Source organism: Oryza glaberrima, chromosome 1 (assembly GCF_000147395.1).
Source record: "Oryza glaberrima chromosome 1, OglaRS2, whole genome shotgun sequence".
NCBI classification, from domain to species: Eukaryota; Viridiplantae; Streptophyta; class Magnoliopsida; order Poales; family Poaceae; genus Oryza; species Oryza glaberrima.
Window position 1 is genome coordinate 7,389,036 of NC_068326.1, and position 71,443 is coordinate 7,460,478.

General features: G+C 42.7%; 5 protein-coding genes across 6 annotated transcripts; 2 read left to right on the forward strand and 3 right to left on the reverse strand.

The window, feature by feature from the left end:
* Positions 1–5,892: 5,892 nt before the first annotated feature.
* LOC127778443 (probable histone acetyltransferase HAC-like 3) lies at positions 5,893–14,154 on the reverse strand. 2 transcript variants are annotated; one of them, XM_052305049.1, is made up of 17 exons: positions 13,965–14,154; positions 13,110–13,289; positions 12,693–12,801; positions 12,206–12,425; positions 11,939–12,121; positions 10,851–11,851; positions 10,310–10,585; positions 9,950–10,225; positions 9,105–9,233; positions 8,787–8,987; positions 8,542–8,684; positions 8,177–8,462; positions 7,934–8,073; positions 7,578–7,656; positions 7,149–7,493; positions 6,474–6,691; positions 5,893–6,355 (listed from the first exon to the last, which is right to left on the reverse strand). In XM_052305049.1, the coding sequence occupies exons 2-17, from the start codon at positions 13,274–13,276 to the stop codon at positions 6,298–6,300; spliced, it is 3,831 nt and encodes a 1,276-aa protein (XP_052161009.1). In that variant the 5' UTR covers positions 13,277–13,289; positions 13,965–14,154; the 3' UTR covers positions 5,893–6,297. The 2 variants fall into 2 exon arrangements, with proteins under 2 accessions (XP_052161009.1, XP_052161016.1); XM_052305056.1 differs by lacking the exon at positions 13,965–14,154 and having other exon boundaries at positions 6,474–6,694; positions 12,693–12,796; positions 13,110–13,236.
* A 6,162-nt stretch (positions 14,155–20,316) lies between these two features.
* LOC127765973 (low molecular mass early light-inducible protein HV60, chloroplastic-like) lies at positions 20,317–21,366 on the forward strand. The gene is made up of 2 exons (XM_052290962.1): positions 20,317–20,625; positions 20,719–21,366. The coding sequence occupies exons 1-2, from the start codon at positions 20,482–20,484 to the stop codon at positions 21,181–21,183; spliced, it is 609 nt and encodes a 202-aa protein (XP_052146922.1). The 5' UTR covers positions 20,317–20,481; the 3' UTR covers positions 21,184–21,366.
* Positions 21,367–23,321: 1,955 nt separating this feature from the next.
* Positions 23,322–27,584, reverse strand: LOC127760472 (uncharacterized). Its single transcript, XM_052284741.1, has 4 exons — positions 27,138–27,584; positions 26,939–27,006; positions 25,397–25,518; positions 23,322–24,048 (listed from the first exon to the last, which is right to left on the reverse strand). The coding sequence occupies exons 1-4, from the start codon at positions 27,346–27,348 to the stop codon at positions 23,502–23,504; spliced, it is 948 nt and encodes a 315-aa protein (XP_052140701.1). The 5' UTR covers positions 27,349–27,584; the 3' UTR covers positions 23,322–23,501.
* Positions 27,585–29,298: 1,714 nt separating this feature from the next.
* LOC127760425 (AT-hook motif nuclear-localized protein 21-like) lies at positions 29,299–30,328 on the reverse strand. Its single transcript, XM_052284678.1, has one exon. The coding sequence runs from the start codon at positions 30,326–30,328 to the stop codon at positions 29,642–29,644; it is 687 nt and encodes a 228-aa protein (XP_052140638.1). The 3' UTR covers positions 29,299–29,641.
* Positions 30,329–42,562: 12,234 nt separating this feature from the next.
* On the forward strand, positions 42,563–45,422 carry LOC127761377 (probable WRKY transcription factor 31). Its single transcript, XM_052285663.1, has 6 exons — positions 42,563–42,992; positions 43,086–43,190; positions 43,402–43,581; positions 43,693–44,022; positions 44,111–44,224; positions 44,374–45,422. Exons 1-6 carry the CDS (start codon positions 42,681–42,683, stop codon positions 45,124–45,126), a joined length of 1,794 nt encoding a protein of 597 aa, XP_052141623.1. The 5' UTR covers positions 42,563–42,680; the 3' UTR covers positions 45,127–45,422.
* The last annotated feature ends 26,021 nt before the right edge of the window (positions 45,423–71,443 follow it).

Here is a 71,443-nt window from a genome sequence, read left to right on the forward strand (position 1 = left end):
CTCCTCCTCAAGCTCTCCATGTAAAAGTGCTGTCTTCACATCTAACTGCTCAAGCTCAAGATCATGCATAGCAACAATACTGAAGAATGTGCGAATTGAACTATGCTTTACAACCGGAGAGAACACATCATTATAATCAACACCAGCAATTTGACTGAAACCTTTTGCTACTAACCTTGCCTTAAACCTCGGAGGCTCGCTAGGAGATAAACCCTCCTTTCTCTTGAAGATCCATTTACAACGAACAGGCTTCTTCTGTTTTGGCAAGTGCACAAGCTCCCATGTGCCATTCTTCTCAAGAGACTGCATCTCCTCCTGCATAGCTGAGATCCACTTCTCACGGTCTCCAGAAACAACAGCTTCAGTGTATGTGGCTGGCTCAAAAGTATTCTCCACCTGTTCAACACAACTAAAAGCATAATAAACCATATCACATTCCTCAATAAGACGGACTGGAGCTCCACAACTCCTCTTTGTTCTGCGATGGGCAATAGGTTCATCTTGAGGCTGTAAAACAGGAGGTGAGTGCTGAACAGTATCATTAACATCATTACCAACAATTTCAGTTTCCTGATCATCCACGTGCTCCACCTGCACGCTAACATATTGCTGCTCCTCATCTGAACCACCTGGTATGACATCTGTGGGCAAGCTGTCATTAAACATAACAGATTCATTGAAAACAACACTCCTGCTCATGAAGGTCTTGTTAGTTTCAGGATTCCATAACTTATATCCTTTTACTCCTGAACCATAACCTAGAAATAGACACTTAATAGCTCTAGGCTCTAATTTTCCATTATCAACATGAGCATAAGCAGTGCATCCAAAAACTCTCAACTGTGAATAATCAGCAGGCATACCAGACCATACCTCAATGGGAGTTTTCTTATTAAGTGGGATAGAAGGCGACCTGTTGATCAAGTAGCAGGCGGTGTTAGCAGCCTCTGCCCAAAAACGCTTGTTCATGCGAGCGTTGGACAGCATGCAACGAGCCTTGGAGATGATGGTTCGGTTCATGCGCTCAGCTACACCATTCTGCTGTGGAGTGTACGGGATGGTGTGATGCCTAACGATGCCTTCCTTCCTGCAGTAATCATCAAAAGCATCTGAACAAAATTCACCACCATTGTCAGTGCGAAGTACTTTTACCTCCTTTTCAGTTTGCCTTTCTATCATAACTTTCCACTCCTTAAAAGCAGCAAATGTATCATCTTTATGTTTCAGGAAATAGGGCCACACTTTTCTAGAGTAATCATCAATAATGGTAAGCATATAACGAGCACCACCAAGAGAGGGCTTACGAGAAGGCCCCCACAAATCAGCATGTACATAATCAAGTATACCTTTGGTGCGATGAACTGAGGTATTGAATTTTACCCTCTTGTGCTTACCAAAAACACAGTGCTCACAGAACTTCATGTTACCCTGAGTGCAGCCATCCAGCAGGTTCCTCTTCATCAATTCTGCCATACCAAGTTCACTCATATGTCCAAGACGCATGTGCCACAGGTTAGTCTTACTAGGTTCATCTTTAGTAACAGCAGCAGCGGTAACAGAACCATGTAATGTACTTCCTCTAAGGACATATAAGTTTGCAGAATTCATATCACCAATCATGTAAACAAGAGAACCTTTCGATACCTTTATAACTCCACCTGAACCGGAGTATTTGTATCCTTCTGCATCAAGTGTGCTGAGAGAGATGAGATTTCTCGCCATCCCTGGTATGTGTCTCACATCTTTCAGCGTGCGTGTCATGCCATCATGAGTCTTGATCTGAACGGAGCCAATGCCCACGATCTCACGTGGGTTATCATCTCCCATGCGCACAACATCTCCATTCTGCACAGACTTGTAAGAACTAAACCAATCTCTGTTAATGCAGATATGAAACGAACATGCAGTATCAAGTATCCATTCATCATGACTAGCAACACAACCAGCAAAAACAACAAGACAATCTCCTGAATCAGAGTTTTCAGCACTGGTAACAACAGAGGCCTTACCATCAGATTTCCTTATCTCCTTATTCTGCAGCTTCCAACATTCTTCAATGAAGTGATTTTTCTTTTTGCAATACTTACAGAACTTTTTACCTCTGGATTTAGAACGGCCTCTACTCTGACTCTTGTCACGATCATTGCTGTCGTTGTAGGTTCTCTGCTCAGATCTACCTCTGACCTGCAATGCTTCGCCCTTAGAGGACGACGCATCAGACTGAACCATACCTTTCATCTTCTCCCTATTTTGGAGCGCCTCATAAACTTCCGCTAGGGTTAGTTCATCACGGCTTAAAAGTATGGTGTCACGAAAATTTGCATATGAACTAGGCAGTGAGCATAACAGTAAAAGACCTAAATCTTCATCATCAAACTGTACCTCCATCGACACTAGGTCGGCAACGATCTCCTTGAAGACCGATATGTGGTTCAACACAGAACCACTCTCCTGCAACTTGTGCGAGAACAACTTCATCTTGATATGCATCTTACTGGTTAGATCTTTAGACATGCAGATCGATTCCAGTTTGAGCCAAAGTTCTGCGGCAGTCTTTTCCTGCAACACTTCTTGCAAAATATCATTAGATAGATGAAGTTGGATTAGCGACAGAGCCTTACGATCTTTCCGCTTCTCCTCAGCGGTCCACTCAGTCGTTTTCTTCTTCCCGAAGCTTTCCAGCGCCTCATCAAGATCCGAAGTTTGCGCCAGAACAGCCCGCATCTTGACTTGCCACAGCGAGAATCTCGTCTTGTAGTCTAGCAGCGGTAGATCATACTTCATCGACGCCATCGCGAAACCCTAATCTGGGAACCAGCTCTAATACCACTTGTTAGGAAACGATAGACGAACAAACGATAAAGAACAATAGATCAATTACAAAAGACACGAGATTTAACGTGGAAAACCCTCCCAAAATAGGAGAGAAAAAACCACGGGCGCCAGCCAGCAAAATATCTTCACTATATCTGAGGTGAGGTTACATCGCCGCACGGCGGCTTACAAGAGGTATATATATAGTGGAACCCTAAAAAAGGGATGATGATCCGTTATTAGCAGAAGCTGGCCTTTATTAAGTGCAAATGAATTTGGATCACAACTCAACATTGCGGAGTGGGAGGAGGATGAGAGACGGCGGCGGCATGGCTTGGGAAGGAGCCGGAGTGTAGGGTGGGAGCTTAGGGAAGGATTTGCACGTGACTAGGGAGAGAGAAAGCGGATGCACGTGCGGCCGAGGGAGATTCGCGCGCAACTGGAGAGAGAGGAAGCGGATGCGCTCAACCTGATAGGTTCGATGGTAGTGGTGGATAATTTGCATAAAATTTTTAAGGGTAGTGGGTCTTTAGCCGGACAATAATATAAAAAAAAACGTTTAGATGAGACTACCAGATTATACTAATCTGGTTTATAAATTATAATAATCTATCATAATAATCCACTTGTTTGCTTCATATTATTACTAATAATCCAAATCCTATCTTACTATATAGTTGATGTCCACTAACTACTAAAGCTTAACATGTAACTATTCCACATCATCATCCACTAGCAATTATTATCTAGAGTATTTTAAATCACATGCAAGTGTACCATATCATCACCCATTAGCAATTATTATTTAGAGTATTTTAAATATCATACAAACATGACATATCAATTATAATTTTGTTGTATTTTTAGAACTCAATATGCAAGCAATATTAAATCGTTATATATCTCTACATCATTTTTACATTATTGAAACATATACATCTACCATTTCACTCCATAAATCATGGGATTAGCTAAAAAACTGTCGAGTGTTTTTTAGGAAAAACTTTCGAATCTAACTACATTATATAATTTCATTAGAACTATCCTATAATAATAATAACTTGTATATATGTATTAAAACAATATATGCAACTTTATATCTTATATAGAGATAACAATTTAGTTATAGTGTAGTTACACTATACTTACAATATAAGTATATAACGATAGTATAACTACAATGTAGTTAGCATGTAACTAGAATGTAACTTAGATGTAACTTGAACAAATCTGCCATAAACATGTGATGATGAGACTAGCTTGTGAAAAAGAGGGTTTAGATCTGATAGCAAAATATCTCAGCACAAATCTTAGCGCGGAATCAACGGCCAAAAAATTGACAGTTTTCAGGATTGAAAACTATCGACAGTTAGCTAGCAAAACCGTAAATCATATATACATGCATTAATCCACATATCCCGCAACAAAACGCGGGGTATCAACTAATAATTATAATAACTCTAAGCTGAAACAAATAGAGCATCAATCTTTGTCAACTATTGTTTCGGTGATCCTAAAACAAAAGTTGTATGTGTTCCTTAAACGACGGTGTTCAGGGTTTTTTTTCGCTTGATGCGACCTATCATGGCACAAATTAAAATATGAGGTGGTTTATTTTATATCGGAAGATCAGAAAATGTTTGTCACGCTAGGTCATTTAAAGGGTGTTTGGGAGAGAGGGGCTAAATTTGAGATCAGGGACTTTTGGTTTTGAGAGAGGGGCTAAAGTTCTCTCCCAAACACCACCTTAGAGCAAGTTTAATAGTATAGCCAACTACTAGCTCTAATTCATTTATAGTCAATCTAATAGCTTTTTTTTTTCGGGGAATCTAATAGCTTATTCATACAATAGTTACATACTACACTATTAATACCTGGCCCCACCTGTCATACACACTGTGTCTTGGAGTCCGTGCTATAGCTGGCTATAAATCTGTAGCCCGCTGCTCTTCTCTCTCCTCATTTATCTGCTTAAAATATATTTGCAGCTGGCTTATAGCATGCTATTGTACCTGCTCTTACGGTCGCTTGGCTGGCATGTTTTGAGGGGGAAAACCGTTACGAGGTTGGGCCGCGCGCGGCCGGCGTACCGGCGTCTGGAAGCCGCTGTGTGCTTTTACCGTACAACAATCGCCGCGCAGCCACACAAGCACGCTTTTTAGCTAGTACACCGGCCCGTGCGAACGAATCGCTCTGTAAACTCGCATACACGAAAACATGGACACATTTTCCAGGTGCAGACAAGTTAGGCTGAGCCTTTTGGGCTAGAAAAAAAAAAAAAGGACATCCCGGCACAAACCGTGCCTTCTCAGCCGCTCACGACGCGGCCACGCCCAAGCGTTTTCACCCGAGCCGGACCAACCTGGCTCTGGCTGGTATAATACGCGGTTTCAGATCCTGATGAGGCAGCGACGACGGCGACGCAGGAGGTGCACACAGGCTCCTCGACTCCTCGTGTGGCGAACTCTCCCTCGGCATCGCTACGTGAAGGTAATTAACACGCGCGCTGGGGCTCCCTCCCACGCGCGTCGCCCTCACCGTGCGCGCCGATGAGCTATGGCTACCGCGACGTACGTCCCGTCCTCGTGGACAAAGGCCGGGATCGAGATGTGGGAGTACACACCGAGCGGGGCAGGGGAGGAGGTGCAGCATCGTACGTGGAGATCATCGTCTGTGGTCCGACTCGGAGATCGTCCATGGCCAAGCCACCGCCGGACGCCGTCGTTCGCGAACGTACGTCGTCGACGTGAGCAGCGTCGGGTTGCCGACGTTCGAGGGAGCTCCTCCGTGTGGTCTCGCGTGTTTGGGGGGGAGGGGGGGGGGGGGCTCTTAATTCGACTTCAATATAATCGTAGACGGTGGTGTTGCGAGTGAAATTCGAATTTAAGGATTGCACATTTGCACCCTTCGATTAGCTTGCCTCCATTTTTAGAGGACGGAGAGGAGCTTCTCCTATTTACAGGGTCATTTTTATCAGGAAAATATCCGGTTCTATAAAGGTCAGTGTATAGATACAGTCAGAGATTGGTCTCATAAACTAAGACATGTCGATCGACAAGGGAGTAAATATACACATCATTGAATTTGGACTTTTGCCACGGCACAGAAACACTGAACAAAATGTGCCTTTGTTCAATACAATCAAGAAAAGGAATAATAAAAAGGAATGAAAATCCTCTATCCTATTAATCTAGCTATAATAAGGAACTATACAGGTATTTACGGGAACATGTCAGATTGCCTACGTAAGGTTTTTGCTATGCCTCCATCGAAAGTCGAAATAGGCGATTCAAGCAAATACGAGGATAAAGTTGATCCCCAAACCACCACCATCTGCATGCCTTCATGCAAATACTGGGGAAACCAGCGAAACTATGCTGCTATTGCCACTACTGTGCCACTTACTATGGTCAACACCAGCTTATTGCATCTCTAGCAACAAATTGTATTGTCTAACAAAACTTCTACAAGTTCACATGAAGCTCATCCAGATATACTAAGGTCTGTCATGCTTCTGTCAGCAATATATGCCTTTATATCCCTGAAAAGATTTAAAAGGGAACAAGATAATTAACAAGCCAATTGGAAAAAATAAAATTGTGAAAAATATTTCACAACTCCGGAAGGCAGATCAATATTGCGGGTGATGCACACTTTACCTGCATCTGGGAGCTGAACAGTCTGCATTGTCACAAAGCAGTGAGTGCGTGAACAGCAGTTTCCACATGAATACACACATATGGCAACCTCCTCCACCACGGGCACGGGTATGACATCGTACACCATGGAAGAACAGTTTCTTTAACGTCAAACAAAGTTTGGAAGTGCAACTTCGATCAAAACATCTTGATGCATGCACCAAGCCTTCAAGGTAGTCCTGCTTTGAAAGCATCCAATTCATTAGCAAGAGGCACCGTAAATATCACTAGCAGAAAATAATATTTGGGATGAAACCACATAATTACCACATGAGAATCTAAAAGCTTATTGAATATTTTTCATCCTGATTGAAAATTTGGATATGCAGTCACAAAATACTGGGACAAAACATAACATGAAGTAACACATAAGAATAGTGAAGCATACACTTCACACATATGCTCAAGATTAAACCAAAAGGATAAAATTATGGAACAAATAATAATAGTGCAACTCACTTATATTCTACAGTTTATGCCAAATATAATCATGCGAAGAGCAAACAACCAAAAAAAAATCAGATCCCCAGAGTTGTTCCCGAAAAATCAGAAGATGTTAATTTCGAGTGCATAATAAACATTCATGAAAAACACAAATAGGAGATGAAAAAGATTCAGCTACCAATTTAAGGATACCTGTAGAGTGTACTTCTGCAATACGTGATGGTCTTTTTTCTGCCTCAACTTATGAATATGCAAACTTTCACCGTCTTGTTTATAGCATGAATCACAAAAGTTGCAGCCTAGGCAAACCAAGCACCGCCATGCCAAGCATTGATCCATGGCACGGTGACAAGAAGAACAAGTTGAATCATGTAGATGATAAAGAATCATCATTGTGGAATGTTTTGCCCTCCGGAGAGTATCAAACTGGTATTGATTGTCTTGACAATGCTTCAGGAAATCTATTCTGCTGTCAAAGTACTTGCTTTCCATTGTTGGATCTACATCATCCGTTTCTGGAAGAGGTTCTTCCTCTATCTGTCAGAGGAGATTAGTAATCTGGTTAGTATTTCCATGCAGGCAGATTGTAGCTACCTTAAATAGATGAATTCATATACTTACTCTTTCAAATGCATGCTTTTGTTTTGTTGTAGCTGGGTGCCTGTCCTTCAGAGGGGTATTCAGCTCCTCAGCATAACAACTACGAGGACAAATAAGAATGGCATCATAAATAATGGGTGCCTTAACGACAAAGAGTAATTGAATAACAACAAAAAAGTAGGAATGTAGATTCATTTTGCAATTTGACAGGCAAACGGTCACTGTATAAGCTAGAATGGTTGAACTATGCAAGTGCCATGTGCAATTATATATTTTTACCAACAGCAGACATTTCCCCTAGTGCTGTTCCAGAAAGTTCTTCAGTATGGGAAATGCATTCTATATGGTCACAAAAGTTTACATGACTGAATGCTTACCGTTCACAAAGAAAGAAGTTTTTGCAGCTGGTGCAAACCCAACTACTACCAGATACAATAGGATGGTGGCAATGCTTGCAAAATTGCTGCAGACAAAGCATTAAAAAATCTTCTTTCATGGTTCGCAACCTTTCTCCAAGCTGCCAACAATGAAAATTAAGGGGTCAAGTGCCTAAAATACTGAAGAAGGCCCGGCGAAAAAAAATTCTGAAGAAAGGGAGCACCATGATTTAAACAACCAACCTTATGCACAAGTAAAATATCCTCGAGGTTTCCTTTCCGGTCATCACGTTTGGCAACCCGTAGAAGCCTTCCTAGTTGAGTTTCTTTCTTCTGTGAGGTGTCATCATCTTTCTTTTCAAGGAGCCTCTCTGCTTCCCCAGGCCAGAAATCATTATCACAGTATGGCAACCATGCAGCTGAGATATTGGTCTTGCATTCATTGGTGGGCTGAAGGAAGAAGTCATAGAGTGTATTCCGTTCCACAACTACCCCCTCCTTAACAGCCTTCTTTACCAAATTCTGGTACCTAAATATATTGAAAAGATTATCAAATGAAGGCCCATAAATAATTTTAGGATTGACTGTAAAAGATGATGAAGACCAACCAGCTCCGAAGCTTGTCAGACTTTGGCATCTTCTGTATTGTAGGATGACAATATAAAACATAATCGTCACGCTTTGTAGATGGGCAAGTCCATATGGAACAGCTTACAAACCCTCGTTTCTTGCAGAAATCCAAGTAGCCAATCTGGGGGAAAACAGATTGGAAGATAATCAGACCAACATGAGATCCATAAACTGAAATCAAGATCAAGAACACTAAGTGTTTAATGATTATGCATTCTCATACCAAAATTTCATGATACACAAAGGTACGGAGAGCTTCTCCACTGGCCGACTTGATTTCCGGTCTGAAGTACTTGACAGAATCGATATATGCAAGATAAACGTGCCTTTGATTTGGTGATGGGCAGGCTGAACCATACTCTTGCACATACATGGCGAACAGGCATACATCTACACCTTCATTCTTTTGAAACAAGAGAATGGCCTGCACAAGCACAAAACACGGAAATGGTAACCCACATTATCCACTAAATAATTAAAGCATAATTTAAATGGATGTTATAATAATAGCATTAGTAAAGTATAAGTATCACATAATCACCTTTGATTTGTACGGAAATTCCCCAGGATATTGTTCTTTTTTAAAAAAATCCTTGAAACGTGGTTGGACTTGCAGTGTTCTATCAGCTGAAGATACCACTCTAACAGTAAGACCTTCAACTCCTGGTACCTAATAATTGGACCATAAAAGTTCGCCCAATAAGTTTCTCCAGTATATTACAGTGTAATAAAAATCCTAGAGGCAGAAAAATAACATTAAGATCAGCATAGATGATCAGATAAGACTAAGCAAAGCATCCACAAGTTTATGTTCCAAGTTTGACCATGAATTGTAATATGACATCTTGGTCAGCTAAATCAGATGAATATGCAGAACCAACTTTTATCGGAATCCAATAAAATGCAAGGAAAAAGAAGAAAAAAGTAGTTTCACTAAAAAGGATACTGAAACGCAACAAATATATGGTCATCAACATGTGTTCCAAAGATGAATTCATCAATGTAATCAGCTGGAATCCTGAAGCCATAAATACACATTGCTAGATGCACCAAGAGAAGTATTAAGAACATGATTAAGTGAAATGCCATCAGTACATTGTAAAAAATAAAAAGAAACGCATGACAGTAAAGATGCATTCATGTAATGAATTATCTAAGTCAACTTAGAAGACTATAATATAAGGACTAACATGTTACTTGAAACCTTCAATCAACAACCAGCACATAGAGCAAGAAGCACAAAAATGCAATTGGAAAGACGTATGTAACTTTTGGCTGTGGTTCAATAGGTTAACAGTGAGGTAGCCTGTTCAACGGTAGCAGAATGCAACACCAGCATATTCTGTACACGGGACAAGGTATAAAAGAAAAGCATAACACAACTACCTCATCAACACTTTTTCCAGAAGCAATTGCCCTCTGTTGCCGCTCCTGCACAAGCCGCTCAGAAAGCCTTTGCTCAATATGATCACTTAGTCTAGTTCTTGGTAACTCGCGTGCTCCCAGAATAGTAGATGGCTCAAGTGAATCAACATCTTCATTATCCTTTTCCTTCAAGAAACATTTTGCACAAGTATATTCAGCCTCTGGATCCACGATTTTGGGGTTAAAAAGTGCGCAGATTTGATGCTGCCAAGCTTTGCACTTATCGCACTGGACCCACTGAAAAGGCATAATTAAACAAAAAATGAGTAATTCGTATATGATTCCAAATGACTAGAGAGAAATAAGAGAAGCATATGTTACCCATTCTGCCTCAGCATCTGTCTCTGCATAGCTGAATCTCTTCTGATATTTGGCTTTGGCACTACTAAGATGGTGGCATCTGCCACATATTGAAGATTTGTCATTTCCATTTTCCACTTCAACATAATAGGATCCTGTAGAATTTATTATTTTAAAACAGAGCGCGCAAAATCGTGGAGGGGGCTCAAAGAGGAGTCTTTCCATCCCACATAAATTGCATGTGTTCTGATCAGGCAAGCCTTCAACTGATAGCAGCTCTTCAGTCGGCACTTTGCTCTACAAAAAATAAGTTAATCATGTTAAGAGATATAAACTTTGCTTAAAACAAGCACACACTCTGTACAATATAATCAAGAAAGCTTGAGTGACAACAAAACCCAAAATCTTAGTACCAAATGAAAATCAATTGAAAGTACATAATATTTAGTTAATTTTGCAGCTGCTCAGTTTGAAAATTTCTCTAGACTACATCAACCAATAATAATCAAGTGCTTTACAATACTAGATAAATCATACAAGATCCAACAGGTTATTCACTCACCTGAGAAGTATCATGGTTCAGAGTACACAAGTGATCTTTAAGCTCCTCAGAAGTTAATGCATAAAGTACTGAGGCCCCTCTTCTCTTCCTTGCCCTCAGGCTGTCTCCTGACAATGTTTGGTCCAATAAATCAACCTTTGCATCCTTCATCTCAATGTCACTATTTTCACGACGAAATTCTTCTTCAGTTTGTACAGCACTCCCCGACAATCTGACCATATCCATTCCATGTACACTATCGGTGCAAGCAATGTTGTCCCCCAAGGAAGTACAACATGGTGATTTTGTTGGTGAATTAGTGACTTCAGATTGTACTGTTTCAGCAGATGCATAAGTCTCATTGGCAGCAGGTTGTTGTTCCTTTGAAGCCTCCATTTCATTGACATGGACAAGATGGGGAACATCAACTTTCAAGCGTTTTGCTGGATAATGCTTGCCAGAAGATCCATCTGAAGCAGGTGAAGTCGGCTTTGATACAGTACTATTTGATGTCTGTTCAGCTCTATCCACTGTCTTGCTTACAGGGCTACAAGCACCATAATTAGTCATGAAGCCCTGCTGATGATGCATAAAGTGGTTGCTTAAATTTGAGCTTTTCTCCCTGGAGAAACCTTCATGATCAGAAGTATGCCCAAGTTTTTCTTTCATTTGAATGCATCGATCCCGTTTGTGCTCTCCATTGATGTACGGATGAATTTGAGCATGATACAAGTCATGGTTTCCAGTGGTAATGTTTGACTGATCTGATTGCTCTAGTGACTGACTCCACGTCTCTTGCTTCATCTCACATTCTACGTATTGTTGCAACAAAGGTCCCTGACCGGTTGTGGGATACAAACTTTTATTGTTTGTGGAAAGGTTTTGTCCGTTCACTGTTGAGAAAGAATCCATCGGAAGTGTTCTCATTGCACTAGAACATGTTGTTTGATCCCACACTGCTGACAAAGAACTAGAACTCCCAGAGGTTGATGGTTGTGAACTATCATTTTGATACGCATCACCTGGCAAAATTTGACCATAGTGTTTATGATGCCAAATAACTTCAGCTCAACTCTGTTTCAGACATAAGAAAGGGGATGTAAACTCACCTGAGAAATGTTCTTTTATATGGCCAGTATGCAGTACATCAATACTAGGGCTACATTTCGGTAGAGTTGATGCACATGAGGTAAAAATGGTGTTTGCTAATCTTTCAGGCATCTGCTTGGGTTTATCAGCCAACGAATGAGCAAAGTTAGCAGCACCCATACAGTTTTCATATTGGTTATATCCTGCCAAAATCAAGCCAATAAAGAATTAAAAAAAATTAAGGTGTATTGTGAGGTTAAAATAGGTAACTCATCATCTCAACTCACCCTGAGTGGAGGATACATTATATGCACAGGAGGGCAGATTATTAGGTCCAGGAGTAACTCTATCATGGTAGATGGGCACCTCCATCACAGGCAGCTGTTGTGAGTTTAGTTTGGATGAAGCTGCTGAAGCATTCCAATGAAACATACTACCCCGAAATGATGCAGAATTGACGATAGCATTCAACCTGGTTCTTAAAGTTTCAAGATCCATATACTTAATCTGAGAGAGAATCAGATGTTAGCAAGTGACTGAGAACTATTTAGATAAATGAATCCAAATAATCAACTTCTAAGTACACCAAACTGTTCAGCAGTAACAATTCTGTTTAAGGATTACAAGAATATGCTGAATTTTGTATTTATTCAATAAAGCATGTAGATAAGTTCAATATTGTCCAATATTAGAGTAGAAACCACACCAAATTAAAGCACCATAGGTGATCATATATCCTATAATAGTTCTAATGCAGCAAGAGACAACACAAACCTTTGAATCAGCTTTCTCAAAAAGATGTCGGTCAATACATTTTCCAATTTCCATAAGAAAGGATAGGTCAAAGTTGCAGAATTCCTTCCGCTCATTTAGGTACTCTACACTGGATAAGAAAAAAGAATCAGGATATAGTTGAACAAGAGATAATAACTGCAATAAGTTATCGGTTTGCTACAACTTAAGTTGCAACAAGCCACCAAAAGCACGTGATGTTATCAGACAGACTGGTCACTAGCAGTCACAGATTTTAGATAAAATCGTGCCAGTAGCATTGCAGTTTTTGAAATGTTCAACCAAAGTTGCAGAAAACATATGTACAGTGTATACTTTGTTGGTACGGCATGCTAGTATAAAGCAACTAGTAATCTGCAAGTCAAAGCTAATCCCAATATTGGTGGTTTAAGAACTTACATTTTACGGTGAATAATATTGCGAACTACAGATGTATCTTGATCCATATTATCCAACTGAAGAATTTCAGCTGCAGATTGTGTCCAGCCACTTGTGGGGTATTGCTGGGTAGGAAATCCACTTGCTGCATATTGCTGTTGAGTCCCTTGCAGGGTCTTTGCCATCATGCTTCTATCTCGCCTGGAATTCGCAGAATAAACCCATTACGAGCTTGATCAGTAGCTTACATGCAGCCAACACATAACCAGCAGGTAGATGGCAACAGAGCAGAAATAGGATAGTAGCAAGTATAATACGATTCTACTGTGACTCATACAAACAATGTCAGTTCTGGAAGAGAAACACATCGCATCTCCTAAACTACAGTCAATATCACTACCAATGCGCCTACCAAGAAGCAATATACTAGGTAAAATGGTGATAACGAGTAGATGGCGCATATTGCTACTACACAATAGCGCGTGAAAACCACTATCCCGAGCACAGGATCACCCTTCGAATTCTCTACACATTGCAATACTCAATCAGCGTCCAATGCTACACAGGGGTGGACCTCATGTTGGACATGGGTGTTCAAGTGAATCCCCAATTTACTATTATTATATATATTTATTGGAAACAAACCAGGGGCGAATCCAACTTGGGACATGGGGGTTCAGTTGAACCCTCACAAACTTCTTTTGGGGAACAAACAAACTGTTACTTTATTAAGGTTTAGGCTCTGAAATTAATAGAGGAGCTTCTTCCAGATCTAGAATTGAAGCTAGGGTTAACTCCCCCACAAAAAAAAAAAAGCTAGGGTTAGCGCAAGCAAATTCGAGACAAAATTAGGTCGGGGAGGATGTGGATGCTCACCAGGATGCAGCAGGACGACGGTGCCCCTCCCTCCCCGGCCTCTGCTCGCCAGATGGAGATGGGCGCCCCAACCCTAACCCTTGCTGTGCTCGCGAGATGGGGGATCGGCGAGGACGAAAGGGGCGGAGGCCGAGACGAGACGGGACGGGGGGATTTTCTTTGACGCGGAAAGGACGGCGGAGATACTCGAGTGCTCGAGGCACAATGATTTTTGGACGCTAAGGTTTTTTTTTTTTCTTTCCTATATGTAAATTGATCCGGTTACGTCCTGGCCCAGCCACGTTTGGGCTCGGAACAACTAACGGGCCGTGCCGTGCCGGCCCACTTGTCGAGGGGTCGGCCGTGCTGACCAGTGGATGGGCCAGAATTTGGCGCCGAATACGGCTCGGCCGGCCTGTCTGCCTATGATGAATCTCACATTGGGCCAATACGGCCCAATTTCTAAATTTATTTCACTCGCGGAGCCCATTCACCCGAAAGCGATTTTGCTAACCATCACTCGCGTGATTTTTTTCTGACATTTCACGTTTTTTTGCAGGCTCGTCAGCCGGCGCGTCGGACACCAGCACGTCGGCCACCGTGTCGGATAAGCACGATGACACAGTGGCCTCTGACCGGCGAGCCAGCCGCCGGTAGCACGGCCAATACTGATCGACGAGAGACACCGTCCCTCTCGTCGTTGTCGTGAAATATAAAATTACAGTCCTATATAACTAAATTTACATTTGTAAATTCAGTTGATTTGACATGTAAGTGCACTGTAATTTTGATAAAAAATAATGTTTAAGTAAATATGTACTTATTATTTTCTTTAAAATATAAAATTACAGTCATATATAACTAAAATTACATTTGTAAATTTAGTTGATTTGACATGTAAGTGCACTTTAATTTTGATAAAAATAATGTATAAGTAAATATGTACTTATTATTTTATTTAAAATATAAAATTACAGTCTTATATAATATATGTAAATTTAGTTGATATGACATGTAAGTGCACTATAATTTTGATAAAAATATTGTGTAAGTAAATTTGCATTAGTCATTTTATTTCAAATATAAAATTACAGTCCTCTATAACTAAAATTACATATGTAAATTTAGTTGATATGACATGTAAGTGCACTGTAATTTTGATAAAAATATTGTGTAAGTAAATTTGCATTAGTTATTTTATTTCAAATATAAAATTACAGTCCTATATAACTAAAATTACATATGTAAATTTAGTTGATATAATATGTAAGTGCACTGTAATTTCGATAAAAATGTTGTGTAAGTAAATTTTTATTAATTATTTTATTTTGTAGTCCGTTGGATGCAAATCCAAGGAAAGAAAAAATCTCAAAAATCACCCGAGTGATGCATAGGAGGTCCCCTCGAAAGAGGGGAAAAGAAAAACATCGAACCGACAAGGAATAAGTCCATTTTGCCTCCCTCAATTCTTCCCCTTTGTCGAATTACATCCCTCAACCACAAAACCGGGTATATTACCTCCTCCAAGTGTTAAAACCAGTACAAAACAACTCCCTTGGTGGTTTTTGACAGTGGTTTTGCTGGCGTCGCATCCTAGTCATCGAAAAAAATTTAAAAAATATGTGAGGGCCCACATGTAAGTGGCATTTCTATTCTTCCTCTCCTCCACCACTCTCCTCTCTCCTCCCCCTTCTCTCTCCCCAAACAGAGCACGGCCAGGAGAGGGGCCGGAGGCGCGGGAGGTGTGGGGACCACCGGAGGATGCGGGCGCACGACGCAAGGGAGAGGATCGCCGACCGCGGCGCCCACGCGGGGAGGGTTCACCTGCCACGGCGTCGATCTGCTCGACCGGCAACACATCCTCCTGCTGTCTATCCGCGCCGCCAACCTCCAGCAAAATACGTAAGCTCATCAGGCTACCTTTCGAAGAGCATGTCATGTGCTGACTGTGGAGTGCAAAAGATTGAGCTTTCACCTAAACACTTGGAGGGGGATAAACTGGCGACCATCCATGAAGCAGCAGGAGTAACAACTGAAGATGATCATGATCCATCCCAACAAGTCGCCGGAGCAAGTGGTAGCCTCTTTCGAGCTTCGACACCTCATGAGGAACAAATCAGACATAAAAAAAACCCCATGAAGAACAACCCAACAGTAACAAAAGCATCCCCCTCCATTAGCTGCATGTCCTTCCTGGAATTCTATTTTTCTTCTCCAAAGAGACAACTTGAGATGCATGGATGAACAATTGGCGATGCGCCTACTACTGCCCGGACTCCTCATCGGACTCGCCGTCGTCACGCTCATCCTCCCCGTCCTCCTGCTGCTGCTGATGGTGTTGGTGATGGTGGTGCGGGTGCGGCAGTTGACTGGCGGCATCAGCGCTGCCGACCTGGTGGTAGAACTGGCTGAGCGACTGTGCGGCGAGCACGCTGATGTGGCTGTCCTGTGAGAGTCCTAGCTCTAGCCCCAGCATGGTGCGACGGATGTCAGCGCCGACACCGATATGGTCCCCGTCCCCGTGGCGGCGACGATTGCCGGCTCCGCCTGCTGGAGCAGCCACTGGACGGTCTCGCCGTCAGACTTGTGGCCGAGCTCCCGCGTCAGCTGGAAGATCCAGGCGACGCACAGTGCCGGCATCCGGATCCGCCGTCCCCGGCCGTCCACCTTGGTGTGCGAGGTCCTTGTTCGAGCTCCGCTTCGGTCCTAGCTCCTGCATCCTCCTCTCCCCCGCCGCCACCGCTACCACCTGCATCTATTGCTGCTGACAGCGGATCCTCTCCCTCGCGGCGTGCGCCCGCCGCATCCTCCGGCGGTCCCCACACCTCAAGCGCCTCCGGCGCCTCCCCTGGCCGTGCTCTGTTCGGGGAGAGAGAAGGGGGAGGAGAGAGGAGAGTGGTGGAGGAGAGGAAGAATAGAAATGCCACTTACATGTGGGTCCTCACGTATTTTTTAATTTTTTTTATGACTAGGAATCCACGTCAGCAAAACCACTATCAAAAACCACCAAGGGAGTTGTTTTGTACTGGTTTTAACACTTGGGGGAGGTAATATACCCGGTTTTGCGGTTGAGGGATGTAATTCGATAAAGGGAGGGAGGCAAATGGACTTATTCCAACCGACAACGAAACGAAACGGTCCTTAATTACTCCTATATAAGCCAACCTATTATTGCCTCTTCTTTTGATCTTTTCACGTAGACTAGTAACGATTTGATCGAGGAGCCATAATGGATACGAAACAGCCGAGAATCGACGCAATAGGGCTGCGGTTCAGGACCGTGGTTCACATCACGCTGGTGGCGTCGATGGCGTACGCGGCCTTCGGCGCCGCGGTCGCCTACCCGGCCTCCGGCGCTCCGGCGGCTCTGGCGCTCGCGTTCATCCTCGGCTACGGCGCGCTCCTCTTCCTGCTCCCGTTCTCCGTCTACGCGCTCGAGTTCCTGAGGCAGGAGTTCCCGATCGCGCGGACGCCGCTGTCCGTCCAGGCGTGCGTCGCGGACACCCCCGTCGCGCTCTCCGTCGCCGTCCTGGCGGTGCTCAACCAAGCGAGGGCCGGCGGCGGCGGCGACGTCGCCCTCGCCGCCTGCGTCGTCTGGGCCGCCGACGTAGCCGCCGTCCTGTCCCTCGCGTGGTGCCTCACGCACGGCGGCGCTCTCGCCATGGCTCTCACCAGGAGGAAACAGTACGAGGAGAGCGGGAAGGCACTGGAGCGGATGATGAAAGGGTACAATCCCAAAGACCCCGCCGCGGTCCTCTTCGCCCTCGACCTGGGCGAGATCCGCGATGCGTCCGTCCGCCTCGCGGCGGCTGTGTCGGCCGCGTGCGCGGTCGCTGGCGGCGTGGCGGTCGGCGGCGGCGGCGGCGGCGGCATGTCATACACAGGTCTCTCCTATGCCGCCGCATTCTTCGCGCTCCCAATGCTGTGCCTCTCGTACTTCCAGAAGACGTGCGCCTACCCGGTGGACATGCCCAAGCACCTCGCCGCCTACGACCGGCCCCACCTGAAGGTGATCCGCTATGCCTGCGTTCGCTTCGTGGCCGCCGTGTCAGCCGCAAGCGCGATAGCCGGCGGCTTGGTCGTCGGCGGCGTGTCTTGGATAGGCCTCTCCTACGCCGCCGTCTTCTTCGCGCTCCCCATGTGCCTCCTCTACTTCAGGGAGAAGTACGGCTTCTCCATGTCCGATATGTCCAGCCTGCTCAAGTGGTGCAACGTGTCGGTGCCTATGGCGGCGCTAGCGCTGCTGTTCCGCCTCGTGACGGCGGCGCGGCAGGCAGCCGCACCGGACGTTAGGCTCGTCGCCATTGCCGGCACCGTGTGGGCCGTAGACGCCGCTGCGATTGGGTTTCTCGGCTGGCGCAGCACGAGGGAGATGGCCAAGCCCATACTACGGGCGAACGCGTCGGAGATTTTCACGTCGTTCGTGATGGTTTGCCTACGATACTGGCTGTATCTGCACGTTTTCTATATCCTTGGCAACGGTTCACAGAGATGTTTTCAATTCATTATAGCCGTTCTAGTTGAGAATTATCAATGTTATGCTCAAAAGTACACTTTAACATTAATATAATATAATGTATTTGTCTTGTTTTCTAAGTATGCAACATTGTTTTGTTTTAGTCACTATAAAAATGATTTTTGCGGATGCACACCCTATTTTGTTACATGTGGGCTAAAAGAACATCTACATGTAAAAATATTTTGGATGTTGTTTGGTTCAGACACGTATAGAAAAATCGTTTTTCGTAAACAGGCCTCTCAAAGCAATGCAAAAATATTGACGAACCCGGCATAAAAAATTAGCTATAGTGGACTATGATTCTTAATGTGTTAGATTGCCTCTATGTCAATGTATATCTATCCCTACTTAAAAAATTGTAATTTTCTATTCGTCATACTCCGTTTCATCCATCATCCAAGTCCGACTGCCTTTGGCCTCATGATCATGATTTCTCCCTATGCCTCTATCACTCCTCCTCACCTTCCCTAACCTTCGCCGCCACAACGCCATGGCCTGGCGACCTCCACTTCGCACCACTTCTCCTCTCCCAATCCTAACCCATATGTCTTCTTTGTCTCTAGCCTCACCTTCTCGCGCGCATGGCACCGATAAGCAGGCACGGGTGTGTGGACAGCCCCCTCTTCCTCCCAAGTCACAACCCAGCCCTAGCCTTCTCCCTTGTGTGCCATGTGCCTTCTCGTGTGCATGCCCGACGACCTGGTTTGGAGCTAGGGGCAACGCAGCCAGCATCTGGCCTCCTCCAATTGACCATATGAAATCGAATTCAAGGTGAGCATGAAGCTCCAACTGCTGTATGCGCGGGAGGAGGTGAAGAGACCGTCGATGCCCACCACGCTCCTTTGTTTTCTTGCGTGCCATTTGAGATAAGTAACAGTAACCTAGGGTCCTGGAGTCTCCCTTCGACAACATATTCAATTCTACGGAGAATCTTTCTGCTTTAAATTTATATTCCAGATCATGAAATGAAATAAGTAAGTTCCGGAACATTGATCCAACAATAAACTTAGCTATACAAAGAAAATAATTTGTAACCCACCAAGTCAACAATTATGAAGCTCTTGGATTAAAACAAAACAATGTTGCATACTATAAAAAAATAGATATTAATGTACATTTTGAGCAACGTTACCATTTACAGAAGCTGATGTAAATATTACTCAACTAAAATGGCTATAGTGACGGCGCATGGAGCGGCCGCTGGGCAATGCCACGTCGGATAGGAACAGTGCGCAGAGTGAAAATTTTTCAAAAAAACCCTCTGATTTATGCGTAATTAGATCTAGGTTCCCCACAAACAGTTCTCCTGAAATGTTATTTTACACAGGGGTCCTTCTAAAAACCAGATATTCTGTGCGAAGGACTTAAAAAATCGTGAAGCCGGATATATATAAGGAAGAAGATTATTAAAATTAAGCAATAAATAATAAAAAATCATTATAAAAATGACCATCGTCTTCAAAATTTTCACAACCACATGTAACGAAGAGTTTGATCACGCGTCTCTCACTTGTCATGTTGTCCACCTAAAAACCACACACAGCCACTTGTGCTACTAGCCTTGTATAAGGCTATAAGCATATCACCGGTCACTGACACGTGGCCCCACAAACCGCCACCCTGCCCCCGCGACTACTGGCGCGCGCCTTCTGGACTCTTCCTGACCCTTTTTTGGCGGGCGACGCACGGTGCCCTTGACGTCCACGTCGACCGCGACCACCAACCTCTGACCCCGTCGCCCTCCACGTCGCCGCCTCCTTCTCCCCCGCCGACGTGGCCGCCGCCTCCGCCACCACCACCGCTCCCCACCTCCCCGTGACCTTCTCGATCTCCCCGCCTATTTATGCTCGTCTCGTCACCCGCAGCAGCAGTAGCAGCAGAAGAACTGAAGAAGAGTGATCTAGCTAGCTCGCTCGCCTGAGTTCTTTGCTTCAATTCGATCCTCGCTAAGCTTCCTCCAGCTCGATCGATCTCTCTCTGCGTTTTAGTTGGTTAATTTTTGTGTTTGAGTTATTTGCAATGGCGGCCGCTACCATGGCGCTGAGCAGCTCCTTCGCCGTCGCCGCCGCTGCTGCTGGTGGCGCGCCATGGCGTGGTGTCGTCTCCGCTGGCCGCGCCGCGCCTCGCCGGCGTGTCGCGCTCGTCGTCAGGGCCCAGTCCGAGGTGAGCTGAGCATGCCACGCTTGATTGACTTGATCACTGTGTGTTCTGGTGATTGCTTCTTAATTTGCTAACTTGGGATTGATCGTTCTGCAGCCGGAGGTGGAGCCGACGAAGGAGGAGACGGCCACGTCGTCGTCGTCCCCGTCTCCGGCGACGACCCCGACTCCGAGCCCCGCGGCGGCGGCGCCCAAGGCGAATCCGGCGGCGAGCACGAAGCTGTGGGACGTGCTGGCGTTCAGCGGGCCGGCGCCGGAGCGGATCAACGGGCGGCTGGCGATGGTGGGGTTCGTGTCGGCGCTGGCCGTGGAGGCGTCGCGCGGCGGCGGGCTCCTGGACCAGGCCGGCAGCGGGAGCGGGCTGGCGTGGTTCGCCGCCACCGCCGCCGTGCTCTCCGCGGCGTCGCTGGTGCCGCTGCTCCGCGGCGAGACCGCGGAGGCGAGGAGCGGCGGCGTGATGAGCGCCGACGCCGAGCTCTGGAACGGGCGGTTCGCCATGCTCGGCCTCGTCGCGCTCGCCTTCACCGAGTTCCTCACCGGCTCGCCGCTCGTCAACGTCTAATTTAATTAATTAATTAAGCTGTACGTACAATACGTGCATGTACGTATGCGTGTACTGGGTAGATAGCTAGGGATGTGTATGTATGCACTGTAGCCAATAGCAAGCTTGATAGTGCTTGGTGTACTACCTTGGAATTTGAAAAAGGAATTCAAATTTTGAAACTCGCAAAATATTCGTGGGAAATTTGGATGTTTGATACAGATCCATCTCGCATAGGGGAACCAAATGTATTGGCAACCATATTTTTGGACACTACGATTTGAACTCTGATGTGAACAGTACTGGTGGATAGAGTCACGTAGTACAAACTAACAGCTACGATAAACAAATTTCAATTGACACTGTTTTAGGCATCGTTGTCTTCGCTCTCTTCTAGAGCACAATTCGTTCCTAGAGCAACCAAAATATTTCCATGGCATTTTTTAAAAGAATATTCAAACCTTCAATGGCTCTATGAAATTAATTTATATCTAAATGCTATACATTTCATGAAAAAAAATGGAAATAAAGAAGGTAGATTGTAATTAGTCAGTTATAAGAAGTTACGCTGAGATGGATGCCATATAATTCTACACATGTTTAAATGCTGATTGAAGTTATCCATAACTAAGTGTAATGCAGCAAAAGCCCTCTGATTAATTAGTCGAATTATAAGAGGGCTTATTCATACTCCCCCCAACCAAAAGTTTATAGCATATTTCTTTTATCACAAAGACCAAGTAGAAACTAACTTATTTCACATATAACAAAGAAAAAATAATATGCATTCATGATTCATGCAACTAGTATTACAATGTTTGCTTGAATTTTAGTTAACAATTTAATTTAGCATTGTAAAAAGTACAAGTCCTTCATTTAAGTCTTTGATGCATATGGAGACGCATATCTCATTTGGAGAAAAAAAAACAGAAAATAAATAAGCTTTAAAACTTTTGGACGAATGGAGTAATGAAAAAACTTTTACAGGATTTTTATGGACACTTAATTGAAAAACATTAAAAGATCCCATAACATTCCTTCGTTAATCGTTATAAAGAGATCCCAGTTTTACACCCGTAGCTAGGTTATCATAATCAATTAAGCTAGCATGCACGGCACAAATTAAGCTCTAGAACAGCGCTAAAGAAAATGATGGAACAAAACGCCAATAAAACGGTCACTAACATTGTTTTGCCGTCTCCTCTCGAGTTGTCGTTCTTGCATGCGGAAATTGCTGCCACTTTGTTGGCCAAATGGAGATGGAGGCTGCTAACTAGCCACGCCGGGTGGTGCATGATCAGTGATATGACCTCTTCGCGGTGGCCTCGATGTCCACGTTGAGCAACCAATGAACATGGACCCCAATCACCCCAGCTAGGCTCCATGGGCAATTTTGGTTTGAAGCTTGTCATAATTTTGTCTTTTTTTTAAAGACAATGGATATGTAGAAATGCGATCTTGAAACTCATTTTGGTTTAAAGCATGCCATAATTTTGGTTGTTTCACGAAGCGGGTGCAGCTTAATGGGTTAGTTCTTTTTTTTTTAAAAAAAAAGAAGTCTATCCACTCAAGTTTAATTTAATTTTCTAAACTTAGCACATGTACTTGTAATTTAGTGATAGACGCTAACTATGGTGTGTGTGTTTATATGGTCACGTGTGTTTGTACAATATTTTCTAAAAGAAAAAATAGTTGTGTCAAATCTTAAGCCAACTTTAGATAGATTTGCCCCAGCTAATATTGATTCCAACGAAATGACTACAGTCTATAAAGGGTAAGAATTGGCAACAAACCAAAATAGCCCGATGCGGCGTGACTGACGACCCAGCCTCACTCCACGTAGGTAGACGTACAACACGTACGATTGTTGATTGTTCATTTACTGTATCAACGATAGCTCAGTAAAATCGTATTACCTGTAAGGTACAAAGAAATAAAAATGACTAAAATGTCCATCACTTTAACAAATCCTAATGCAATTGTCTCTCATTTTAACAAACCCTAATACAAATCTCAATGCAATCGTCTATTATTTTAACATACCCCAATATATGTCCTCTACCTTTATAAACTTTTAATGCAATTATGGCTTAAAAGATAAAATTATTTAGAGACAAATAAAATTATGAATAAATAAAGTTATTTTGAGACGAAAGGAATTATGCGTGAAATGGGAAAGCAGGCAGGCAAAACTCCTACCATCCTCTTCACAACGAATTCATCTAGTTCTCACAACACAAATGGATCAGGACAAGTTACATCAGGAACCAGCTTAACCATGCCGGTCGCTACTACTAGTAACTAGTGTTACACAGAGGTACAAATGGCAGGCAAGATCATCACCCGAGCTTGCTCCTCAACTGCTCCGGCAGTGAGGCTCCGAACACCTGGGCGAGAGCCATCTTCTGCCTCTTATTCAGCCTGCACAGCTCCAGTCCCCCGCAGGACTTGCCAGTCAGCAGCTTGCGCCCATCGTCTACAGCTTTCCTTCTCAGGGAGCACAGCTGTGCAGATGGTTCGGTTGTGATCGCACTATCGGCATCGGCTTCGGCTTCAGCTTCATCTGCTCCCCAGTCCAACTCATCGTCGGTCATACCCTTCGAAGCCTCATTTGCTGATTCAGGGGCTTCACCGTTATCGTCTTTCGCAGGTGTGGTCTCCGTGTGGCTGTCAGTCCCCCACCATTTCATAGTTTGCAAAGACAAGCCAGATGATGGAAATCCGTACTTGAAGTCGTCCATGTAGGTTGGGATGCCTTTGGTTTGGGTACCATAGGACAAGATTGCTGATCCACCCAACACATTTTGTTTTCCTGGGGGTGAGACTTGTCCTGCCTTCGAACTTCCCTGTTGAGATTTTGCCACTCCTTGAAAAGCGCCTGGTGATCTATCAATATGTCCAGATTTAAGTGTCAGAACAAATGCTGCAAACCGCTTCAATAGTGACAATAGATCATCATATGGTGCTTGATGCAGAGAACTGAAAAACCAAATTAGACTACAATAGTGGTAACTGGTAACAACAGAGGGAAAGTTGATAGCATCCAAGTGTGAAAACATAGAAACACGCAGCCTCGGGTCAGAGAGTCCCACAGAGGGATGGTCTAAACTGTTGTTGTGGTCAGGTTTACCTGGTAACCAACCCAATGTCCCACTCTACTGCCCCAGCATCCATACTCAGACAGCGGATGGTCAGTAGAATCCTGAGCAATGAACCACTACAAAAACACACTGTATGCAAGTATTGCACAAATATTTTTTTTCCAGCTGAAATTCATAAGCACAATTATCCATGTTCACAGCTCAAAGTAGCCATAAAAGGAATAATAGAACACCTAAGGGTCATGAGACCAACAACCGAGTTTAAGCAGTTAAATCAGACAAGCCAAAAGCTAGTAGCAGTAAAAGTTTACTAAGCAGAAGCTACAAGTACAATTAAAATTGTCATGTGCTTTTAGATTTATAATACAGATTAGCGACAAGAAGGCAAGAATGAGCATATCATTAACTTTTTCTATTGCACTACATAGCTTAAGTTAATGGTGATATTGTCTGCAGTAAAACGTGCATAGACTCTCAAGTTATACAGGGTCCAGAGCAGAAATCTTAGTAGCAGATAAAAAAAACTGGGACAAATTCTTCTCAAAATTAATAAGTAAATTTATGAAAAAACAGATTGTCCTGTAAATTAGTTCCATCCCTTATGATATATGTATTACTTGGCCACATATATGTTCATCACTGTTGTTTACAACATAGTGCATTCAGCATAACTTGAATCTGCTGGCAGTACAAGCTACAATCAGTCGCAATAGGAATTACCATAGGACACTGCCATAAAACAGCCAATATTACAACTGGGATGGAGTTGGACTGTAACAGAATATCCAGATCTACCATAGATGATAATTATCAGTCCAGATAGATAAGAGAACAAGGAAATGCTGGAATTTCAAGTACTACTTTCTTCACATCTTGTACTAGTTAAGCGTGATATTACACTGAAATATTCATGCGAGTAGAAAAAGCTTTGAATTATTCCATCAACTACCTCAGTATACTCTGTTGATTATCAAGAAAATAGCACTAGCAGGCAGTTGTCGTGGCTAACATTCAGTGAGAACCAAGCATGTCCAGTTAACATTTGCAGAAGAGAGAAGACATATTTATTATTGCACAGGAAACAGGAATAAAATATGGGCATCAACACAATCAAGTTAAAACGCACTACTCACACTGTTGATAGACCAGATGCGCTTAGAGCCTTCTGTTTTGCAACTTTAGATATCTCAAGAAGTCCCTTGGCTTTCTCTCTTTCAGCGTTTTTTGTGTCATCACCAGACTTCCCAGATACAAGCTGCAAGCATGAATATTTAAGAAAAATAATATAAATAATTGGATTGCAAAGAAGAAACTAAGAACAAAGCTGGGAAAACATAATCAATATGCGGAAGAGAAGACAACATGGGGTAGAAATAGCTTTCAGACTGTAGTTGTTCTATGTTTGCATGCAGAATAGAGTAAATACCATCTTCAATAACAGTTTGAACCAACTCACTATGGGCATTCGAGTAGCCATTGAACAAGCTTTAACCAATTATGCAGCTAGACAGCATATTTCAGTTATCGAATATTTACCGGAAGGAGTATTTTATTAGGGAAATTTAACTATTCGCCACTCAACAGTGATGGCTTCAACGATTTGCCATTTTACAGATGCCAATTAATTATTTGCCACTAAACAGACGTGCACTCTTAATAAAACGCCATGTTACCTATTTTGTTCACTATTTCCCGCCTAAACACAAGGATTCGCCTATTCTCCTTCCTGTTTTACCCTTCATCCTACCATGTCCTCAGTCTGTTTTCTCCATGGCAAAGGCTGCCACCTCCAGTTCTCAATCAAGGCACGCACCAAGTGCATCCCAGAAGCCACAGGTGCTGTGATTGACGCTTCTGATGATGGCCTTTTGTTTCTTAGCAGCAGTTCTGTTAGCAGCTGATTGTGGAATAAAATAATTCATCCATCTTAGTAACTAGTCAATACCAAGGAATTAGACTTATATTTCTTCGATGTCTTCGGCCTGTGTCAGGAAGAGCTCTGAATTAATGGATGATTGCCATGGCGGAGCAAGGGGTGGTCGCTATCTGTTCTGGTTAGAGGCAGCCAGCATGGGAGGACAAGGGAGGTGGAGTTTTACTGAGAGCGCACATCAAATTTAGTGGAAAGCAATGAATTACCACCTACATAATAGGGCTTCTAGGGCATAGAATCTAGCGCCTCTTTTCTTCCTTCGAAGCAAACTTCAATCTTTCACGAACATCTTCAAGTAGCCAACATCCGACATAATTCATTCGTCTCCTTGCTTACTTTTTGGGATACGCTTAATTCAACTATTAAGATAAGCCTTTGATGAGTACGATATCAGTTCCTAAAGCAGTCTACCTTGTAAATTGTTAAAGCCACCAACTGCTGCAAAATATATAAGCAAAGAGAGCACCATGTTTACATATAGGATACAACCACTGCATACTTCTCTTTGCTCAAATAGCCCTAATTAGAACAAGCATGCAAGTTCTCATCGGCAAATAGCTTTCTTTCTTCCTTCTCGCACCAGTGATTTCCTCGTCAGTTAGACATTCAACACAATCACTCAAAAACACAGGAACCAGCTCATGAAACTAATCTGCTGAATTCCTCGTCAGTTCTGACATTCAAGTTCAACACAATCACTCGAGAACACAGGAATCGGCTCATGAAACAGGGCAAAACATACCTTTCGATACGGCCACCTGACGATGCCGTGGCTGCGGCAAATCCTCTTCAAAACGCTGGTGCAAACACCTGCAAATCCCCCCCCCCCCCCCCAAAAGTTCGTTCAGCTGCTGCGCGGCCCTCAAATCGAGCCAGGCGACGGATCTCGCCCACATCTGGAGAAGGACAGAGAGAGAGAGAGCGAGGGCGGGCGGGATTACCGAGGATGGAGGCTGCCTCTGCGATTGGTAGCGAGAAGAGCTTGGAGATCTCCTCGTACGACAACGATACCCTCGTCGGCTTCTGCGGCTGCGCCTCGGAAGCCGGAGGAGCCGGAGTCGGCACCGCCGCCGCCGCCACCGGCTGCTGCTCCTGCTGCTGCTGCGGCTGCTGCTGCGGCTGGGCAGTGGAAGCCATGGGAGCCGCGCACATAACAGCGCGGGTGGCGTGGGAATCGACTTCGCGCGGGATAGATCGGGGCGCGCGCGAACCGAACCGAATCAAATCGAAGCTGACGCGAAGCGGTAAGAGGCGGCGCGGGGTTTGGGATGGGGATGGAGTGGGAGAGTGGAAGAGGGCGGGGCGCAGCGCAGCGGTGGCGGCCGGATGCGTGGGTGGGTGGGACGGATCGGATCGGCGTGCCGGCTGGCTGGCTGGGTCGATTTCGATTTGGGGATTTCGCCTTCGGTTGGTGCGCGTGTGTGGTGGATTGGATTGGATTCTTCATTTTTCTTGGGTTGGATTGGATTCTCTCCTGCCCTGGAGGGTTTGGTTACACAGACAGGTGGGCCCCCTTTAATATGGGAATAATTTACAGCATTTTGGGCCCGGCCCGGATTGGTAGAAGTCCTCTGCAAAATTTGATAAGCGAGTACTTCAGTTTCGGTCACCTACATATTTGTCGAAAAAAAATTTCCTAAAATTTTGATAGACATAATTTTAGTATAATTATGATGTAACTATACTGTAACTTATATGTAATTTTCAAAAATCTCTCCGTAACATGCTATTTTCGTGAAACGGAGGTCGTGGGAACGAATTCTCTCACATATGTGCACGCAGTGACTTTTTTCTTCTTCACTTGCATAAATTTTGAAACAAATCTAACGGTTTAAAATTATATAAAAGTTATATGCAAGTTACATTCTAGTTACATGCAAGTTACGACGTAATTACATTATAATTATACTGTAATTATATATGTTAAATTTTTAGGAAAAAATTTGTCGACAAATATATAGCAAAATTGCTTCAATTTTAGGACATAATTCTAGGTTATTTTTGTGCATATGAAAAGAGTGTGGCAATAATGTTTAAAAGACCGCGAGTGGTAACAGGTGTGATCCCCTACTCCCTAGCCCTCGTCAGTTCATCAATGGGTTCCGCTTAGGGGTGGGGATTCGGTCTAACCAAAAAATTTCGGTGTCGGTCTTCGGTCTTTCGGTCTTTGAAAAGTGAAGACCGAATTTCAGCGCAAAAAATGTCAGCACCGACAAATTCGGTCTCGGTCTCAGTCTTGACCGAAATTCAACAACATTTTCATATATGCAAAGATATAATGGAAATTTCAACACAAAAATCACAAAAAAAAATCATAAGCACTTATAAGTAAAGACTCTTATTAGGTTGCATGCCTTGAAGAAGTAGGGATGTGAAAATTAGAATTTAATCCTATTAAACATAGTGGATTGTAGGTTGCATTTAGACTTTTTTTTTTATAATTCGATCTTTTCGGTCTATTCGGTTTTTCGAGAAGACTAACTGAATTGACCGAACAAAATTCGGTTTTTCACTACCTAGGACCAAATTTCTCGGTCTTGGTCTTTTTGGTTCGGTCTTTTTCTGCCCACCCCTAGTTCCGCTGTCAACGGACACGGTTGGCATCGACGTTGATTCTGTATTTTTTTAGCAGACTCATCATCGGATGTGAGTGAATACAGTGATCAGGAGGTCAACGAGGTTACCATGTCGAAGCTCGTTGAAGCGTTGGCTCTACCCTGCTTTGTTGCTCGCACTCAAGATGAAGGTTTTCATAAGGTTATCTTCAATACTGGTTGTATGTCAGTTATTTAAAGAGTTAAATCGTCATTGATGGGCTGATCTCCACTTCTCCAGTTGGTATAATGGTTGTAGATATCCAAGGAGACGGATTTCTTCACCGTTAGTTTTTTCTCATGTTTATCATGTGTCTAATGTGATGGCTCATTTGCTAGAATACTCTTGTGAACACCTACAGGGAAAATGAATAGGTTTCCTCGTGTGTTCTCATTACCCCAGCTGGGAATGGAGGATTGCACCACATGAAAAGTGCACAGAATTTTCATTTACCATTTGGAACATATAAGTTCAAATATCAGCTAACGCATAACGTTTTTCCCCTATGCCAGGTCCCAAGGCAAATCAATCTATGCAACTCCAAGTAACCGTAATGTTATCACAAGTTTAAGTGAGAGCATCAAGTTTACTTATTTACCAGCTTTTACGGATTCCGCCTACGATTTCAAACACCCCATCTCACTGTTATCATATGTTTCGCCAATCCTTTGTTGAGTTTGTATCACATTCTTGTGGTTTTCTCCCCTATTTGGCTATTTCCTCTTCTGATTTCAAATGGCCAACCGAGGTAATGTAAGCGACATTAGGCCCAAACTAGAAAACTAAACAGGCCCAGTTTTCCTGGGCCACATAGCCCGCATCTCACTCGGCCCATTGCGTTAGACACCGGTTAGCTCTTCGCGCCCAGCTTCCGGCACAGCGCCCACCCGCACCGCTGCTGCTGCTGCTGCGGCGGCTGAGCACCGCACCGCCGGCATCTGGTGACGCCATGCACGTCGCACCCTTCCGAATTCGCGGTCTCTTCCCCCTTCAGGAGCGGCAGCCGGTCGAACGCCGCCGCGACGAACGTGGCCAGCACCACCACCACCGGCCCGGCGGCGACGAGCCCTCCCGGCGCGACGCCGCCGCCGAGCACGCCGCCGCGCGGCCCGGCCAGGAACACCGCCGCGGAAGCGCCTCCGCCTCCGGGGGCGCCCTCCGCCGCCGCATGCGGCGGTGGGGACGGGAAGAAGCACCCCGCCAGGCCCAGTATCTCCATGGTGCCGCGGAGCACCACCGCCGCGGGCTCCCGGAGCACCACGTCCGCGACGCGCCCGGACGCGCCCAGCACCAGCGCGCCGCGCCGCGCGCGGCGCGCCACCGCGGCGACGCACGACACCACGTCTCGCCCCGCGGGGACCTCCACGACGAGGGCGCGCATCGCGCTGGGGCACTCGTGCGCGATCACGGCCACCGGCGGCGGCTTCGGCGCCCAGCGGCCCTTGCAGGGGCACAGCGCCGCCTCCGCCGCCCTGCTCGGCCGCCGGAGCTTGCCCGGCGCGGCCGCCGCCGCGTCGTTCGCGGTGACCACGCCCATGTTCGCGTCAAAGATTTTGCCCGCGTCGTCACGTACTTGTGGATGCTTAATTACTGTGATTTTTAGAGCGTTTTAAAGGGCAGATGCCCGTGTTCTTCGAAGTAGCTCAGCTGTTAAGAGGGAAAATAAGCGTGATGTGTTTTTAATTGTTAAGTACTCGAACATCCTAACAAGCACCCAACTGTCACGGTGCTCATGTCCTGCAAAAACATTAAAAAACATGGACCCAACTGTCACGGTGCTCATGTCCTGCAAAAACATTTTCTGCAACATGCAAGTAGGTAAAGTACATGTTGAACTAAGCATTTGGCATGAACCATAATCATGTCAATGAAGGTGAATCAGGGCTCCCCTTACCGTTTTTGGCGTGCTTACCGCACCCCCGCGGTAACCGCGAGACATACCGTGGTTACAAAAACTGAAAAGGTTACCGCGCATGGTAACCGTGATAACCGCGTGGTAACCACGCGGTTTTGTAAACCCTGGGGTGAATCAGTGAATTGCCTCTTCTAAAATCTAAATATCCCTTCTTCAGGAAAAATGTGTTTAAAAAATTGACTGCAAAAGATTCAATGACTGAAACCATTTTGAAGACTTTGTTTGGAGGTTGATCCTGGGTGTATCTGGATCCCAATGCATTCCACTTGATGTGGTGCTGAACTGCTGATTCAATTTATATTTACCAGTTGCAGTTTGAAAAACTTGGCCATTTCAGCATTCACTGATCAATTTATCTTGCATATAATGATGCAGCAACAGGCAAAAAAGTAATGTTGTTGAATAATACTGTGGTGTGCTAAAATCAACCAATTGATTGAGGTGAACGCATACGGTATTTAATAACTTAAAAGGGACATATTGAATAAGCCTGATCTACATTTGGAGTGTGTTTCAGAAGTAACTGATGGAATCAGGATAGAACACTGAAAACAGCTCTGGAAACTAAAGAAATATCAAACCGATTACCACGACATCTCTTCTGTTCATGAATCAAGGGAGTTGCCGATGACAACATGGGACAAACCTAAGCAGAATCAGACGGCCAAGTTGGCATTGTTAAGTTCAGAAAGTGCACAACTAACTGTATCAGTAGCCATGGCCAAGTTTCATGTTTCAATAATTGCAGTCAAAGACTCAACTCGAAGTACAAACATGGCTGCTGTTAGTACCACTAATTTAGTATCCCTCCACCGTATCAGTACTTGCAATCCCCCATGATCCCTGAATATACAATACACCTGACACACTTGTTTTGATTTTATAAACCTGACACACTCGATCAATTGATCCTCCTACTGAATTTATATTGTATTCCGCATAGGCATAGCCCAATAGTCTGAACAGTGACGCGGATACTTTCAGAAAAAACTCGACACATCGCGGAGAGTCAGTAAGCAGAGACAGCGGTAGCTAGCGAGTAGCTCTTGACAAAATAGTTGCCCATCCTTTTCTTCAGACTTGAGAAGTTCAGACCAAGCTGTTCACCTCATTTTTCTTTTCCAAGCTGCAGAGACTAGTGAGCCATGTTTTTTTTCTCAGAGAAAAGAATTAAGTTTCTCTTCCTTTCCAACTCGAACAGTCGTCGACATCGCCATCACGCCTATAAATGCAAGGCAAAAACCGATCGATCCGGGTCTAGACAGACACAGAGAGAGAGAGAGAGAGCGTCTACTCGTCTCTCCAATATTCCTCTAGCTGCTTTGCTTGTCGCTTGGTGGTGACGACGACGACGACTAGTGGTGGTGGATTGGTTGGCAACTCTCGAGCCCACGTGGTTGTGGAGACCAGAAGAAATATGGGGGGCGTGAATCACACACACACACACACACACAGATAATCATATCCCGCGGTCAATGCCGTCCATGCTCTTCAACCAGCTTCCTTTCGTCACCTGTACATCATCAAAAATCTGTCTTGTATTCCGATTCCCAAGTAGTAGTACTAGGAGTAGATCTCAGCTTTCTCTTTCCCTATTGTCATCAAACTCTCCCATGATTTGATAGTCGGTACCTGATACCCCATATCTTCCATTTTGTCATGTGAGGTGCGTACGTAAAGAAGCTCCCACTAAAATTACCGCGGGCACGTTTCTAAAGCTACGAAATGGCATGTTTTTCTAAAGAATATTTCATCGTCGGTATTTTTGAAACAACTTATTGAATCCGTGTTTAACTTTGCAACATATAATACTCAACATAAATTTTACAAAACCACATATTTTACTTAGTCGTACTTAATTAATTATGCTCTAATTAGTCGGCTAGTCAACTTTTTTTTTTTACCGAATCGACGAGGCCGCCAATTTCATTAATTAGAGAAAATGAAAACTGTACAAAAGGAAATTTTACAAAAGCAAAAACAGAGCTGCAACCCTGCTGAAAAGGCTAATTACAGTGACAGCCATGCAGCGAGGCTTCTCGCACCCGTAATGCTCCACGTTTTTGCTTCCTCTTTTATCTTAGGCTAGTCAACTTTCATAAGCTGATTAACTCTATCGTTGTTATAGGAAATAATCGAGTTATAGGTATACAGATACTGACTCTATCATTATTAAGCATCAGCTGAGGTGTTTTCAACCGTGTTGGGGGAATTCAAGCTCGAACGCAAAATCACGGAGAGAGTGTTTGTGACACCCAACTCAACGTCTAATAAGGAACAAATAAAGCAGAAGATGATAGGATCCAGATCCTCTGACTTTAGGCACTAAATGTAGGGGCGTACAATAAAATAAGTCTGATGGTACAATAAGAAATTGTGATTTTGCATATATTTCCTGTAGCAACAGTGTAAAACAGTAAAATATATAGCATCGCATCACTGTTTTTTCAGTATTTTAGCATATTGTAGTGATCGATCTCGTTCGTTTGCTGCGAATCAGACAGCTAGAAACACCTCAGAGTCATGGTATTATTCCTCTGCTTATAACCCCCAAAGTTAGAGGATCTCATTCTTAAGGTGACAAGGGGCAGGGTAATGAGGATGATCAACCGAGCTGATAAAGGACCCTGTACTAGGCTCGTAGGTACAGTGTGCACGTAAGAACTGGGCCGGGGTCACTCACAAGAAGAAATTCTGCATCACTGCAAATAAGAATTTTCTTTTCTTACATTGGTCAAAAGGGCTAAAGAAGATTGATTCTCCTTGTTTTTCACATTTTCCATTCTGGGGGAGATAGGAGTAGTAAATCACAACAAAAGACGCTTGGAAGTGTCCGGTATGCATGGATTCCCTTTTGGAAACCTTTGGAAAAAGAACAGGCCTTTTTCTGCGTCCGATTTGAATGCATTTTTTGTAGCTGAAACTCCCAGCTCCCTCGCCAAGTAGCCATAGCCTTTCCCAAAGCCAAAGCCTTTTGCACTTTGCAGTTTGCACACCCAGTTTTCTTCTCCAATTAGGTGAACCTAATTGATAGTAAATCAATGATCAATTTCCATAGGCTGCATGGGCAGAGAGAGAGAGAGATGTGTTAGTTGCTGAGTAGGCACGGTGCTCGTCTGGTCTACGCGGGTTCAATCGCCGGCGTCAAAAAGCGCCGGTCCAAGAAATCAGCTGCAGGAGACGTGCGGGGTGCGTCGTCGTCGCTAACCCAAGCTTAGCACCCGTACGTGCATCTCCATCCTGCCCCTGAATTCACACTCTCTGTAGAACTCTTCATATCATAAAATAAAATGATTTCTCATGCGTAAAATAAAATTTAATACTTAAAGAAAAATATTGAACGGGCTTCGTAATACTCTGTTTTAAAATATAAGAGATTTTGATTGAATGGTAACATCCTAATCGTACGGATTTAGACAGTATTTATTTATAAGATATATATCTCATATAACCAAAATCTATTATATTTTAGGAGGGATGGAGTATCAATTATTAGGTGCAGCTAGAATATATTGAATAGATAATAAATTTATCGATTTGTTAATAAAAAGTTTGTAAGAGGTTTAAAAATCAATTTGTGAAAAAATAACTTGTGTTAGAACGAAGGAGTAGAATTTGCTAATTTTCACGGCATCTTCTTGACACAGATCGGCATCTTCAAGCTGCCCGGGTTTCCTACCTGATTAGAGCAAGAAGACTTTAATTTCCTCCTGGCTCTTGTACGTACTTACATCTGGTCAAACGACGCCACAAATATCTCAACCAGATCATCACGAGATTAATTCTAACAAGGCACTCGATCCCGTGGTTTGTATCGCGATGGGATGGATAGCTGGTTAACCCGGTTTGCTAATTGCTAATCGAAAGGGACAGGTGCTTTTATCTACGTTATCTGCTATAACCTACACGGTTAGGTTAGTCTAAGCATTAGCATAAGCCGAACAAATTAATCAACGGGGACACGTTAGAACGTACGTGCGTGCATGATGGATTGGGAGAGGTTTTCGGCGAATTTTGTTAATTACTACTCCCTCAGCCAAAAAAACAAACCCTGGATTTTCGTGTCCAACTTTATAATTTTTTTTATAATTCGTATTTTCATTATTGTTAGATAATAAAATATGATTAATATTTTATGCATGATTTGTCTTTTTAATTTTTTTTATATTTTTTTAAATAAGACGAACGGTCAAACATTAAACATAAAAACCAGGGTTTGTCGTTTTTTTTGATTAAAGGAGTAGATAATTAGTTGCGGAAGTCGCGTTCCAGGTGACTACATGAAGACCAGATCCACCAATCAGGGGATGCCGCTTCGAGGGGGCGATGCCTCCATTTTCCAACCGTATAGTACGATACGACGTGGGCAGTTCTACCGTTCTACCCTCTCTGACCCTTCTTCTCATTCTTGATTTTTCCTGTGGTCGATTGGAATTTGGAAATGAGTGGTGCCGACCCAGGAAATTTCACCTACAATTTGAGTTTAACAAATCCAGCTCCTTTGAAAACTCCTGCTTTATAATACGGGTAAACTTTTGTTTTGGCTTACATATATAGTCCAGCCGTCCCGGAACATGTTTTCATTTGAAACTTGTTGAGACTTATATTTTCTCCGTTTTTAAATAGATAATATTATTAATTTTTTCACACACATTTAATCATTCGCCGTATAAAAAATGTGCAAATATGAGAGTGTAAATTAAGCTAATGATAAACCAAGTCACAACAAAATAAAAATTATGTATTTTTATTAAGACGAATGGTTATACATGTGTTAAAAAATTAATTGTGTCATCTATTAAAAACTGAAGATAATATAAGAGTAGTAGTTTCGTGGTGTTTTTGCTACGTCTAAAAAGTCAACAGTAGTGAATGTAGGTTACTTATGAAGTTCATGTGCCGTAAATGAGTCGTGCATTATTCCAAAACAAGGGGCTAAACCATTGAGCTGCAACTTGAATCATAATTTCATTTGTTCGAGAAAATGCGAGCGTTGAGGGTGCTATCCTCGAATGGTATGTGCAAAATCAATAAATAAAGTTATTTTTAATCAGTGCTATGTATTATATATACAGTTTTCTCAGTCTAAGTCCAATAGCTGGTCTAAAAAAGAGGCAATTAATATCCGAGAGAAGAGGAATATATTTGTACGATATGCTCAATGGACCCCTACAGTAATTTTCTCTGGGGAAAACAAAATGAGGATTTTTGAGATTTTTTGATTCTACATGAACCCCTGGCTCTCTTTTGAAAAGAAAAAAAAATCGTCGGACAAATGCTTCATATTAGTTTATATTTGTACTATATATTACTATTCCATATGATTTTTTTAAGGTTTTGGAGTAGAGCTAATAATACGATCACTTTTTTTTCCCTCATCCACTAAATGACTCCCCGTATACTAAACATTTTATTAGATGCAGAGAAGTTCCGAAATGTTACAATACGCCTTTTGCAGGAAGTCTTAATATGCATCTACCACCTCTTTATAAACTCGGACAAGTTGCCAATAAATGTTGTTGGATAAAAGAGAAATTTTATGGTCCTTAAAGAAAAAATTATACACTTGACATAACTATAATTGACGATACTAAATTTTACATAAAAATATATATGATATTTCCCTCGATGAAATCATCGGCCAGATCCCCGATGCATCTCCCGACAAATAAAAGCTGCTCCCATCCAAATTGCAGTGTTGATTTTGCTTATACTAAACGTACGGCAGGGAACTAATCAACGAGGCAACAAGTGCTGCACACAAAAGCCGTGCAAGAACGTGACAGCACACCACATGCTAGCTTAATTCGTCAGCACACTCGTGAAAATCTCGTTGAAGAAACCAAACTAGCTAGCTAGAAATGTGAACAGACGAGGGAGAAGGCGGCGTTACGTTAAAAAAAAATACACACATAATTCCAGATGTGTACCTGTAGCCTGGACAATGCACTACTACTCCAGTAAACAAACTAATCTTAGCTAGGTCGTTGCTACACATGCGTACGTGGTCACGGTGACAATTGGCACGTACGTACGTGGAAACCTTTCTTTTGTCAACGGGCGACCGGTTTGTTTACGCTGACATTTGTGTCCTCCATGGAATCATCACGCGTCGATCGACCGATCGATCAAGTTAATCACGCCAGTTAATCCGTATCAGGGGGAGGTAATAATGAAACCCCCATTGACCAGCTCCTCCATTGATTGCTTCATCTTGAGATCTTCTACGTTGGCGGCCAGGTTAAGTCAAAGAAGGATCAATTCTGCGGGTAATTAAGTCGCCCAAGACGGTCGATCGATCGATCGATCGGTCCGTGCAGTACTACTCCGGCGTCAGAACTCGGAAGAATATATATAACTAATCCTCCACGGTTGGTACGTGGTTTGAACTTGATCGCTTGTTTTTGTTCGGTTTAAATATATAATTAAGCTGCGTTTCTAATTCCACAATCGTCAGCGGGTTAAAGCTAGTTCTTTCCCACTCGGAGGAGCAGAAGCTAAACAACAACGAGTCATTTGGAATACAAGAATTTCAGAAAGGAATTATATACTACTCGAATAGGGTAGTTTGTAGATAACCGGATTTTTCTTCCCTTGCACTAAACTGAAGATGAGACCGACCGTGCATCGGCGCATGGACGTAAAGGTACACAACAGCTCATTACATTTTCTCCGCTATCTAGACATAACTGTATTTTGTGAGTCGTTTTATGATCGTGACTCACTTAGACCTAACACCGAACAGCGTGCGCGTTCGACGATCCCCGTCCCATGCATGCAAGTGGAGCCTTGGACAGTTACGCACGCGACTGGGCAGCCTACCATCCCGAAATGCAGTTGCACATAGTTGCCCATTTCGGTGGCAGTTGACTGATCCTCCAGCCTCCACACACACGCTTCTCTCGTAATTTACCACTCTTCTCTGTAAAACCAAGTCTATCAGAAGCTCAGATAAGATCGTTCAGATGCAACCTGAAATGAGTGATTTTTGCCGTTCCTTGATCCCCAGGCAAACTCAACGTAACGACGACCGGTGCTCCCAAACCGGGGCATGCAGCGTGCACGCATGTGCGCTCTTTCCCTACGCATCTAGGGGCATGCTTAGATGGCCTGGAAAAATTTTTCACCCTGTTACATTGAATTAAATGTTTGGATAGATATACGAGGTATTAAATATAAACGAAAAATAACTAATTATACGTGTAAATTGCTAGACGAATCTTTAAGCCTAATTGTTACATGATTTGACAATGTAGTGCTACAATAAACATTTGCTAATAACAGATTAAATATGCATAATAAATTCAGCTCACGGTTTATAAGTGGAATCTGTAATTTATTTTGTTATTAGTCTACGTTTAATACTTTAAATATATATCCGTATATCCGATGTGACACGTCAAAACTTTACGCCATAGATGTAAACACCCCCTACTACTAATCAGTTGGGGTCAAAGAAAGACAAAGGTGGGAGGCCGAGACGCGCCTTTTGGCCGGTAGAGGAGACGTGGACCGGGGGGCCGCTCGTGTAGAAACCGGAAAGAATCAGTTGCTCACTTGCCCATGCCAGCCGGTCCATGACTCGATCGCACAGTGATTCTCTCTAGAAGCTACCGATCCTAGGGTCTACTAGGATCTTGTAACCCGGCCTGCCCGTACGTCCGTCCGTCCGCCCTCGTGCTCCCATCGCTTCGCGCGCCTGGTTCGTTGGACACCGCGTCGACGGTGTCCACGCCCACGCGACGCGACGGCGGCAAGGAGAGCGCTCGGATTCGTCGCATGCTAGCGCGGCGCACCGGCTGCGGGGGCGGATCCGATCGAGCGCGCGGTCAACTGCCGGTGGCCGGCTTGACGGTTGGGGGGGTGGAGCTGGCTGGCAGCTGGGGCCGAAGGGGGGGGAGTTTCGCCGTTTCCGCACGAGTAAATATGACGCGTGGGGCCTAGCTCTCCCGGCGCCGCAATCCACGCCCAGCCAGCACGCGCAACGACGCATGGTGCCTGTCATCTCCTACGGTTTCTCTCCTGTTCCTGTAGCACATTTCTTCGGGGCGCTGGTGGGTGGGGACGCGGCCGGTCGACGCGTGCGCCCGGTGTCAGGGAGGGGACGTACGTAACGCGGAGTTGCTAAGGGCAGATATAATAATAGTCTATTAGCCAGCTATAAACATATTTTAATAAGATATAAAAATAAGAGAGAAGAGCAACGGGCTATAGATCTATAGCCAGCTGCAGCACGGACTTTAAGACGCAGTGTGTGTATGACAGGTGAGACCATATAGTAATACTCCCTCCGTTTTAAAATGTTTGACACCGTTGACTTTTTAGTACGTGTTTGACCATTCGCCTTATTCAAAAAATTTAAGTAATTATTTATTTTTTTCGTATCATTTTATTCATTGTTAAATATATTTTCTTGTACACATTTAGTTTTATATATTTCATAATTTTTTGAATAAGACGAACGGCTAAATATGTGCTAAAAAGTTAACGGTGTCAAACATTTTGAAATGGAGGGAGTAGTATAGTAAGCAACTATTGTATGAATTAGCTATTAGATTAGCTATAGATAAATTAGAGCTAGTAGTGCTCTAACTTCCTCCCGGGTCCCGGTCGGTTGGGACTTGGGACTGGCTGGCCGCTGGCGGGGTGGCGGACCGGGCGTCGTGTCGCGGACTCGGCGTGTGGGTACGTCGTCGACTCGTCGCACGCCACTGTATTTACGTATACTCGCGGGTCATGCACGCCGGCGGCCCCCACTTTGTCGCCCATCTTCACCGATTCTGTGGGCTAAATTTTTTTTTGAAGTCCTGAGAAAAATTATTTTTTGTTGAAATTTCTATGCCTTCCATCTTCACCGATTCAAGGAGGGTATTTTACTATTGTAGTCCTGAGAAAACTATTTTCGTTGAAATTTCTATGGTCTACACAGTTCAGATAAGCCTTAACTAAAAAAAGTCAATCAACCACGATGTTCTTTTTTTCAACAATAAGAATGAACTCACGATTTTTTTTAAGAAAACCAATCAAATAGGCTAGAATTAGCTCTAACCTGTATATAAACAAGTAGTCTTCCAACCCTCTTAAAATGAGACACATTCTTCTTAATATGAAATATCGGCAACAACATTACCGTTCGAAAAAAAAATCGTCCAACCAACTGGAAAACATGGATAACATGTAAAATTTAACCAGGAGGGACTAAATATTCAATAAATCTTGATATTCTCTTTTAGGCTGCGTTCGTTTTAGGGTGTTCCCAACCCTTGTCCCTCGTTTTCCGCGTGCACGCTTTTCAAACTGCTAAACGGTGCGTTTTTTTTAAAAAACAATTATATACGAAAGTTGCTTAAAAAAACAAATTAATCCATTTTTTAAAAAATAGCTAATACTTAATTAATCATGCGCTAATGGACCGTTCCGTTTTTCGTGCGAAGGAGATGGGTTCCCAACCCCATGTATCGAACACAGCCTAACACTTTCCCAACTCACCTCTCTCGTTTTCCGTACGCACGCTTTTCAAATTGCTAAATGGTGTGTTTTTTTTAAAAAAAATCGTATATGAAAGTTATTTTAAAAAACATATTAGTCCATTTTTAAAATTTATTTTAGCTAATACTTAGTTAATTATGTGATAAACACTATTTCGTTTTGCGTGCACACAACCCTCACTCGCGAACACAGCCTAAGAAAATACTACTACTACTCTACTAAAATATATTTGATGCTTAGGACAATATTTAGTTAAACTTCTAAAATTTCGATCGTCAATAACTTATCATTTTTTTAATTAAATATGAGACAACTAGATTTTTCTTGAAAGAAAATTACTATCATTATTAGAATTACCTATTTAGATAATGGAAATGGTTTTATTCCAGAACTTCGCCGGACATACGACACACACATACAAACCAATTATAACGACTTACTGGAGACAAATAGAACTACATTAAATAAAAATCAGTGTGGGATTAATCTCACCAATCTCTCCCATCATATTGATTCATATGTCTCGTGCATGATCGTGCAATCTTGAATATAGATGTTCTTGGTTTTCAACTCTTCGGCTCTGATATCACTTCTCAGCTAAAGAACAATTCTACCTCCCACGACACCTTTAGTTTACTGTGTGTTTGAGTATGCAACTTGCATTAGACAACTAGTAGCTGTTTAAAACTTTTATATGGTACCCATTTGGAACAATCCAGCATAAGTAGATAGGCACATGTGAAATAGCGTTGCCTTGCTTTTTGGACTTTGTGCTATCATCGTGTTGAAATTAACTCAACCAGATTAGGACCAATTTCTTCCGGACTCGAGAGAGAAATTGCAACCTCTCTTTCAAGCATGTGTCTTATATAATTCCTCCACTCTCCAACAAAAACAATTAATTTCTAAAAAGTAGAGAAACTTTTGTGGGCTACTTACCCTACAAACTCAAAGTTCACACATGCCAATATTGTCCAAGCATATGCTGATATGCCATGCATACACCGACTTTATCCCAATTATCAAAAAGGCAGGAGCCAACTTTTAGCTAGATTCGTGTATTAACAAAACACCAGCGATCGCATCTTGGACCGTTCCCACAACATAATATTTCTCTAGTTCTCCCACTGTATATATATCCCCCTGCTTATTTGCAGTTCGACATGCAAGTATGCAACTAGTGACAGTCTTATCCGAAAACGACGCGAAGAAGAAAGAAAAAAGAAAAAAAGAGGCTGCGTGTCACGTACTTGCACTCGGGGTGTGGGCCCGGGGGGGTTTTGGGCGGTGGGGGCCGCGGGAGTCAAGGGCGTTGACGTTTTCTCCACGTGGATCGGCCCGGCGGCCCAATCGGGAGCGGAGGTTTCGTGGAACGGTGGAAGAACTGGTCCCTGCACCCATTGACCCAAACCCATCCCTAACCCTCCTCGAACTCAGAGCAAAATACACAAAGAAACAAATTTATTTATACGTTAAACTGGTGGGCCCAGCCTGGCCAAAGAAGATCTCAGAAAGTTTTTAGTAGCGGCAATAAAGAAAGGGTAAGATCCGAGTCCGCTGTGTGGACTCGCGACCCTGTAGCTGTAGCCGATCAATCACACAGGCACGATCCTCCCGAACTCGTCTCTGACCAATCCAGACCTGCGTTTCTTTCTCTTTTCTCGGTTGGGGGGCAAGTAATCTACGGAAGAAACCTTCTGACCGTGGAAAAAAAAATAAAAACGCCCCTCGTGCAGTACATGCTGACCTCAATATTTCTTCCCTATTGCACACCTGCATCGGCGCTCGTACCGCCGGAGATCGAATCCGAGATAACCGTAGTAGTGGCGATCGATCGACACGTCGAGCGGCGGAGTGGACGTGTACGGTGCACCGTCCATCTGCCCGTGCAAATGTACACAAAACCTCTTTCATCAAGCTACGTGGTGTGGGCGAGTGACAGCGCAACGGTGGATGGATGGATGATGGATGTTGAAAACCGGTGGACCGGCGCGGGGTGGGAGTCGCCGTTGCGGGGGGCCTCGCTTTGGTTAATTTGGCGTTGCGACGACGGGAGCCGTCGGTCGCTTTCCGCTCCACGGAAAAAAAAAAATCTCACGCTTTCTTAACGAGTTGGGATTCTGATCCGGAAGAGAAAAGGCGGAAAGCTAAAGTGGAGACACGCACGTAAACGAGCCGTCTCCGCGCCTCGCCGGAAAGGACGATCCGGTCGCCTCGGCACCAGGCTCGAGTCGTCGTCGACTCCCGGGTCGGCCAATGGGGACTCGCCACGTGTGCGCCTCGCCACTGACGCAGCTCCTGATGTCAGAGTCGAGGGTGCTTCCCTTTTTTATACGAGCCTCCTCCCACCGGTGAGAGACTTCAGACTCTCCCACTCTCTTCTCCCCCCTAATTATCTCTCTCTCTCTCCCTACCACGTCGTCTTCTCTTCTCTATCTTCTCCGCCTCCGGGAAGAAGGACAAGAGGAGTAGGAGCTCCATTTGCATGGACAAGGGCCACCTCGGTGGTGGCGGAGGAGGAGGAGGTGGGCTGCTCGCTCTGGACGCGTCGCCGCGCCCGCTCGGCTTCTTGAACCTGCTCTCCCCGCCGCCGTTCCACAGGTCGACCATGGAGGCCGACGACAGCGGCGGTGGCGGCGGCAGGGCACGCAGGTCCGTCGAGGTGGACTTCTTCTCCGACGAGAAGAAGAACATGAAGAAGAGCCGTGTCTCGGGCGGCGCCGCCGCCGAGGCGGACGACGCCAAGGGACCCGCCGCCGCCGGCCTCGCTATCAAGAAGGAGGACCTCACCATTAACGTTAGCCGCCGGCGCCTTCTTCGCTCGTCGATCGCCAGACACCTGTTTAACTCACGGTGATCTAACGCGTGTGCTCGTCCGTGTTCGTTGCAGCTTCTTCCCGCCGGGAACAACGCGAGGAGCGACCGGTCGATGGTGGTCGACGACGACGCGGCGTCGCGGCCGGATCACGAGGAGAAGAGCCGGAGCAGCAACGAGGTAGGTAGCTAGCCCGGCAGGGCCGGTTGATCGATACATACAGCTTAGCTAACTAAAATTCATCGTCATCGCGATCTCGATTATTCGACGGGGTTGACCCTGACCGTGCTAGCTCAGCGGCGAGCATGGTGGATCTGACCCGAGCTGACCCCGACCGGTGGTCATGGATGGATCGCTCGATATTTACGCTCTCTCGTGTGATGTTTTGCAGCTCGCGGCGATGCAGGCGGAGCTGGGCCGCATGAACGAGGAGAACCAGCGGCTCCGGGGGATGCTGACCCAGGTGACCACCAGCTACCAGGCGCTGCAGATGCATCTCGTCGCGCTCATGCAGCAAAGGCCTCAAATGATGCAGCCTCCGACCCAGCCGGAGCCACCTCCGCCTCACCAGGTAAAATAATTAGTGTAAAACCACCCTATATTACCACAGTTATTAGTAGTAGTATTACACAGCTACCTGGAGTGGAAATAACCGGGTTTCCCACTTTGGTGTGTGTTTCAGGATGGCAAGGCCGAGGGCGCGGTCGTGCCGAGGCAATTCCTCGATCTGGGCCCGTCCTCCGGCGCCGGCGGCGAGGCGGCGGAGGAGCCGTCCAACTCGTCGACGGAGGCCGGCAGCCCGCGTCGGTCGTCGTCTACCGGCAACAAGGACCAAGAACGTGGTGACAGCCCGGACGCGCCGTCGACGGCGGCGGCGTGGTTGCCGGGACGCGCCATGGCGCCGCAGATGGGCGCCGCCGGCGCGGCGGGCAAGAGCCATGATCAGCAAGCCCAGGATGCCAACATGAGGAAGGCCCGCGTCTCCGTTCGCGCGCGATCCGAAGCGCCAATCGTAAGACCCCACCACTAGCAACCACATCGATCACAGGCATTTTCTCATCGAGACGTGCTGAATTCCAAATCTTTTTGGTTCCGTGCAGATCGCCGATGGGTGCCAATGGAGGAAGTACGGTCAGAAGATGGCGAAGGGAAACCCTTGTCCACGCGCGTATTACCGCTGCACCATGGCCACCGGCTGCCCGGTGCGGAAGCAGGTAACGACCGGACACGACGACTCACTGAGATACGGGTCAAAACTCAAAAGTAGAGAGTACGAAGGGCTGGGAGTAGCAGTGCTACCGTGTAGGCAAGGGGTGTTGTTTGATTGGTCTAACTTTGTGAACGTGACGGAATTGACCAACAGGTGCAACGGTGCGCGGAGGACCGGTCCATCCTGATCACCACGTACGAGGGCACGCACAACCACCCGCTGCCGCCGGCCGCGATGGCGATGGCGTCCACCACGTCGGCGGCGGCGTCGATGCTTCTGTCGGGGTCCATGCCGAGCGCCGACGGCGCCGCGGGGCTCATGAGCTCCAACTTCCTGGCGCGCACCGTGCTGCCGTGCTCGTCCAGCATGGCCACCATCTCGGCGTCGGCCCCGTTCCCGACGGTCACGCTCGACCTCACCCACGCGCCGCCGGGCGCGCCGAACGCCGTGCCGCTCAACGCCGCGCGGCCGGGCGCGCCGGCGCCGCAGTTCCAGGTGCCGCTGCCAGGCGGAGGGATGGCGCCGGCGTTCGCCGTGCCGCCGCAGGTGCTGTACAACCAGTCCAAGTTCTCCGGCCTGCAGATGTCCTCCGATTCAGCCGAGGCCGCCGCCGCCGCCGCCGCCGCCGCCGCCGCCGCCGCGCAGTTCGCGCAACCGAGGCCGCCGATCGGGCAGCTGCCTGGCCCTCTCTCCGACACCGTCAGCGCGGCGGCGGCGGCGATCACCGCTGACCCCAACTTCACGGTGGCGCTCGCGGCGGCGATCACGTCCATCATAGGCGGCCAGCACGCGGCGGCAGCCGGCAACAGCAACGCGAACAACACCAACACCAACACCACGAGCAACACCAACAACACAAGCAGCAACAACACGACGAGCAACAACACCAACAGCGAGACGCAGTAAAAACGAGTTCGGATCAGTAATTTTCACATAGATTTCCAAGTTTTTACTCTTCTTTGTTCAGGATAGGTTCTTGATTTCTCTCCTTTGGTTTCGATAGCTCGGCCGAGCTGTGCAGTGGGCACATGGTATACACTTTCTTTTTTCTTCTCCACTTTCCTGGTTTTGCAGCAGCAAAAAGTTGTATTAATTCATTGCTTTTTCTTAGTTCTTTTTCTACCGCAAAAACAGCTGTTGATACTTCACAGTAAGTAATAATCAGTACAATAATAAGTATAATAATAGCATCTTCCTGAGAATTATGTACACTTGTCAAAGCAACAAAACAAAAGAAACAATGACAGCTTACTAGATCCCTCTTTTCTACGTGTTTGTTCATATCCTCAGATTGTTTTTCATCTAACACTTAAATTTCATCGCTTGTTTTGTTTCGCTTTCTTCTCATTGGCCTTTTCAAACCAAGTCACGGCCAGGCCCGGGCCGGCTCTGGGATGTGAATGCGATATCTGTGAACCGTAATTTTTTTTTAGAGGAGACCCCAGCGTAGACCCAGTCAGTTTCCAGCAGCTTAGCTAGCTAGCCTAGCCTGGCCCGTCACGTATTTGTACTATTACCGGTCTTCCGTTGGACTGTGCATATACTGACAACGTTACGCATACGTTGGCTTTGAACACGGGATATGTTAATTCCTGTATTGACTGTGTTCCACATCGGCATGGGCCATATATATACATATATATCCGTTCAACAAACGCAGAGTACTTGTATAAGCTCGTGAGACGTAGAAGAAGTGATGGTACTACGTACTACTGGGCACTGCCGCACTGGTCATGCATGCTCTCAGTTGAGTGGTTGAGTTCTTATTTGATAAGTCGTTCCGGGCTTTTTTCCCCTGGCACGCGGCGACGCACGGGAAAAATGTGGGGCGCCGCCGTGCGGATGCGGGAGAAATCATGGGGAGCTCGGCGTTGTGGGGCGCACCCGAATTTGACACGGAAGCCGTCGGAGTCTCAGTCGGCGCTGCGGCCGGCCTCGCGATGGTACGGTACCGCCTGTTACGTGACAGTTCGTTATTTGACGCGGTCGCCATACGGCCGTGGAGTCTTCGATCGATCCTCCTCGCCGCGCGCAGCCGGCCCGCGCGTCGTACGCGAGCGACGGCAAAAATCCACCGGCTCTGGGTTGATTGTATTTTGGCGTTGCCTGCACGGTCGCTTGCGCGCGTCGTACGTGGCCGGGGCGGCAGGTCGGGGTTTACGGCGGCGCGCGTCGTCGTCCGTCCACGACTCCACGGGAATTTTTTTTTTCCAGGTGAAGTCTACGCCTCAGCTGGCGCTGCCGGCCGGGCGGGCGGCGCCGGGCGTGAGAGGGGGTTTCAACGATATGTAAAACGGAAACTGTGCACGCGAATTGTCAAACAGCGTGGAGAAGTTTTCAGGTACGGAGTAATATAAGCGCTTTCGTATGTCGATCGTCTATTGTTAGCTTATCGGTTCTGAATCACCGGCCTCTAGGGCCTAGGCCCCAACGAACCACGGTGAAATGCAGGCGATTTGCAGTAGCCGGTATATGATTTTCAATGTACTACCTAGGCTGCTAGCTAGCTTTCGCATGTCGTTCTCATCAACAGACTGATTAGGAAACATTTACACATAGCTAGCTATATATTACTATACCTTTCACTTGATGAAATAAAGCTATATCCTTTAATCAAGAAATGCATATCATCATCACCATGTAGGTGATCTCGATCAGCAGCGTAATCTGACTTTCACCTTGGCCTTACATCAACTGTTGCGCTGTAGAACGATCAAGTACTTATCGAATTTGAGGCTAATATGCACAATAATAATGCTAGGATTTATTGGCGTGATAATGATCATTTTTTTTCAAGACATTTCTAACAGATTTTGCTAGAATAAAAGTTGGCAGTAAAAAAAAAACAATGCTGGTGGGTATATATATGATTCTTTCTCGTTTTATTGTTGTTTTAACAGAAACTAGTAGTGTGTATTGGAAATATAAAATAAAAGTTGTTAATTCTCTTATATATAGAGTGTGTATTGGAAATTTATTAACATAACTAGGAAGGTAGCCCGCACATTCGCGCGGGTATACATATTATTTTGTTTCAGAAATAATTTTAACAAAATAAGTTGAAATTAAAGTATGAAAATTTTCCTTTTTAATTGAATTTTCATTGTTTATTTTTTTTTACATAAACTAGGAAGGAAGCTCGCGCAGATGCGCGGGCAATTCACTTACTGTTTATAAAAAGAATACTAAAAGATATCTCACCATATTCACTATAAGAATCATTACCTAGAATAAAAAAATATTTATTCCGTAAAATAGACCATAAACTTTGATATACTATATGATAATGTCTATTATAGTCAAACAAAAATCACTTTATTATCATCATGCTTCACAAACATACGAGCTAATATGTGTTTTGTTTTTTTCTTTTATTATGCATCTAATCACTTATGCATTTTCATGGGTAATATACGAAAGAATAATTTATATTGTCAAAATTGTTTATGCTAGTTATTAACATTATTAAGATGATATTGGCATAATTATAAAGGGATATAATGTGGTTCCACGTGCTATTTTCGATCGTACGCATGTATGTATGTACGTACGTATGCACGCACATATGTATGTTTTTCATTGTGAATATATAGTAGTCTCTCGGATCTATATAATTTTTCTTGGTTTTTTTTTACAAATATTTTCCTCTTGTAGGAGATAATGTTTGTATGTGTATTCACAGGATGGTTATGCATAGGCGTTTATATGAGCACCCAACTGGTTTTTACATAGTCGTTAGTAAAAAAATACATTCATGAAAATTGACGGGGTGGTGTCAAGTGGTGCCAGGATGACATGGCTTCCTCGATAACATCGCTAGGAGCTAACGCTGAAAAAAACCTACCATACAGGGCAAATGGTAGATACACTCTATTTTTTTTACATCTCTTGTGTATGTACGTATATAGGGAGGGATTAATTGTTTTTAGGAGCAAGGGATTACTTAGATAGATATAATATAATGGTTGAATATAATTGCTCCACCGGTTTAAGTGTAAATTGATGGCAAGGTGTTTTGCTTTTATTCTTAGATTTTGTGTTATTTATTAAAGCATTACGTGTCATCTTAGGATTGTTGGAACGTTATTAGTCTTACTCGCAATCTATTTGTAGTCAACTATTATTTGCTGTAGCTTGGTGGTAACCTCTACTTACCTATCATTTATTGATGGTTGCTCATTTAGTATTATTTCTTATCTTAGATTCTTAATGACACACGTGCTCATTGAATTATTAATTTGGTTTTCCATCTAATTTAAGTGAGAAAGGGAAAAAAGAAAGATGTGGGGCTTGGTGTGCGTAAGTACATATGTACGTAGTACAATTTTTAGTACGTATGTAACTACTTAACTGATAAATTTAATCGGTGATTTTTTAGATAAATATAATGGGTAAAAATAATGGAACCACCTAATTTTTTTTCCGTAGATGTGATATATGGTTACTTAAAAAGCACTCTACAGGAAGTTTGATCAATTTTGATCATGTGGATTGATTTAAGATAAAATGAAGCATATTGTTAAATTCTTTTTATAATGTCTTATTCTTGTTTGGTTTCCATATAATGTCCAAATGATGTATTTCAATTTTATATAGTATAATATAGATAATATGAAACTTGAATTATTTATTGAATTGTAAATAAAAGAACAACTGAAAGAACTTTAAAAATTATAATTGTTAAGCTATCTATTTTTTTTAAATATATAACGTTGCTAGTTTTAGGGGATAAAAGGAGAGGATGTGAGGGGAGGGAAGGAGAGATACATACGTATCTACACGTGGAGGCTGATACAGTATGTGACGTGAAGGGATGGAAAGTGAGCTTTTTATGTTTTTACACTGTTAGATAAATCTAATAGTAAAAAATAATGGGTCCACCATGATTAAGTGGAAATTGTTGTTTGGATTTTTTTCCTTATAATTTATTAGAGAGCCACGTGGCGACTTAGGAATGTTTATAGGAATCCGGAATCCTACGTGGTAGCTTGAGAGCATTTGTATAAAGTTTAATGGACTTTTAGTATATAATAGATAGATAATAGATTTTCTTGGATTCTCTCTAATTAGAATGTCACATGATATCTTAGGAGCGTTTGTAGAAGTGTAGGAACGCTATTACTCATAGTCGCAATTTAGTTGTAGTCAACTATTGTTTGTAGTGGATTGGTTGCATCCTCTACTCACCTATTTTTTGATGATCATTGCGCACTTGGTATTGTCATTTATCTTTTGTGCTTGATAACAGACATGCTCATTGGATATCAGTTAATCATTATGTGCACTATGCACGGATACCGCATAAGCAATATGACTTGGCATTTAGTGGATAGTGACTTATATATAAAACTTACATACATGGCGATCAATAAGGATATACGATTGGTATTTTAGGCTAGGATTGACCAAGTATATTATATACTATATATTAAGTGCTTTAGTACCTAAGTAATAAATTTAAGGTCGAGTTCTAAAGTGCTTATAGGATTAGCTACTTCCTTATTTATAGCGAGCACGTTTCTTAAACTGCTAAATAGTGCATTACACGTTGCATGATTTAGAAATACTTTCTATATAAAAGTTTTTTTTAAAAAATAAATTCATTTTCCTTTTTAATATCTAATACTCAATTCCTATGTTAATGACCAGTATCATTTTGTATGCCCTAGATAAGCTCACCTAATGAGCTGGATCGCACAACCTAAGTAGGATATAAAAGACATCGATGCGATATCAAAAGAATATATTTGATCTTTAATTTCTAATAATATATAAATAAAGATAACTCATAATATATGAAAAATACATTCATGATAAATTTAGTTATATTATTTTGATATATCAATATATATCTTTTATAGTAGGGAGGCAGTAATTACTGGAGTTGTTTTTATTTTTGAAAATGTAAGTCTAATTTTACTTTGCATATTAGTAACTGATATACAATTATATATTGTATAATATTAATTTGTTCAGATTTTTTCATGGATGTTTCGATGATGTACGTATAGTAGAATAGAACTTAAAATAACATATATTTTTTACAATTACGGGCTGTGTTTTTATTTTTGAAAATATAAGTCTAATTTAACTATGCATATTAGTAAGTGATATACAATTATATATTGTATATTATTCATCTGTTCATGATTTTTTATGGATGTTTCGATGATGTATATATAGTAGAATAGAACTTAAAATAATATATATATTTTACAATTATGGGCTGGATTTATTAATTTAGTTTTTATCTGATGTGAGGGAGTGGAGAGACGTGGGGCTGGCTTATGAAGTACGTACGTATATATTTTAGACCTATGGGATAGAATTATTAATTTCGTTTCATATGTTATTAATGAGAAAGAAAAAAAATAAAAGGAGGCGTGGGGCCTAAGTACGTACACGTACAGACGTACATGAGCGTCCTAGATGTGCCGTTTTTAAAGATAAATCTAAAAAGTATTTTTTTTCTACAACAGATCTACGGTTAAAAATAATGGGTCCACCAGATTAAATGAAAACCAACGGTTAGATGTCTTTTTTTCATAGAATTTCTCTAATTCATTAGAGCGCCACTTGACAACTTAGGAGCATTTGTAGGGTGCCATGTGGCGACGTAGGAGTGTTTGTAGGAAGTTTAATGGACTTTTAGTATATAATAGAAGTCCCGAGAAACTTTTATTGCTTGTAAATTTATTTTTTACCATCTTACATTGCAATCTTTTTAATTGATCAAATATACATATCTTATATAACACTTCTCTGTAATATGTGAGACTCTAATATATTTTAAAGAAAAGACCTAGACAATATGAATCTTAAAATAACAATTTATTAGGAAAAAGTATAGCTTTTAATCATATTATTATAAGAAAGACTACTGATTTTGAATTGCCACCTTAGAGGCTCATACATGCAGGTTGTGGTAAAACCCATGGAGCTACTTTGAAGGATAAGAATTTACTGAATTCGTTGATTTGTTATTGACCTTTGTCTCTTGGATTGTTTAATATGACTTTTATGAAGAGAAATACAAAAATTTTGAAAGAATAAAATATTATTATGATATAAAATGAGCTATGTTTTTCTATATCGAAAAGAGTAGATTGATTCAATACTATCTTATGGGTTAAGTGCTCCAATAAAATAGTTTTATGTGTAAAAGCTTCAACGCTACATTGCGGGTTAAGCACTCCACTAAAATAGTTATTTGTAAAAGGATGGCAAAAGTTATTTTCAAATATGTCCCTTGAGTTTGAGGCAAGAGGCTCGCCACATAGGAGGCTGCACATTTGAGCCACATGTGAAAAGAATACTCTCAAAAACCATTTGTGTAGTAGTATGATGAAAATAATTATTTATACAATTAATAATTTGGAAATCCCTACGTGAAAGTAATGGTACTTGTGCCCATATTATTGTTTGCCAACAATTGATAGAACTTGATAGTTCTTTCTGTTATGTAGCATAATTGGCTAGATCTTTTATAACTTATTATTGTATCATGTAGCTGAGATGCACCTGCTGATTTTTTTCCCTATATGCTGCATTTTCTTATTGTTGATTAATGGATGCCTTGGTGCATGTGAGTAGTGACACTATATATATTCCAAATAAAAAAGTCTAGTTGAGTCCAAATCGATTTTGGATTGTGGAAGTTTCGTGCAGAGTGCGTGAGACTTCACATAGCCTACGAATATAATTTCATAGATAAAAATAACTCTGCAATCATAATTATTATTGCAGTGTGGGCTTTTCATGATTGCCATCATGATTTAAATATTTTTACTTTAAAGTTTTTCATTAAACATTAGGAATTTATATACTCCAAACAATCACTCTTTGTAACATTCTTTTAGCTAACGTGCATTAGGCATTTAGTATTACACTTACGTGTAGAGTATTACCTTAAATTCTAATAGTCTTCAGAGTATAAATGTCTTAGAATTTTGTTTTTTTTCTTGCTCTCAATATGTAATTAATTCGAAGATAAGACCTTACAGATAGATATAATACTACTAAAAGTACAAACAAAGTTTTTTCCTACAATTTTTAGTGATATATATCTATGTGTGTGTCAGCTGGTTTGCACGGTGTGTTCACGCAGCTTGTCCATAATCTTCAATGAGAAGCCTGCAGCACCTACCCTATTTTATCTTCTTTGTTTGGTAGAATTAGGCATTTAAATAATCATGGTAGTTTATTATGTCCATTGCTATAAGATGGCATAGGTACACTGGAAGTAAAAGTTTTACTTGTGATGACGTGGGTAAATCTCAAACTTTTATTTTTATACCATTTGATAGTTTTCAGGTTTGCAATATATGTGGTTCATACTACATATTTTTCCTTCTAATTAAACCTCCGTTTATACGCATCGCACGGCCCTATGTCCCGGCGGTGCACACGTAAAATCAGTTTGCTTGAACTCGCCGGAAAACAAATTCACTCCAAGTTGTTTGTTGTTTATGTATGGTACTATATATATCTATGGCCTGTTTTATGAGTATGCTCAAGTATATATCAATTGTTGGTTTGTTTTAGGCAACGAATAATTTAGCACAGCACAGTATGAATCAAGACATATCCATCTTCATAAAGTCGAAGTTGTGTTGTATACAATATAAAGTGTAGCTCGTCAAAGAAACTTTTTTTTCCACCATGACAGCGATCTCCTGCAATTGTTGGAGGTGCCATAGAATTTTTTTCCCACCGTGCATCGCATGCACGGGGGAGGTGACATGGGCTTGACCGCTTGAGGCTCTGATTAATTCGATCAATCTAATGTAAGTATGTAACGGTGGAGGCTCTGATTGTTCTCTTTCGATGAGATAAATCCAGTTTGGCCCTAAAATAACAGGTCATCAATTTAAGTGAAAATTAAGGATGAGATGTTTTTGCTTTTTATCATAATTTTTATGATTTTTTAAATTTATTAAAGTGTCATGTGATGGCTTAGGAGCGTACGTAGGATACCACGTGATGGTTTAGAAGTATTTGTAGAAAGTTTGATAGACTTTTATATAAAGTCACGTTTTTGTGCAACGAGTGTAAATGTAGATAATTTTTAGTGTAAATATATTAGCTTTTTTAAAATATGGTGTCATATCTCTATTTTATTTTTACCTTTCCAAAAGATGGTGGCAGGGTGGCCTGCCACCATCCCATCCCCATCTCCCACAAATTTGATAGGTGCAACGTTTACTAGGGAGAAAATGTTGTGCGAATCACATAATTTTCAAAAGTTAGTTAACCTATATAAGACATATGGGCAGACTATTTATCAAATTATTGAAATGAATTATTTACTCTACAGTTTGGAAAATATGATTTCTGAAGGAATTTTCTTATACTGATTTGCTCAGATCATTTATTTTAAACTATTTAATTTAAACTATTTAATAAGCTTATTTCTTAAAATATTTAATTTATGTATAATCAAAACGATAATCCATTGTAATGATATGCGCAACAGACACAATATAATTCATTTACCGGATATGAGAATTGATTATACATCATATCAACGATTTTTTTTTCTCTCAGGCGCCCTCTCTATCACATAATGTGATTTTCTCTCTTTTTTAATTCCATAATTACGTACGTGCATTCAACCAGTTAGTGAAAACTTTGTATACTCTAATTACCTGCTTAATGTAGTGATGTCTATTAATAAATTAAGTATAAGAAGTAAGGATTGTCAACCTAATTAATAAACACTACTAGAAAAATCATTTTTCCTAATGTGGGGGTCTTTTTTTCGCAGGCGGACATGACCCTTGGAGCCAAATGACCGCCTACAAAAATATAAATCAGGGTGAAGTTCGTTGTTCGCCTGCGAAAATATATTTTCGCAGGCGGACCACTTAAGCGGCGCCTGCGAAAATGATTTTTGCAGACGGACCACTTAAGTGGCGCTTGCAAAAATCTATTTTCGCAGGTGAACCTTACGTGGTCCGCATGCAAAAATCGTATCTACCAAAAAAATGTAGAGCTCCTTATCTTCTCCTCCAACCCCCTCCCCACCACTCATTTCCCTCTCAACTCTCTCTCTCTCTCCCTCAACACATCTCTCCCCACCGGACCCGTCGTCCCCCTCCCCTCCCTCCCTCCCTCCCTCCCCACCGGAGGGGGAGCGACGGCGGTGGCGAGGCGAGGCGCGGGGCTGGCCACACGGCGCGGGGCAGAGACGACGACACCCATCCCAGATCCGGCCGGAGGAAGGGAGGCCGGGGGAGGGCGGCGAGGCGAGGCGCGGGGCCGGCCACGGCGCGAGGTGGCGACAACGACGCGCGGGGATTTTCCAGAGGATTTTCACAGTTGTACCCCTACAGACGGTCCTTCCCCCCGCTTGAAAAAACTACTTTTGGCCGCCTGTAAAAATGCTTTTTTTATAGTGAAAAAGATAAAATGGTTCCACATGTGGATACCTCAAGTCCTTAACCTTTGTTAGCTAGGTTATGGGCTTATGCCATTTAAAATTTTTGGTGGGGAATTTCTTCAAACTATATTTATCACTTTTTTCTTCAAAGTTCAAAAATGCGTTGGTATCTTCAACCTTTCCACCAATAGGAAAATGACATGTGAAGGCAAGTAACCGGCCATATGCCAGAACTGTCAGCTCTAGCAACTCTCTACTGGTCAACCTGAGATGTGTCTTGGTTCATTTTTTTCCTTTGCACCAGAACGTCAACCAAACTCGAGGATGCTGCCGACAAGGCAAATCGATAGTCACATTTTAGTCGTCATCCCTGTCTACTGTCTAGCACAAAGTTGCCAGTTGGTCTCATCTGTTGGCAATAAGACCAACGAATAATACACTTCGAGCTATATATACAGCTTGTAACTTGTTTCTTTTATTAAACATATATAAATTACCGAGCCAAATTTTGATTACATAATTAATGAACTTATTTTGGGACAAAGGGAGTAGCGTATATTAACGGGGCATTTAACTTTTTGCCACTTTAAGATGTGACAATTAAGAATTTACCACTCACAGTTTATGACATGTAGACTCTCCTGTATCTATGACATGTGGGTCCAATGATAAATCCTTAATTGCCACTTGTAAGAGTGGCAAATAGTTAAATATCTCCATATTAACAACACGCAAAGCTGGATGGTTTATTAGTGAATAATTAATTAAGTATTAACGATTATAAATTTGAAAGATGGATTTATTTGATTTTTTTATATAAAAAAGAACTTCAATATAGAAAAGTTTTAACAGACACACTGTTTAGCAATTAGCAGTTTAGAAAACGTGTTAATACAAAACGAGTAAATTGTAGTTTGGAGTTGATGTCGATACACAACTGAACACAGTCGATAGAGTGATCATTTTGGACTGTGAGTGATGAAACGTGAACACTTCTTGAGAGTGTTGGGTGACCAACAGTGGACGGTTAATCCGGAGTAGCCTTTAATTTGGGCGAACGGGCAAGAATACAGAAATACTGAATCCGAACATATACATGCTCCATACATCTCATGCATGACGACATCAGAGTATGGACCGATCTGTTAATTAGGTCGTCGCTGTATAAAGTAGTAGAAAGCTTAGCGTAGCAAGATGGAAAGCCCGTGGACCAACCAGCTAGGCGGCGAGCGGCGACGGCGACGAGAGAGATAAAGTCGGCAGGAGACGACACGGCGCCCGTTGACTAAGCGGTCTCTCTCGATCGTGTATGCTCGCGCAAGCTGCTGCACTACGGTGTCACCCGCGCGCAAATTGCCCATGTCGATCACGAGAGAGCCAGCTGCGAGCAGCGGGCCCCGCCGCCGGTGGAGCGGTGGCGCGGCGGCCGGCCCGGAGGATGACGACGACCACGATCGATCGATCGGTGGGCCGGGGTTTCGTCGTTGGTGTCGCGCGCGCGACGACGACTGCGACGGCGACGCTAGCTGGAGCTAGCTCAGAGCAGTACGTACACGTCGTAGCCGATGGGCCAGTGGCGACTCATCCACGCCACCGCGCGCAACGCAAAAGTCTCTCTTTTTCCCACACGGCGTCAACGCGATGATGCGGGTCTTCGGCTTGCGACAAACCGGTCGCTTGCGTATGATTCATCTCTTCATTTGATGAGCTAAGTTAAATGTTTGTGTGTATATGTACTTGTTCTTCTTTAATTTGTACATGTGGGACGATGCATGGTACATCATCCATAGATGCGTATTTTTATGTGTAAAAAAAATTATTTCATCCCAATCATCAAATATATTTGACTGGGTGGAGTATATACTAATTTTTTTTTTTTAACTTTTGGATGAGATGATACTCGTATTGAACTGGCTGGTAGCTAAAAGAAAGTCCTCACCTGCGCGCATGCCGCTTTGTTAAGTTTCTCGTCGTTGCTGTATGGTTCAAATTTGGTCTTGATCAGTTTCTTCTTATAATTTGAGAAATCAATGAGGCCTGGCGTCGTTTGATACTTTGAAAGGCTAGCCAAATATATGTTGAACAATTCAGTCAAGTAGGTTACGAAGTCTTCAAGGTTCCATTTGGAATGCCAGTATTTGTGTCAATTACAGTTTACAACTTGAAGATGTAAGTTCTCTTTTAAATAGAGGAATACACTTATTTTAAGGACGTGACTACACAACTAGTGATAGCTAGTTTGATACCACTCTATTTATGAGAGATTCTATCCACCTATATTTCAAATAAAATTTTCTCTTAAACTACTCATCCGATCTACGATCCGATTACACTGTTGTGTTCGTATATCTTTCTAACGAGATCTCACATGATTATATTTTGATGAAAAATTATAAATTACTTTTATAATATATCTAAATTACTTTTAGATTTCACTAAGTTACTTCTTAGACATATAAAAGTAAATTTAATAAAGCTTAAAAGTAATTTACATATATTATAGAAGTAACTTATAACAAAAAGAAAGTAACTTTAATGCATATCTTTTTTCATAGGACGTGACTACACAGTTAGTGTTAGGCACTCCATTCAGTGTCTCCTTTTACTTGAAAAATGCAATAGTATGTATCTTTTCTTAATCTCTTTAATAACTTATATCTTTTAAATCACATATTGTTTTTAAGATCTATTTGCATCATTGTACTCCACTCAAAATATGTGACAAAACGAGATCCATATTGCATATATTCAAACATTTTATTAATTTAAAAGTAATTTATTACATGTTAGAAAGTAACTTCCATGTTATCATGAAGGAACTATTACATCTTATACATAATTAATTCTCATTAGTTATTCCACCAATGTTATTTATAATCCATCAAAGGTTTTATCTTCTTTTCTCATTCTACATGAAAAACAAAAATAAAAAGGAAAAAAACAATAGGTGATTAAATTGATTTATAGAGAGTTACTTCTGAACAATGAAAAAGTTACTTCCAATTAATATTGAAGTTACTTTTAAAAATTGTTAAACTTACATGTGCTAATCTATGCTGATTAAATTTAGTTTCTATATAGAGTCATATTTTTATCCCTACAACGAATTTACTTCTAATGCCGTGACAAAGTTACTTCAGTTTTATATTAAGTTACTTTTATAATATATATGTAAATTACTTTTAAAGTTACTAAATTTACTTTATATGTCTAAGAAGTAATTCAGTGAAATCTAAAAGTAATTTAGATATATTATAAAAGTAATTTATATTTTTTTTCATCAAAATATAATCATGTGAGATCTTGTTATAAAGATTTAATTGTTACGAACACAACGGAATAATCGGATCGTAGATCGGATGAGTAGTTTAAGAGAAAATTTTATTTGAAACCTCCGCCACGTCTAAGGAAACCTGCCACGTCTGTCTCTCTCATTCTTTCTCTCTTTCTTTTTCTCGCACGCTAGTGGACGCGTGGTGGAATGGCTAGGACGGTTTTCCTGGCGTCCCGCGATAGTGCCAGATCGAGAGGCCTCTCGAAATAGTTTTTGCGTTATTTTAACCGCATGCCAATAATATAGCATAGGCGAGAGACGACCGACCAGTGACCTAACCTATCGATGGTCATGGAAATCCTGATACAAAAGGAGCATCTATAGTCAGCTTATGGGGATATGTATATTGGTTGAACCGGTTAACAAATATCATGTTTCGGTGTTGTCTTCAAGTATGAATATCCTATAACGTTTTTCTGTGTTCGGTTACATATATAAACTTTAATTTGGGGCCGATTTTATAGACACTACTGCACGCGATTGATCGGGAGCTCGAGTGCAATACTTCATCAATGTCCTAGTCAATCCACTTCATTTGACAAATTAAACTTGCTCTTAGTTATCTAAAAGCTATTAGCTATCTGATTGGTTTAAACTTTTCGCTGGTGCAGTATCAGATATGGCATGCAATGGTGACTGTTGAGCAGTGACAATCCAACTATCCAGGAGAGTAATAATGGACAACCATGCATGGATGCATGCATGAATACTAGTGTTTAGGCAGCGCTGTGTGCTTGTGTCTATATAGAGGTATAAGTTGGTTCTATTTAGGAAAAAAAATCTCAAAATTTCTTTTTTTTAAGATAATGGAATGAAACATTCCGGCCTTTGCTCATCAAAGCTACATTCAATTATTATAAAGTATCTCAAAAATTCTTCCAGGAGCATGAAAATTTTGGTGTATTAATTTCAAACAGCGCATTGGGAAGTAAAATAAAGAGACCTGATGGAACGAAAAATGGACAGGTTGCACACTATAACGGGTCAAAAATTTCGGTGAGAGCGGCGTTTATCTCAGAAATTAATGTTGTAGTAGGGTACCCATTCCATCCTTGCTACTACTAGTACATTTGATGTTGGAGATAGAGATGCTGAGATATATCGTCTAAGGGGTGTTTGGAAACTAGGGACTAAAGTTTAGTCCCTCTCACAAAAGTATAAGTCCCTCCCCTATAAGTCCCTAGGGGAGGGACTTATATTTTTTAGAGAGGGGCTAAAGTCTCTCCCAAACACCCCCTAAGTCAACTTATAGTTAGTTTTATTGCATACTCGGATTCGCTAAAGCTACAGTTGAACTACCGATTTGTACACACATATAGCCATCAGTCCAGTGCTTGACCAAGTGAACCAATGGATTATCCGGTGCCGTGCTAATGCATGCATGAACCACTGGATGAAATTAAAATATCACTGCAAGTTAGTAGAAATGCGAGAGGATATGTCATTGTGATTTTTTTTAAAGAAGTCGCGGGAGATTTGTGTGTCATTGGATAAGAAGATAGAAGAGGCAAGGTTGACGAAGTTTCATCAATTGATACCCCCTAACTGACCGAGTGTCGAGTGTGAAAAATATCAAGTAAAGTCGACAATTGATCAAAATCTACACCGTATAATACACTGCTAAATAATTTCGTCAGTAATATTTTTCACGAACGGACAAACATTACTTTGTACTGTCATATACTCCATATAATGATATAGTCTGGTTCCGTAAATAGTTTGATATTATCTACATTAGTGAAAAGGGGATCCCAAGATTCCACCAGAATGAGTCACGTCATTAAATAAATATGAACCGTTGGATGCATGATTTGAATAAAGAGAACCGTTAATTCAAAACAGAAAAAAAATCAGTAAAAGAACAAATAATGCCAAGGGATGTTCTGAATTACCCTTCAAACACATCCCATAAAATATGTGGTAACAAAGATATGAGAATGAAAAAACATACCTTCAAAATCATTCTTAATTATTAAAAAAAATACCAATAAGTATTCAAAGCCCACCGCCCGACTCATCACCGCACGTCCGCGTTCCATGTCCAGGCCCACCGCTAGATCGCGAACGAGTCCATATTGATCACGAGCGAACGAGAGAGTCCTCATTGATCGCGAGCTCGTCCGGTTTGTCATCCATGCATCCCACGCTTGCATCGGTCTCTGATAGCTGTACTCCCAACAATTAGACAAAAATCTTATTGGGAAAAGAGATCATGTGGGAGTAAAACTTAGAAAATAAAGAATTAGAGTCTACGTAAAGAATACATTCGAAAATATATGAAATTCAGAATAAAAACAAAAAATTACAAATAAGAAAAAAAATGATATAAGAATCCATCTAGAAATACAATCAGATATTATAAAATTTGGACTAGAACCTAAAACATAATTAACATTGATATAATAGTCTATGTAGAAATACAATTTAGAAACAACTAAACTTTGAATAAATAATATTGGGAGAGTACACGTAGAAATACAATTTACAAATATGTAAAATGTGGTATACAAATAAATGTTATAGATAAAAGAGTTCTTGCAGAGTACAATTTAGAAATATTTTTAATTTGGATTAAAAATAAATAGTATTAAGTGAAATGGTCATCGCATATATATAATTTAGAAATATTTTAACTTTGGGTTAAACTAAGTATTATTTTTTTTAGATAATGGATTATATTAAACCCGGTCTCTACACCTTGCGAGGGTGTACACAGCCAAAACCATAGTCACGAGTACATAAGACTCCTCCCATTACATAGGGACACACAAATAAAAGTTTAACAAACGATTAAAGAGAAATGGAGGCTAAACTTCAATTCTTCTTCGAAAATTCCATCCAAAGGTAGAGAAGAACTCTATAACTCGCTTCTCCAAAATTCTGCACTTGACTTGAGCTTTTTCTCCTTCAACTTTTTTAAGAAGCAAAGACTAAAGCCTTGTCCAATGAGTTGCCTTGAATATTACCTGTAAGAAAGAAATATGATTGTAGCCATTAAAGACTATGTCATTCCTACTAAGCCACAAGGCCCAACAAATTGCCGCTATGCCCTCCCAAGTTTGTCTTTTGAGTTTAGGTTCAAAACCATTCAACCAATTACCAAACATATGAGCGCAACTTCTGGGTTGTCTAATCCCCAAAGTAAAATAAACCACACTCCATATGTATCTAGCCATTATACAATCAAAGAAAATGTGTTGTATCGACTTTTTAGAGTTACAAAAGCTACACAATAATCTATCCTTCCATCTTCTCTTAGCTAGATTATCCTTTGTTAGAATCACCCCTTTATTCAAATACCATAGGAAAATCTTAATCTTTAATAGAATTCTTAGCTTCCAAATTAAAGATTTCCTAGGTATTACTCCATCAAACATAAGTAACTTATACATAGAGTTTACGGTGAATAACCCTTATTTATTAGTTTTCCATATGAATTGGTCAAGATGACTTGTCAGGTTAACATTAGCCACTTTCAAGACAATGACATACCAATCTTCCAAGTTTTTCCCAACTATCGCTCTTCTAAAGGACACATTCAACGGTATCGTTTCCAAAACCTTAGCAAGTACTGTATTCTTATTCTGAACCAGGTTGTACAAGTTAGGAAATTCTTTCTCAAGAGATTTGTTTCCCATCCAACAATCCTCCCAGAATCTAACTTGTTTCCCATTTCTCACCTTAAAGTGTCCAAGTAATTGGAATGATTCTTTTGCCGTCATGAGACTAGCCCAGAAATGAGAATCTCCTTGTTGCATTTGAACCTGTAGAATGGTTTTTTTTGCCAAATATTTTTTTCTAAGCAAATTTTGCCAAATTCCCTCTTCATTGATTAACTTAAAGATCCATTTACTAAGCATGCACTTATTTTGAATCTCTAGGTTCTGAATCCCTAAACCTCCACACTCCTAAGGTTTGCAAAGTACACTCCATTTGGCCAGCCTATACTTCTTTTTATGTTCATCACATTGCCAAAAAAATCTGGATCTATAATAGTCCAGTTTCTTTAAGATACCTTTAGGTATCTCAAAGAATGAAAGCATATACATTGCTAGACTGCTTAGCACTGAATTGATGAGGATTAACCTCCCTCCTGTTGACAGAAACTTTCCTTTCCAGCTACTGAGCTTTTTTTCGAATCTATCCTCTAACTCCTTCCAGTCTTTGTTTGCCAGCCTTTTATAGTGCATTGGAAGGCCTAGATATCTAAAAGGGTAGGACCCTATCTTGCAACCAAATAGAAAAGAAAATGCCTTTTCTACTTCCTTAGCTTTTCTGTAACAGAACATCTCACTCTTATGAAAATTGATTTTTAAGCCTGAAAGCTTCTCATAGGCACTTAGTACCATTTTAAGATTTTTGGCTTCTTCTACATCATTTTCCATAAAGATAATGGTATCATCTGCATATTGTAAAATTGACAGCCCGTTATCTACCAAATTCGGTATTACACCTCGTGTCATTCCTCTTTCAGTCGACCTATTGATTAGAATTGCCAACATATCCGCCACCAAATTAAATAAAATTGGTGATAAGGGATCCCCTTGTCGCAACCCTTTTTTTGTTTGAAAAAAATTCCCGATTTCATCGTTGACTTTTACAGCTACACTTCCCCCTGTCACTATCTGCTCTATCCATTTGCACCAACGTTCTGAAAAGCCTTTCATCCTCATGGTCTGCTGAAGAAATTTCCAGTCTACCTTATCATATGCTTTTTCGAAATCTAGCTTGAGAATGACCCCATCTAACTTCTTCCTATGCATCTCATGTAACGCTTCATGAAGGATAATGGCCCCTTCCATGATATTTCTTCCTTTTAGAAAGGCAGTATGTGAAGGTCTTATGACTTTTTGTGCTACTAGAACAATCCTATTTGTCATAACCTTAGTAAAGACCTTGAAACTTACATTAAGTAAGCATATCGGTCTGTATTGTTGAATCTGCCTTGCCTCCTTATTCTTGGGTAGAAGAGTAATAATACCAAAATTCAAATTATTGAGAGAAAGATTGCCCCTATGAAAGTCTCTAAAGACTGCCATTAGGTCATCCTTAATTACCTCCCAGAACACTTGATAAAACTCCGCCGGAAAACCATCAGGCCCTGGGGCTTTATTATGTTCCATTTGAAAGATAGCATTTTTCACCTCTTCTTCTGAAAACTCACTCGTAAGCAACTCATTTTCCGCTATGGATATTTGAGGTATATCATCTTTTTGGTTCTCACACATAGAGAAATTATTCTTTTCAGGAGCTCCAAAAAGATTCTTATAATAGTTAGAGATGTACTTCTTGAGTTGCTCATTTCCTTTAATTATTCCCTCTTCTTGGTCTAGCTGGAAAATCTTAGTTTTCCTATGCTTTCCATTTGCAATCATTTGGTAATATTTAGTATTTCTATCTCCTACAATTTGCCTTGTTTTTGCTCTTTGATACCATTTGATCTCTTCTTCTCTCAACATCTTAGCCAAGGCATGTTTTACTGAATTTTTTAACTTGAGCTCTTGACTAGTCAAAAGTCTAGTTTCAGCTAGTTTGTCTAGCTCATCTGCCTTTGCCATTAATTTCACTTTCTCTTTCTTATAAGCCCTACTTGTATTCTTCGCCCATCCTCTAAGAAACTGACGAAGTCTTCAAATTTTATTTTGCCATCTCGCAATATTTGTTGCCCCTCTAACATCTTTGGTCCAAATATTTGCTAACAGTTTTTGAAAGTCCTCCCTAAGGAGCCAACCGAGCTCAAATTTGAACAATGGTTGACTATCCTTGTGAGACCCTTTACACGTGTCTAGCAACATAGGGGTATGATCGGAGAGATCTCTACTAAGGGCATGAACAGTCACCAATGGGTTTTTCACTTCCCACTCTGTGCTTACCAAAACTCGATCTAATTTTTCATACGTTGGGTTTGGCATGGCATTTGCCCAGGTAAATTTGCGCCCAAAGAGTATGATCTCTCTCAAATTTAAGCTATCTATGACAGCATTAAATAAGAAGGACCACTTAACATTGAAATTTGCATTGTTTTTCTCCTGTGGTTTCCTTATAATATTAAAGTCTCCACCAATTACCATAGGTAATGCCTCCTTTCTACATGAATTAACTAGTTCAGTGAGAAAGGCCTCTTTGTACTTCTCCTGTGTTGCCCCATAAACTGCTACCAATATCCATTGGAAAGCATCCTCCTTATTTCGTACATGAAATTTAACATAAAAATCTCCTTCGTCTATGCTTGACACTTTGAAGTATTCTAGGTTAACACCAAGTAAAATTCCCCCACTTCTCCCCTTAGGTCTCGTCCAATGCCAGAGAAACTCTCTTCCTCCATAAATACTTTTAAGCCACGAGTCAGTATACTTATTTTTACTCGTTTCTAACAGGGCAATAAAGTCTAGCTTTTGCTCTTTAGAAATTTCGGACATGAACCTAGTTTTAGCCAAGTCTTTAAGACCTCTGCTATTCCAAAAAATTCCTTTCATTGTAACCCTTTTTTCTACCCAACTTGAAACCTACTCTCCCACGTCTCCTTTTACCACCTTTCCTGCTTTTCTTTGGGTATGATTTGATTAGGATATCATCAATTTCACAACTTAGGTGAAAATCCTCATCATCCATCACCTCATCCATTGTATCACCACATAAATGGTTAAGCAGATCACTGTCTACATATTCCTCCTCCTCATCATTACAAGAATCATTTAGTTTTTCAATAGAAGGAGAAACTTTGTCACCTAATTCTTCCAATCTAAGAAATTCCGTCTCTTTTAAAATTAAAACTGAATCTGAAACTAAGTTGCTAGAATCTCCTAGGTTCAGTCCTAAAGCATTTAAATTCTCAACAATATGTGCTTGCGAAAATGAAAGAAATGAATTCTTAGATTCATTACCTGAAAGAAGATCTAGATTCATCCAAACCTTCCTTGATTTCGCCTTTTCAAGTGAGTGCCTCCCGCTGCTGCCCATCAACCTCTCACTCGCTCTTTTCGGTGTCACCAACACCTCTTCTATGTTAGCTAGTTGTTCAACCTTTTCCTGCTGCATGACTGCTCCATCTATCTTCTCTTCTTCCCTCTCCACCCTCTCATACTCCTCCCCTAGCACTCTCTCAACAGCCACATCCAACACATTTTCAGCCATCTCCAAAATAACATCTTCTCTCCCTTGATCCCCACCTTCCTACACCTCATTTTCCTTCCTTTCCGAGTTTTCTTTATTGTCATCAATAGCCATATCATCATTCTTTGTTCTTTTAGACTCCATCTCCTTCCCTTCATTATTTTCTTTGTATTCCTTTCCCTCTCAATTACCATCCTCCTCATCTCCATCCCAATCTTCCAAATTAAACTCCACCTCCTCCCCATTCTCATCAACCCCTTTCTTTTCCACCTCAAACTTCAATTCAAAATAATGGTCACCAATCACCACGTCAATCATTTTTGGGATCAACTTTGGATTGAGAACCGCTACAAAAAACCTCCCAAACTCATTTTTCCTAGTGGTTTTCATATCAACTAGCTGCGTTGCCCCCAAAAGAGAGCCCACTGCCCACAGCGTCAAGTACTCCCTTAATTTCTTTCTCAGCCCAAAAACCTTTACCCAAACCATAGGCAAAAGAAAACCTTCCTCTTTTTCGAACCACTCCTCGAATTCTACTCTTACCCCAGTAGCCACTCCTCCTTCCTTTACATCAGCTCTACCAAAGTTGATAGCACGCTGATTTGGAAATATATTAAATGCGGACTAAAAATAAAATAATGAGAGAAGTGTCCGAACTTTTGCTTATATTAATTAATTGGATGCTCTTCTAGGAACCCATATTAATCCTACGAGGTGAAAATAGCTACAAGTTAATTGAAAACTCTTTGAATCCGTACGTTGATCAAAGAAAAATAATATAGGTTGAACATCTAATCTACACTAAAAAAATACAACTAACAAATAAGATTGGATCCTTAGACCTATACTAACGCGACAATGGAGTTCATAGCTGTCACGCCCAGAAATTCCCGAATAGAATTCCAAGCAGAATGTGCATTAAAATCCCCGTCCAGGACCGGCCGGGGTACACAAACGACAATGTTGACATTCAGATCCACGTCTTACAAACATTATAAAAGTCTTACATGAATGCAGCGGAAAAACGAAAGACAGCAGGAGCTAAGCCTTGACTAGAACTGTAGCGGGAACACCACTCCACAGGCATCCTTGACGGCACGGATGAAGCCTACTCCTCGGAGAAACCTCCATCTGACACATACTCGTACTCTGGGGTTGGGAAAAATAGAGCAAGACTGAGTACTACCCACTGTACTCAGCAAGTCATACCGGAATGGGGATATGATGCAGGGAATTATCAAAGGAGAGCTAGAGTGGTTCATTTGCATAAAGTGAGCATTTATAAACAGAAGTTGGAAGATTTAAACAGTTGTAATAATTAATTAATATTGATCATCCGCTGTCCAACGCTATCCCACGTTGCAACAGGCCCAACCATCCACCTATACTATCCAATTTCATTAGACTAAACTAGGGTGAGACTAATCACGGTGAATCTGGTTGACCGCCCATAACCGCGGGCACGGCTATTCGAATAGTTTTACTCTGATCAGAGGTGTACAACTGTACCCACAAGACACAGCCCCACGACACGTTTCCGTGTGCCGACATGCCACCACGACATACCGGAAAGAGGCCGTGACAGGACCCTTCGCATAACCCCCTCTAGCCAAGCACACCACACCTTAGGTTTCACCCCCGTCCCCAGCGGGCAACAGGCAGTCCCCTCTCGTGCCTAGGTGAATCCGGAAGCGACAGAGGCCGTCGCAGGGCCCGCCCCGCTCCATCACGCCTACCCTTGCCTGGATGCGTCGACTAGAGGAAAGCTACACTACAAGCCCAGCCGTTGCCCACGCTGGCTTGTGGTAAGTACGATAAGTTCTTCCAGGACATCCCGCGAACCGGTCCTTAACTGCCATGGGTGCGACTAGCAAAACCATGCACCCACAGCCCACCATGTGATTCATTTTAATTAACCAACACCAAAACGGTAGTACTAAACCAACCTTACCAATTGAACCTAAAGTCTATATTTTAGTGAGCTTTCCCCATTGTGTGCTAGTGGAACTAAGCATGGCTAAGCAATTCCTAGTCCAAAATCTATTCATGTTATAACCCAAGCTAACAAAGGAGCATGGTATCAAAATGGAATGGCTGTAACAATAGGTAAACACCCCATCGTAACATTATAAAACAATGCAATATTTGAAGAAAAACAATAGAGCATTTGCAATATAGGATCAACATGTTCAAGTGACAAGCATGACTTGCCTTGCTCTGCTGCTGGAGAAACCTCGGCGACTATCTCGAAATACACCGGAGCGTCGGAAGAACCGGAGTCTAGCGATATACAAGGCAAACATTGCAAACAGGCTATAAGGCTACTAAAACAGAGAACAAAACCATTTTTAATGAATTCTACACATTTTTCTTGATTTACTGAGACTTGAATGGGCTTAAACGCAGCACGGATGAATTAGTTATGAATTTTAGAAGATTCACTGTGTTTATTACTATAACAAAAAGTCCTTAAATCATTTATTGCGCAATAAATCCCAGGGCTGACGTCATCAGGGGGGCGGCGCCGACATGCGGGGCCCACCGGTCAGCGGCTCGAGAGAGAGGGAAAAGGGGCGCCGGCACGCGGGCCCCACTCGGCAGCGGCTCAAGAGGGGGGGCGGTCCACCGTGGACCGGGACCACGCGAGTGGTCCACCGCCGGTCCATGGGACCGACGGCCCAGATCGCCCCCGGGGCTGATCGGACGGATGGCGGCGACCCGGCTCGGCTCGGCTCAAGGCCGGCCGACCGGCCACGGCGACGGCGACGGCGCGTGCGCGCGCACGCGTTGCCGGCGACGGCAACCGGCGGCGGAGGCGGCGGCGCGAAGGCGACGCGAAGGCGGTGGCACTAAGCGGCAGCTAGGAAGGAGAGGGAGGGGAATAGAGGGGAGAGGAAGCCTCACCGAGGGTGGCCGGCGTGGAGGAAGACGACGGCGAACGGCGACGACGAGCCACGGGAGGACGACGGCAACCGACGGACGGGATTCGGGGTGCCCTAAGGAAGGAGAAGAGAGAGATTAGAAGGAGAGAGATGAACCACGGCGATAGGAAACCATGGCCGAAGGCGGCGGACATGGCGGCTCTCACCGTCGCACGGTGAGAACGGCGCTCCGGCGGCGAACCTCGATGAAGTAGGGGTGGACGGGGTGGATCTCGGCCACGCGAACCCGACGGCGGCGACGGCGCGGTGCTGCGGCGAACCTAGCGGCGGCTAGCGGCGGCCGGAGCGGCGGGAAAGGCGGCGGTGGGTGGATGCACGGCGCGGGAGCGATGGGGAGCACGAGGGAGTTCGGTGAAATGGGGAAAAAGAGAGAGGGGGCGACGCCGGAGCTTAAATAGGGAGAGAGGGGGCCGGACGTGGCCGGGAGAGGCGGGAATCGCCGGCCGACGTGGGGGAGTGGGAGAAGAGAGAGAGAGAGAGAGAGAGAGGCGGGATTCGAAAATCAAATCCCGGCCATCTCGGGCGCGGGCACGGGCGGGAGAGAGAGGGGAGGTGGGCGCGGGAGGCGCGGCGCACGACCGGGGCGGCCGACGTGGCCCGGAGGGGGCGGGACGTGGGCGCGGCGGCAATTCCGGCAGTGGTGGCGACGTGGGAACGGGCGGCCGGAGGAAGGGGACGACCCCGACAGGTGGGGCCCACCTGTCGGTGTCCCGGGGAGAGAGGGGAGGTGGGCGGCCGGCCCGCGCGGCTTAGCTGGGCCTCGGCCTTCGGCCGGCCCAGCGGGAGGAGGGGGAGAAAAAGAAGAGGAATGGGCCGGCGGCCCATTCAAAGGAAAAAGAGAAAAGAAAAGAAAGAAAAAGGAAAAAGAAGGAAAAAGGATTTTTCCTGGGATTAAAATTGCATGTGCTCAATTTTAATTGGTTAAAATTATTTCTAGGGCTCTGAAAATTCCACTAAAAATCCTGTTAGTGAGTTTTGACATGTAGAACTCAAGAAAAATTCCACATGCCAATTCCGATTATTATTTGCGTTAATTTATTAAGGTTTTCTCTTGATTTACACAAGTATTTTCTTGAGACCATTTATAACTTCAATTTAGGCTTGGGAAAGAACTTTGGGGTGTGACAATAGCATCCAAACCATAAGCAACAACAGCATAATAAAATATAAGAAAACCAATGATAAAGAATTGTTCATGACGATGGACAATTTTTATTTGAAACAGATTGAAACTATCTCGAATATACAATAAAATAAGCCAAGTTTAGTAGGTGAAAGAATGTCACAATAGAGATAATAAGAAATGTCACTAATAGTCTAAAGATAAAGACGGAGGAAGAAAACAAACAAATATACCATAATGTTTTTATATATGCACATATAAAGAGTTCTCTATGGACATAGGAATTAATATACTTATCTAAATACTGGTTTGTTCCATTATTGTCGAAATATAAATTGTGTTTCCATTTCAATATATTTTATAATAGAATGCCTAAGAACATATGCTATTATCTGAGAAAAAAAATATAATGATGCTACCCGTGTAATAGTATCTATATGAAAATTGGTGGTTATCAAAGGATTTTTTAAACCATATAAAACCGCTATCACACCCAGTTCAAAACATAAAAATTCTCAACAATACGGAGGAAAACCTGACCAGTTTCACAGCGCTTGAGAGAAACCGGACTCGAAGGAAAGTCTCGATATATACAGTTCCCAAGTCAGTATGCAACTCTACAAGTCAATGCCTGTTGGTTTCTGCTTTGAAAATGTGCATGCCTCTCGTTATATATCTCTATCTCGTTTTCTGATTCTTTTTTATACCATGTTGTGAAAATTGAAGGTGCTAGGGAACCTTGCTTTCGATAGGTGAACGAATTAGATGGACAAAAAGCCATTAGACGACAAGACGGAATAATAGCCATGTCGGTTTAGGTGTACGGAGCTTTCAGGTAAACCTCACAGTTTTCTTCTTATGCAATACGCAAAGAGAATAAGAGATGGATATATACATCTCGTGACTTTGGCTCAGGATTATGCGTCACCGTCGAACTTGCAGCCTATAATGTTGAACTTGGTTGACAATTTGACATTATCCAGCAAGAAATGACCTAATTCCGTTTAGCAAGAAGTGACCAGATCACCATCGCAACACTTTGAATTTATTTTAACGGTCGGACTAAAAAACCCACGCTTATATAAGACCCTGAAAACTTAGCCACACTAGTAAAAATCAATTTTTACTAGCGGAGCCTTAAGAAAACCGCATGAAAAATACATCTATTTTTACAAGCAGTGCTCTTAAAATGTCGTATGTAAGAGAATCAATTTTTAGCGGCGGGGTCCTAAGGGCCCCGCAAACAAAACTTGTGGGAGAGAATAAAATAGCATGTACATCCCCACCAACCAAGCCGCGGAAATCATTTTCCCCTTGCTCTTTTCTTTTTTTCCTCGGCTATCACCACCAACCCCGGACCTAACCCCTCCCTCAATCACTTCTCTCTCTCCCTCTCTCTCTCTCGATTCTTCGGCAAGCGGCGGCGGAAGGAGGTGGCGGTGCCGGTGGTACGAGGAGGCAGTGGTGCTCAGTTGTGGCGGCGCGGGGGAGGGGTAGGCCCGCAGCAGCAGCCTTGGTGACGATGGATGGTGCAAATCTGGCGGCAAAGGTGGCACGGTGAGGCAGTGGTGCTTGGTGGTGGCGGCTGCGCGGGGGAGTGGGCGGCTCAGCGGCATGCTTGGCGATGACGGATGGTGCAGATATGGCCCTGGCGAGCCTCGGGAGTGGCGTTTCTACCGCCGCCGGCCTCGTCTTTCCTCGTCAAGTCTGCGGCGATGGTGAGGCCATTGACCTAGCAACGATGAGCTCGTTCGTGGCAGGTAGCGGTAGGGGTGAAAACGGTACGGAAACGGACAGAAACCACCTTTATCGTTTCCGTTTTCATATTTTTTTTCGGAATCAAAATCGGAATCGGAAACTCCGGATACGAAAACGGAATCGAAGATTATCGAAACCGAAAACGGAGCGAAAAAGAACCGGTGCAAATACGGTAATAAAAATTTATCGGAATAAAAAACCCCTCAAACTGATAAATCCAATTCTCAAGTCTTAACGGTCAATAATTCACCATAAAATATAATCATATAAGTCCAATTTTTAAGTCTCAACAGTACATCACAAAACACAATCTATGGAATAAATTATCTTATGTTTAAAAGAGTAATGCTGTTGATAAATCCCAATGTAGGAAAAAATATTCTTATGTAACTTCATATTTGCATAACAAATATTTTTAAAGAAATAACAACCAAACACCATGGTATTCACTATTCAGTGCTTAAAAAATCGAGGGTATTTCAGTCTCAAAATTTTCGGAAATTCCGAGAAAATTTTCAGAAAGTTTCCGACCGATTCCGAGTTCTGACAGAAACTGCCCTTATCATTATCAT

Bases quoted from the DNA above. Each gene is read 5' to 3' on its own strand.
- LOC127778443 (XM_052305049.1), bottom strand. From the start codon at position 13,276: ATGATGGCAAAGACCCTGCAAGGGACTCAACAGCAATATGCAGCAAGT. The intron at 12,802-13,109 runs GTAAGTTCTTAA...TTTCTTATCCAG, and splicing joins AATATTATTCACCGTAAAAT to TGTAGAGTACCTAAATGAGC. The intron at 10,586-10,850 runs GTGAGTGAATAA...TATTTTTTGTAG, and splicing joins TGAACCATGATACTTCTCAG to AGCAAAGTGCCGACTGAAGA.
- LOC127765973 (XM_052290962.1), top strand. From the start codon at position 20,482: ATGGCGGCCGCTACCATGGCGCTGAGCAGCTCCTTCGCCGTCGCCGCC. The intron at 20,626-20,718 runs GTGAGCTGAGCA...ATCGTTCTGCAG, and splicing joins TCGTCAGGGCCCAGTCCGAG to CCGGAGGTGGAGCCGACGAA.
- LOC127760472 (XM_052284741.1), bottom strand. From the start codon at position 27,348: ATGTGCGCGGCTCCCATGGCTTCCACTGCCCAGCCGCAGCAGCAGCCG. The intron at 25,519-26,938 runs GTATGTTTTGCC...TCATGCTTGCAG, and splicing joins TCAGGTGGCCGTATCGAAAG to CTTGTATCTGGGAAGTCTGG. The intron at 24,049-25,396 runs GTGAGTAGTGCG...ACATATTGATAG, and splicing joins GCATCTGGTCTATCAACAGT to ATCACCAGGCGCTTTTCAAG.
- LOC127760425 (XM_052284678.1), bottom strand. From the start codon at position 30,328: ATGGGCGTGGTCACCGCGAACGACGCGGCGGCGGCCGCGCCGGGCAAG.
- LOC127761377 (XM_052285663.1), top strand. From the start codon at position 42,681: ATGGACAAGGGCCACCTCGGTGGTGGCGGAGGAGGAGGAGGTGGGCTG. The intron at 43,191-43,401 runs GTAGGTAGCTAG...GATGTTTTGCAG, and splicing joins AGAGCCGGAGCAGCAACGAG to CTCGCGGCGATGCAGGCGGA. The intron at 43,582-43,692 runs GTAAAATAATTA...TGTGTGTTTCAG, and splicing joins AGCCACCTCCGCCTCACCAG to GATGGCAAGGCCGAGGGCGC.